The 70,203-nt window shown below is 41.9% G+C and overlaps 6 protein-coding genes across 6 annotated transcripts in view; 4 read left to right on the top strand and 2 right to left on the bottom strand.

Moving 5' to 3' along the window:
* Positions 1-1,101: 1,101 nt before the first annotated feature.
* On the top strand, positions 1,102-7,611 carry LOC115375571 (solute carrier family 22 member 13-like). The gene is made up of 10 exons (XM_030075016.1): positions 1,102-1,476; positions 2,330-2,433; positions 2,535-2,689; positions 3,812-3,980; positions 4,104-4,224; positions 4,856-4,950; positions 5,139-5,353; positions 5,436-5,544; positions 6,609-6,815; positions 7,462-7,611. Exons 1-10 carry the CDS (start codon positions 1,102-1,104, stop codon positions 7,544-7,546), a joined length of 1,635 nt encoding a protein of 544 aa, XP_029930876.1. The 3' UTR covers positions 7,547-7,611.
* A 10,803-nt stretch (positions 7,612-18,414) lies between these two features.
* On the top strand, positions 18,415-24,142 carry LOC115374921 (solute carrier family 22 member 13-like). Its single transcript, XM_030074074.1, has 9 exons — positions 18,415-18,789; positions 18,883-18,986; positions 19,067-19,221; positions 19,805-19,973; positions 20,074-20,194; positions 20,640-20,734; positions 22,523-22,734; positions 22,817-22,925; positions 23,932-24,142. Exons 1-9 carry the CDS (start codon positions 18,415-18,417, stop codon positions 24,140-24,142), a joined length of 1,551 nt encoding a protein of 516 aa, XP_029929934.1.
* A 6,458-nt stretch (positions 24,143-30,600) lies between these two features.
* On the bottom strand, positions 30,601-32,150 carry LOC115375221 (xin actin-binding repeat-containing protein 1-like). Its single transcript, XM_030074610.1, has one exon. It carries the CDS (start codon positions 32,120-32,122, stop codon positions 30,608-30,610), a length of 1,515 nt encoding a protein of 504 aa, XP_029930470.1. The 5' UTR covers positions 32,123-32,150; the 3' UTR covers positions 30,601-30,607.
* Positions 32,151-32,615: 465 nt separating this feature from the next.
* Positions 32,616-45,916, bottom strand: xirp1 (xin actin binding repeat containing 1). Its single transcript, XM_030074073.1, has 8 exons — positions 45,792-45,916; positions 44,928-44,985; positions 44,485-44,808; positions 43,584-43,662; positions 38,909-39,060; positions 38,552-38,596; positions 33,137-37,624; positions 32,616-32,682 (listed from the first exon to the last, which is right to left on the bottom strand). The coding sequence occupies exons 1-8, from the start codon at positions 45,914-45,916 to the stop codon at positions 32,680-32,682; spliced, it is 5,274 nt and encodes a 1,757-aa protein (XP_029929933.1). The 3' UTR covers positions 32,616-32,679.
* Positions 45,917-56,811: 10,895 nt separating this feature from the next.
* On the top strand, positions 56,812-64,754 carry LOC115375892 (cysteine/serine-rich nuclear protein 1-like). The gene is made up of 6 exons (XM_030075483.1): positions 56,812-56,878; positions 56,933-56,960; positions 59,467-59,678; positions 60,735-60,997; positions 61,084-61,386; positions 61,936-64,754. Exons 3-6 carry the CDS (start codon positions 59,468-59,470, stop codon positions 62,929-62,931), a joined length of 1,773 nt encoding a protein of 590 aa, XP_029931343.1. The 5' UTR covers positions 56,812-56,878; positions 56,933-56,960; position 59,467; the 3' UTR covers positions 62,932-64,754.
* A 185-nt stretch (positions 64,755-64,939) lies between these two features.
* LOC115374985 (Golgi reassembly-stacking protein 1) overlaps positions 64,940-70,203 on the top strand; it is a 5,521-nt gene continuing 257 nt past the window's right edge. The window contains exons 1-9 of the mRNA XM_030074189.1: positions 64,940-65,116; positions 65,973-66,053; positions 66,506-66,709; positions 66,851-66,937; positions 67,054-67,184; positions 67,377-67,509; positions 67,611-67,719; positions 67,942-68,085; positions 68,595-70,203. The exon at positions 68,595-70,203 is cut by the window's right edge and continues 257 nt beyond it. Coding sequence (XP_029930049.1) covers positions 65,054-65,116; positions 65,973-66,053; positions 66,506-66,709; positions 66,851-66,937; positions 67,054-67,184; positions 67,377-67,509; positions 67,611-67,719; positions 67,942-68,085; positions 68,595-69,067 — 1,425 coding nt within the window. The 5' untranslated portion in view covers positions 64,940-65,053 and the 3' untranslated portion in view covers positions 69,068-70,203. The remainder of the gene's footprint in view (positions 65,117-65,972; positions 66,054-66,505; positions 66,710-66,850; positions 66,938-67,053; positions 67,185-67,376; positions 67,510-67,610; positions 67,720-67,941; positions 68,086-68,594) is intronic.

Below are 70,203 nucleotides of genomic sequence, written 5' to 3'. Positions count from 1 at the left end.
GTTGCTGCTTTTTCTCTGTTGTCATTCAGACGTGAATCAATCACAAGTTAGAGATCACAGAGGTAACAAAACTATAACACACCACAAGGAAAAAAAAACCTTCTTATAGCCACCATGTCAGAACCACATAACACAGAACTCAAAAATAATTAAATCAATAAATATTTTCATTACAGCATGTTGCCTTTGTCCTGTGAAACAATCGTCTGAAGTCCAGGTCATGATAACTCATATTATGTGGTGCCTTTCAGTGAACGTCTGCTCTCTGATATTATGAAACGTTTTTACTGTCTGCTGTTCCCTGGAAACACACAGACACACACACACTGAGCTGAGTCTGGAGTCTGAGTCAGCGTCTTCTTATCTTCCAGCCAGAGATAAGCACAGGGGATAATGTCTGTAAAAAAAAAGTTAAACAGCCCATAAACACTTAACGTCCATGCACACAAACAGAGTGATCATAGGACTGGATTTGTTATTACACTGGTCCAAGCAGATTGGGTGAATTCAAGTAAGTACAGTCAAAGAACTTTTATTTTTATTTTTTAAATTTTATTTATTTATTTATTTATTTTGCGAGTTGTTTTCCTTAAATGAACATTCTTTTAAAAAACGTCCCAGGCGACTCATACTGTTCTGGTGGAATGACTCTCTGCTTCCTTTGTGTTGTCACTGGATCAAAGAGGTGATGCAATGTCTTAATCTAGAGAAGATAAGATACGCTCTCCAAGGGTCTGCTCTGGGATTTTATGCATTTTGGCAGCCTCTCCTGTCATTTGTAGTGAAAATGACAGCAGAGAGTGACAAACTGTCTTTTGTTTCTGTGCCTCTGCTTCTCAGAAAGTGGGTAAAACTGGCTGTAATTTAGTGGTGCAGGTCTGGAAGGTGGGTTGGGCTGGGTTCATACTTGGGATTATGTTGGATACAGTGTACCATGTGGGTTGTAAAACGTGTGGGCTTCAGCCCCTCGCAGGAAAACGTGTTTTAGTACCAGTATCTGCTGGCTCATCCTTACTCTATTATGTAATGCAGGAGTTGACAATTAACATTGTCCAAAGGTTATCAGCTGTCCAGTATGTGCAGGCAATCGACACCTTCAACATGTCTGATTTTGGAGAGATCCTTAAAGCCATCGGGGGATTCGGATTATTTCAGAAGATCATTATTTTTGCTCTTTGCTTCCCGAATCTTATTCTGCCTTTTCACTTTGCTAGTGTGTTTTTTGTCCAGTCAGACCCGGAGCGACACTGTAACACGGACTGGATCCTCAAAGCCGGTCCTAACCTGACCACAGAGGAGCAGCTGAACTTGACGCTGCCCCGGGAGAAGGATGGGAGCTTCAGTAAGTGCCAGATGTTTGTCCCAGTGGACTGGGACATTGACACCATCAGGGAATACGGACTCAATGAGACCACAGGCTGTCAGAGTGGATGGAAGTATGACAGGATGCTGTATGAAGCCACCATAGTCACTGATGTGAGTCTTGACCGCATTAAAGTACTCAATCAAAATGATTCACAAAATGATTTTCATGCACCACATATAATACTACTGCTACTACTACTACTACTAAAGATAATAAGTTTGGTTTATATGGCACCTTTCATCACATAAAATGCATCTCAAAGTGCTTTACAAGACAAGGGATATTAAAAATAGGACATTTATAATAGTGAAAATGTTGGTCCCTCATCAACGATTTCCACATTGAAGGCCACACCGATGTTTACCCGAATTTTGTCGTCGTCTGTCTCCAGTCCATTTTGCATCTTCTTGTTTTTGCCTCTTTCATGATAAACGTTTGTCCTCACTTGCTCTTTGTTGTGCTTAATAACTTATCAAACTTCTCACAGCTTTAACTCTCCCAAATAACTCTCTCAATGTTCCCACAACACAAAATGACAAGCCAGCAGCTGCAGACAACTGATAATCCTCTGTGTTATCTGCATAGCCTGTATAAAATGTGTGGTTACTCATCTTCTGGTTTGCCGGTGCATTTGCACAAACACGAAAGGACCTCTTTAGAGCTCTCCTGTCTGGTTTGTCCCTTCTGGGCTACTGTAGAAACATGGGGGCGCGACATGGCGGCCCTCATGGTGGTGGACCCGCTCCCTATGTAGATATAAAAGTCTTATTCTAAGCAAAACAAAATGTGATCACACACTGATAAAAAAAAAAAAAAAACATTCCTGCCAAAATATCACTCTAAATCCAACACACCGCTCCTTTAAGAGAAATAATTAAAGGCCATAAGACGATAAATCAACAAATACAACTCTAGAAAGTTATTATTATCTTTGGTTTGATGCCTGCTTTCTGTTTTCTACAGTTTGATCTGGTCTGTGGCCACGTAAACTTGGTTCAAGTGGCACAAACACTCCTGATGGCCGGGATCCTCCTCGGTTCTCTCTTATTTGGGCCTTTCGCTGAATCGTAAGTGTATGTTGAGCTTCATGCTGCGACATCCAGCTCAGTGAAAATACATCACAAGACCAGCCGCTTCGTTCGGACTCAAACTGTCACATCTCTTTCAGGTTTGGCCGCAAACGCGCCACTCAGATCCCAGCGGTTGTCATGCTCATATTCACTGTAACAACGGGCTTCTGTCCCAACTTCTACCTGTATTTGGTGTCCCAGTTCATGGTGGGGATTGGCTATGGAGGTTATCGACTCAACAGCATCATACTGGGTATCGTACGCTCCATTACAGCTGAAAGGACAGGTTTTCATTACTGTTGAACAGATGTGGGATGATTAATTAATTATGCAAAGTGACTTAGACATTTATGCCGTGTTCAGCCTCATGAGTCCATACTGGGGAAGAAAAAATAAATTATGGCATTTTTATTATTGAGAGCAGTGGGATTTTTACCCATGAGGTGAGGTCAAATGACTGTTGGATTCTGAATAAAGGATAAGTTTTGGACGCCAGGTCATATTAAAATGTTGGTACCCATCATTTATGACAAAGCAGCAATCTCACCGCAAGTTTTAGTGACAAGCAGCTTATCACTTTGCTGCAGCATCTTGCTTTGCTTAAAAAAGAAATCTAACAGTGAAATAGTTTTCAGCCTATAAATAAACATATAAATGTCCTCCTTGAAAATGGAAAACTGGCTGTACGGTGCATGTGTTTCTTTGTGATTTTGGGATTTATTCAGAAAAAGTTTTTGAGTAACTCATGCTCATTACTATGTTTGGAACTACTTTTTTTTTTTTTTTTTTTTTTTTTTTTTACAATGACCACAATACAGCGCAAACATTCACAACCTTCCACAGTTTTTTTTTTTCTTTTAAATTACTGTGGGCACCTTTAAGATGCATTTGCACTATACCATCAGTTTCCCATTCAAAAAGTACATTGATAATATATTTTTTTTTTCAATGTGGACTGTATTCCAAAACTTATGCTTTATTCAAAATCCCACTGTTTTAATGTAGTTTGCTCTTTTATTTGCATGTTTTCATGTGTGAGTGAAGATGTGTTAACTTTATTCCATGTACAGAACTTCATACATGTCAGAGTTCAGAGGTTACACCAGAGAAACTTCTTGTATTTGAATTCCTAGCAGTAGTTGCAGTTGAGTCAGTGTGAACATATTTAGATTTTTTTGCGTAAATCCTTAACTGTGAGCACATTTGTTGGATTATATGATGAGATATATGCACTTGAAGTATAAGAGGTGTTAGTTTTCTTTTTCTTCAGTGGATACAGTCACTTGTCAAAAAAAAATGTCAAGCGAATAAAAAAGAGGAAGCCTTTGATCAGCGCTACCACCTGTAGGTGTTTGATGAGTTGTCCTCTGTGCAGCGACTGAGTGGACGGGGGTGAGCAAGCGATCCCTGGGCTCCTGCGTGAGCCAGCTGTTCAGCGCCCTCGGCCAGGGTCTGCTCGCTGGCTTGATCTACTGCATCCGTGACTGGAGGCTGGCCCAGCTGGTCATAGCATCACCACTTGTTGTGGTCGCTCTGTACATATGGTGTGCACTCATCGCATATCTTTTCAGAGGACTCTTTAGTGTTTTACTTAAAAAAAAAAATTCATTATTGTATGATTTTACCTAATACAGTTGAGAGTTGTTTTTTTTTTTTTTTTCTGTCAGGTTTATTCCAGAATCAGCCAGATGGTTGATAGACAGAGGAAGGACAAAGGAGGCAAAAAAGTGGATTTTCAAGGTAGCAGCGATCAACAAACGCACTGTTCCAGACTCTCTCCTGGAGGAGGTATGGTCCCTTCACAAGAAATAACTTTTTATACTTGATTTTTGGATTTATTCAGAGTAAGTTTTGGGCAAATCGTGCTAATATTTATTGTAATATAGTGCCATATTTGTACTTTTTACATTCTCAACTTCTACAGTGCACCAGAGAGTCACAAAGTAATTAGTAATTTAAATGAAATAAAAACAGTTTTCAAACTTTTTTTTTTTTTTGTGGTGGACACTAAGATGTATTTGGACTGTACCATTAGTTTCCCATCCAAAAAAAAAAAAAAAAAAAAATTATGGTTTTTGAGAGGTCAAAAACCCAAAGGATGGTTGTTTTGGAGCCAAGCAAAAGTTTTGAGCAAATAGTGCTAAGTACTGTATTTGGAGCTACTTTTTTTTTTTTTTTTTTTTTACAATGACCATAGTACATCCCAAACACTCACAACCGTCCACAGTGCACCAGAGAGTTTAGCCCACAGTTTGCAAAGCAGGTTGCAGAGGACACTTTTAAGATGTATTTGGACTGTACTATTAGTTTCCCATTAAAAAAGTACATTCATAATAGCCCTTGCCCTATTGGACCGTTGTATTATGTATTTTATGTCACTGAGGCGAAGAGTTGTTCAAAAACCATGCCAACATTACAGATTACTGAGAAGGAAACGGTGGAAAAAGGAGGCATACGATTTCTTATCAGATCTGCTGTTCTCATGAAGTATTTCTTTGCTATAGCATTTGCATGGTAAGTTAAACTCCTTAACTCCTCTAAGCCAATAAAAAAGGAGGAAAAACATTTTACTGTACAAGTTTTACAAAAATGTACCAACTATTTACATGTCAGATTGCCTTGAAAACATAAATTCTGAACAGCTGCATTTGAAATGTTAACCTTCATTTCTGAATGACCAGTATTTTTTGTGCTCGCTAAAGGTTTTCATTGAATGTTACCTACTACTGCCTTTCCTTCAACGTTGGAAACTTTGGCCTGGACGTCTTCGTGACCCAGCTTGTGTTTGGTCTCAGTGAACTGCCAGCTCATGTGCTTTGCATCTGGCTCTTAGAGGTTTTGGGGAGAAAAATATTACTGATATCAACACTTCTGATTGGTGGACTCTTCTGCATCTTTATCCTAGCTGTTCCTGATGGTAACACACTTACATGAAACGTTGTAGTTCAAGGAAAACTGGTGGTTTTGTTCTCACCCATCGCTCCGTTCTTCTGTTTCAGGTAATGCGGTTGCTGTTACCGCGCTTGCCACCATGGGACGTTTTTTCATGAACTGGGCAGGATCCATATGCAACGTCTACGTCCAAGAGCTGTTCCCAACATGTGTTCGGTAGGCTCAGCCTTTAAAGTTCATCGTCACCTCTGATTAAATTTGGAATTTATGGAATACTCTGGATTAGCCTCCTTGTGTTGCACAGGAATCCTCAGACACCACTGATCAGATTTTAATGAAACCTTAACACTTATCTAGATTTGGGCAAATTTTCTGAAGAAACTAGGGTGGTTGTTATGGGGTTGCTAGGGTGTTCTGGGTTCTTGCCAGGGTATTGCTGGGTGGTTGCTATGGTGTTGCTGATGGTTAGTAAGGCATTGCTAGGCGGTTGCTATGGTGTTCTGGGTGGTTGCTAGGGCATTACTAGGCGGTTGCTGTGGTGTTCCTGATGGTTACTAAGGCATTGCTAGGCGGTTGCTATGGTGCTCTGGGTGGTTGCTAGGGCATGGCTATGGTGTTTCTAATGGATGCTGGGGTGTTAGTGGTGTTAGTAGGCAGTTGCTATGGTGTTATGATGGTTGCTAAGGTGTTGCTATGGTATTTGGGGTCGTTGCTAGGGGGTTTCTATGGTATTTGGGGTCGTTGCTGGGGGCTGCTAGGGTAGTTGGGGTGGTTGCTAGGCTCTTCCCAAGTTGTTTGGGGTGATGGCTGGGATGTAGTGGCAGCAGTGCTCATGGCCTCTGACACAGTGAAGGACAGATACAGGGACAGGTAAATGTCTGTTGACAGGTATGTATATGGGCTGTTGTATCGACATAACTTGTTTTGTGCTCTTTGATGCAGCACAGTCTGTTCTGAGTGACATTGATTTGGGTGACGTGTACAATGTCGTGTACTTGTTGTAGTATTTTCCATTAATCCAACCCTCTCCAAAGAGCACCTGATTCCTGTCTGGCTGATTGGGGACACACACAGCGCTCCTAATCCCCCCTATTCTCTTGGACATAATTTATATAGTTTGTTTCTGACTGGCTGTGAAGGAGACTGCATTATCCATGGTGCTTTACTTTTTATTGTTGAGTTTTGTTGCCTTTTCTGTTGCAAATCCGAGTTTTGCGTTGAGAGCAACAACTTAATCTCAATTTTTAGGAGCGTCTGAAACTCTGCACTTCCTCTTCCAGACAAACTACCTCAGGGTTGGGGAACATTGCAAGCAGAATAGGTGGCCTGCTGGCTCCGCTGCTCAACATGCTGGCCGTGTACCACGGGGCCATACCCACCATCGTCTTCAGCAGCCTGTCACTGGTCAGCGGCGCTCTCATCTTCCTGCTACCTGAGACGATGAGAAAAGAGCTACCTGATTCAGCTCAAGAGGCCGAGGGCAACAGGTAAGCATGCTGCAAGCTGACAGTCCCCTGATGCCCCCATGTATTTAATAAACAGTGCAAAGTGTCAGATTTGAAAGATGAATTATCGATTATTACATACAAACTGAATCTGTGAGTTAGACAAGTCTGTTTCCAAGTCTATGTGTTAAACTCTTTTTCACTGAGCAACAACTGACTATTATGTGAGCGCAAATATTTAATAAGATGAACTTCTATAGTGTAGACCATATTATATATATCAAAATAAAGGTGCTGTTTTGCTGCTAATGTTGTGGGAAAAGTATACACTGCTAATTATAGGTTCCCCTAACTTCGTCAGTATATAGTATATAGTATATAGTATAGTATATATTAATGTATCATCACAGGAAAAAATGGATTTTTTAGAGCCTTTAACCATAATCTGTCCTCCTTTTTGGGGTTAAAAGGACATGAATATCTTCTATTTGAATACTATTACCAGTGCATTGAATTACATACTCTTTTTAAGCAGTTTTTGTCCTCTCGTCAATTGTTCAGACTATAAACTATCCAAACTGTATTGTAACGCACTGTATTTTGTATCCAGCAGTGCATCCTCCGTTCTTACCCATTCACTTATCTCACTGAAGTAACATCTCCTGATCTGTGTTCCTTTCTCCTACAGAAATACAGCCAAGATGAAGAAGCAAAGTGACTCAGTTGCAGTTTCCATGCCTGAAAACAGGAGTGTAAAATCAACTAAACTTTAGTCGGAATAGTTCCATCAGTGATTTTCATGCTTTTTTTCCCCCTTAAAATTTAAGTATCATCTCTGTCCTTTGAGGGTGATGACACGTAGGCTAGGCTTCCTGTGTACTGCAATCATGTTCTACAAATGCTAACAATAAAGACAACCATGTATCTCCTTTTCTCTGTTTCTATCCAAGTCAATGTCAGGTGTAGGAATGCCAAGTCTGACTAATATTTTAACTCTGCACCTATTTACATGGCACCGATCCTTGGTATGCTCAGTACTTAGACACTAATTAGTACCAAGTGGAAGCTGTATGGTTGCATTTTGAAGAGCATGGCATCCAAAATGCTCCCCCCATACAGCTTGCATACATGCAGTTGCTTTTTAGTATCACCACAATTACTCAAAGGCTATTTCTATATAGATTTATTGTTGTCTGTTGGAATTATACATTGCTGCATGTCTAGAATGTCATGCAAAACTTTTTTTTTCAAGTTACATTTTACACTGGAGATTCCTGTTTACCTTGTGCAATTATTTATAACTATCTCCACACTCAGAAAAGTTTGTTCTTTCTTTCTTTCTTTCTTTCTTTCTTTCTTTCTTTCTTTCTTTCTTTTTAACTTAAGGATCTCTGGCAGCTGCAAACACTGTTATGACACCACTAGATGCTGATCATTGATTAATGACCACACATTTTGTCATTTTAACTTTTTATTGGTTTTTAAATCATCTGCAATGCAGCCCATCATAGACTATGTACAATATAACACAACACCAATAAAACATAATGTCAAAAAATAACAATAATCAAGCCATTTGACACACAACATTGTGCTACAATAACAGTATAAACCTTCAAAGACCTTGTGTAAATATCTCATAAAAACCAAGACATCCCTACAATATGGTCATTATTTTTGTGATTGAGGTATTCCATCAAAGATATCATGAGCCCAGGCCTGGTGTGTAACTTTGTTGTGTATGTATAATGACAATAAAGGCTTTCTATTCTATTCTATTTTATGTTTGTGTGTGTGTGTGTGTGTGTGTGTGTATTAAAAAGAGAGAGGGAGAGAGAGAAGGGCAGTGTTTCAAAATGTTTATTTTCTTTTTGAATCTCATTCATTCCCAACTTGTCATTGAAATGCATCTCCCTGCAGACACAAAACTGTTCTCACTGCTAAAAGTACTCTCTCTTCAAGCTTCAACAGTTTGGTCTGGAGTACTCTCTCTATTTGTCAGGTAAGGTAATTTACTTTTCCAAATGTCATGCACTACAAAACCTAACAGACAAGAGTAAGAACATACTGACAACTGAACATGATGAAAGCTGTTGTGAGGAGAAATGTAATGACAAACACTGTTAGTGAAGTAGATGCTCGCAGGACGTTGAGCCCTTTGCCCGTCCACATGATGGCACATCTGTTCTCCAAGCCTCCATCACCACAGTGACTGTCCTCTGACAAACCCAACTCCTTCCCTGGTAATCTGTGCTCCCTTCATACTCTGTAACACGATGCCAGGCAGGACAGTGGGGACCTCCTTCCCATGGGAACACCATCTTGTCTGGTTAACTGGAAAAAGGCCAGTCCCAGTAATCGTGTTGGATCATGGTTTGGGAGGAGATTGGTGACGCCAAGTCCCCAGACAGACAATGGGCTGAGCGATGAACACAATGACTATGCTGCAGAAGACTGCTGCTGCTGCTGGTGTGTGTGTAAGTGGTGGAGGGTATTGCCTTGCTGTTGAGGGCCGAGTGATGTCAGGGTGCATGGATAATGGTGTTTCTGTGACCCTGTAGATAATGTCATTCATGCTTTCATACTCTGAGCTGGGCTTTTAGATCAGCCACAATGGAAAGCTCAAATTTATCTGTATGATGTGCCTGATTAAAAAAAAAAAAAACAGTGAATGAGTACTTCAAAATGTCCATTGTAGTTTTGAAAAGCTCCATAACAAATCATCACGTACAAATATTCAAAACACATAGAGCATTTAGTTGGATATACATCACTGTTCAGCGGGCAGCAGCTGGCTTCTGCTCTTTGTAAACCGTCATCATTGAACCATTATTTAAAAGTAGAATTTACTGAATTTTGAATTTTCTGTGGAGACAATGCTCAGGAGACCAGAGCACCAGTCAGAGTTGAAAAATGTCTTTCGGACTATCAGCCTTCTCAGTCAGAAGCAGCACTTCTTTCTTTTTTTTCTTTATTTTGAGCATCTTGGGTAACATCTGAAAAAGTAAGAAACTATCACCTGTGTTTTGAGAAACTGCAATTTCAAAACTAACATCCGTGGGACTTTTGCCTCCCACAGAGGCTGTAAGCATACTCTTCACTCAGTGGGTGAGTTCAAAGAAGACCTGCTAAAGAGGTATGTAAACCCTTCAGTCTTGGAGCGGAAGATAGTGATGTGAGAGAAATGCCAGTGTTTACTGTAAAAAGCTTGACTCACTTGTTGAAACTAGAGAGCATCTTTAATGTACCCAACAGATGCACTGGTGAGGTTGTGGAGGAGTTGCATTTTATCTGTCAATCAGCCTCAGCTCCCATCATGAAAGACACTTTGCAATCAGAAGTAGCTGAGAAAATGTTGAAGACATTTTCTCTTCACAGACAGGAAATAGTTAATGCCCTGCCATCAGTGAGCTCATAAAGCAATGGCCTGCTGTTTTCAATGAAACATGTGAGACTATACTCTTACATTTGAAAAGTTTTATTAAGCTAGTATTTTTGTTCTATGGATTGAGACTGTATGTAAGCACAGGTTGGTTTTCCTGCTGGGCATTGCTGCCTGTCGCACCTCCGACGGTGCCAGTGGGCCTGCTGCAGGGTCGTCAGCCGGGAGCCACCCCTCACTGATGTTTCGCCCCTTTAATCCCGGAACATCTCGGGGTGGTGGGGCAGTGCCAGGGACGTCTCCCTGCCACTCCCTGCAGCTGGCTTATGGATCCTTCTCCCACTCTATGTCCATGTCTATTGTACTTGTGGATGTGGAATGGGCCCCAAGGGACTATGCATGGCAGGGGCGTCCATTCCCTGAGTCAAGAGTGACCGCATACCAAGCTGCCTTGGGAGTTCTAAGCTCCTTGCTTCCCCCATGCTCTGTCTTTTCTGCGGAGCCAGAGCCAGAAGCTGCCCTGTTCTGCCTCCTCCGCCAGGTCCTTGAGCGCCTTCCTCAATTTGGATCCCGTCACTCCAAGGGACACCATGAGCCGCTGGGTGGAGGTTCCGGCAAAGCCTCGGCACCCGATTTCTACTGGGAAAACGGCTGCCTTCCACCCTGCTTGAGAACAAGCGTCTGCCAGGTCGGTGTATCTCTCCTTCTTTCTCTCGAAGGCGGTATCCATCCCGTCTTCCCAAGGGACCGTCAACTCTGCCATGATGACTGTCCTCGTGGGGACAGACCAGAGGACAATGTCAGGCCGGAGGGTGGTAGATGTTATGTCCTGGGGGAACTTCAGCTGCTGATCAAGGTCAGCTCTCATGCTCCATCCGCCTCCGGGGGAAAGAAGGGACCGCTGCTTTGTGCTGGTGCTACGGCTTCCGCTCCCTTGCCGGATGAACTGGATCCGCCGCTGTGATGTTTGTGGGCTGGCATTAGCTTCCAGCCTGCGTGTCTCCAGGATTTCGGCTAACTTGCGTAGCACTCTGTCGTGGCGCCATCTGTATCGGCCTTGCGTCAGCGCCACCTTGCACCCAGAGAGGATATGCTGCAGACTTGGGTTGCTGGAGCTGCAGAGTTGGCATATCTCCTCTGTGTTGAACCACAGGTGCAGGTTCCGAGGACTGGGAAGAGTGTCGTACGTGGCCCTAATCATGAAGCTTAGCCTTGCCTGGGGCATCCTCCACATATCGGCCCATGTGATGGTTCTGTCAACGACAGCCTCCCACGTCATCCACTTCCCTTGTTGCTGCTGGCTGACGGCTTTGATTTTGTAGCTCTCCTCCTCAATCTTGACGACTTCAGAGATCACAAGGTCTTTCCTTTCCTTCCTTGATGCTTTGGACCACATCTTGGGTGTTGGTCCCCAACCGAAGCCAGCCTTGCCTTGCTGCTGCAACCCAACGACTTCCAGGTGTTTCAGGCGGGTGATGGCCTGATCGACAGCCTTTGCAGCATCCCACTTGCGTCCGGTGCGAACTTGGGCCTTGGCGTTTCGGACAGATGGGTCAGGTGATTCTCTGAGCTCGAAAAGAAGCCTCACTTTCTCCTGTCTGTAGCCCAAGCTAATAGATTTCAGGGGGAGCTTCAATGTAGTTCTCCCAAATAGCGCTGTGGTGGAAAGGCATCGGGGAAGACCCAGCCACTTCCGGATGTAACTGTTGGCTTTGGAGTCCAGCTTCTGGGCAGTGGAAAGGCTGATGTCACAGAGCTTGAGAGGCCACATCAGGCGCTGGTACAGGGTGAATTGATAGCACCAGACCTTGAATTTTCCTGGCAGAAGGCTCTGGTCGATCTTGCCTAAGCCGTCCAGGAGCTGGGAACCAACAGAGGCAGCCATGTGTTTGTCAGATAGGTCGGATGTGTAAAGCCTTCCGAGGCTCCGTACCGGTTGGTCCACTAGCAGCGGGATATTTTCACCATCAACTGAGAAGGAGATGTTGTCGTTCCGGACGCCTTTTCTGATGGAGAGACTGCGGGACTTGGCTGGCTTTATCCTCATCCGGGCCCATGTTAGCAGCTCTTCGAGCCTTTTCAGGAGTCTGGCTGTGCACGCAGCTGTCTGGAGGAGTGTGGTAACGTCATCCATGTAGCTCCGAAGGGCTGGGAGACGTTGGCCTGACTTGGATCTGATGCCTCTGACCATTTGTCTTCCACCGATCAAGATGATCTCAAATGCTGCGGTGAAAAGGATAGGGGAGATGGAACAACCCATTGCTATCCCTTTCTCCAGACGATACCAGCCAGTTGAGATCTCCTGGGTTGTGTAGCAGATGTGGAAGTTGTCAAAGTACCTTGCTACTAGGCTCTGAATGTGTGATGGAATATGGAAGAAGTCGAGCGCAAAGTGGATAAGTTGGTGGGGAACAGACCCATAGGCATTAGCAAGGTCTAGCCAGACCACATGCAGGTCTGATTTGTTCTGCCTTGCCGACTGTATCTGTTCCCAGATCATAGCTGAGTGCTCCACGCAGCCAGGAAAGCCAGGGACACCTGCCTTCTGGCAACTGGTGTCTATGTAGTTGTTTGCCAGAAGGTAGCTGGTCATGCGCTTTGCCATCACCGAAAAGAAGATCTTCCCTTCCACATTCAATAGGGCTATGCCTCTGAATTGGGTGATGTTGCAGGAGTCTTTCTCTTTCGGGATGAAGGTAGTGACTGCTCTGCTCCACACTGGAGGGATGGACAGGGTTCTCCAGGCGGTGCACATTAGTCTCCACAAAAGCTTCAGGGTCCTGGGGCAGTTTTTATAGACGCTATATGGTACGCCATTTGGTCCCGGTGCGGAAGCAGCTCTCGCTCGCTCTACCACTTGCTTGACTTCAAACCATTTGGGAGGAGAGACGTCAAATGGAGAGGTGGGTTCTGGTGGGCGAGGTATGTGCCCTGGTGGTCCGAGAGGGCTCTCCTTTAGACTGTCACTTACCTGGTCTTTGATATGTTCTTCCAGCTCCTGCTCAGAAGTCTGCAGCGTTCCCGATTTCTTTTCCTCCAGCAGGCCTCGGGCGTACTTGAAAGGATCTCGGAAGAAGCTCGCCCTCGCTTTCTCCTTGCGGCTTCTGCGTTTCCTGATCCGTTCGGCTCGCCTCAGGTGGACTAATCTGCATCTGATTTGGCTCCATAGGTTCTGGAGGCCATCCTTCTCCTCCTCCTCCGCTCTCCTCCACGCCTTTCGCAGAAGACGTCGCTCCCTTACCAGCTGCAGGATCTCTCTCTCGCGTCTCCCCATCCCCCTTGGGGAGATATTTTTCTGAGGCATCTCTCCAAATCTTTCCCTGCCTTCCTCATAGATGATATGGCCGAAGATGTTCAGCTTGGATGTTGCGCTGCCCTTTAGGGTGCCCTGGAGGATTGTGTGCAGGGTCTCGTCAAAGCTGCTCCATCCGTCTTTGTCTCTGGCTTTTGGCCATTTGATCCTTGGTTTCCGGGCTGGCTTCTCCGTACTTCCAATGGAGGGCTCCCTGGTTGGTGTTCGGATCTGATGCACCTCTTGTGGGATAGGTTGCGGCTGCTGCGAATCCTGCTGGGAAGGGTGAACTTGATCACTCTCGCCGGATGCAATGACGGCATCAGTAGCACTGTGGTGCTCAACCTGGCTCTGACTCCTCCTTGTCTGACCTGCTTGTGCAGTGCAAGTTTGCATCTGGCTGCCACCGCCGCACTTCATCCTCCCCTGATGGATCCGCAGGCCCTGGTAGGTAGTTGTCTTGTCTTGTATAGATAAATGTCCACTAGCGTTCTCTCAAATCATTTCTCCTCTGTGTTCCCTACAGATAAATGAAGATTTCAAGAGGGTGACAACAGTTAGCCTTGAATTGACACTAATGGCCGAGCTTGACCAGTGCAACCCAAAGCTGATGACCTTAGTCCAGTCAAAGGGAGAAGCTGCTGGACTGAAGATCAAACAGATTAAGGACGTGCTTCTGGAGATATAATTATGGAGAAAAATTACTTTTTTAATTGCAGGTTATTAACAGCCATTTCTTAAGACAAATTGCTATCATTCAAAAAATTACTTGCACAACTTAATTTTACGAATCTAGTCAGCCTAAAAACTTGTGTTCATTTTGACAGCTATTAATTTCATGTTATTTAGAAATGCTCATGATTGCGGTAGCAAAGCTAATTCATTATATGCAAAGTATCATGTTGGATCAACATAATTCTACCTGCCATTGGCATAACTCAAAAAGCTGGATGCAAAATGTTGCCTTGATTTTGTTGTTGGCCCAATGTTTTATTTTGTGTTGTTGTTTCTCAACTTATTTAAAGAACAGTTTCTTTAGACGCTCAGTGGCCTAATGATCTTTTGTAGATCTGTAAAATTTCTACATGGAAACAGGATGGGTTCATTGTTCAGTGATTCTTTGACACTGCGTATTGACCAAGAGAAATTACATGGAATGAAATGAAGACACTCAGATGTATATCCCCATGCCTGCACCTTGTCATGCTGCCTAAATAGCTGAAGTGATGCCAACATGCACCATATGTACAAAAGTATTGGGCCACACCTCTTAATCATTGAATTCAGGTGTGTCATTCAGTCCCATTGCCACAGGTGTATAAAATCAAGCAGCTAGCCATGCAGTCTGCCTTTACAAACATTTTTGAAAGAATGGCTCGTTCTAAAGAGCTCACTTAATTCCAGTGTGGTGCTGTAATAGTAATGTAATAGGATGCCACTGTGGCAACAAGGCAGTTCATGAAATTTCTTCCCTCCTAGATATTTCACCATCAGCTGTACGGGGTATTATTGCAAAGTGGAAGCGTTTAGGAACCACAGCAACTCAGCTACCAGGTGGCAGACCATGTGAAGTTACAGAGCGGGGTCACCAAGTGTTGAGGCACATAGTGCGTAAAATCTAATCTAATCTAATCTAATCTAATCTAATTCCCTTTATTTCAGACCCAGGGGATCCATATCACAGTAAAAAGAAAACAGCACAATAACAAAGAAAAGAAACAAGAAAAATAAAACAAAACTTTCCACTACTGTCTAACATACAGACTTGTTCTCCAGTGACTCCACAGTTTGGAGGAAAATCTGACAGAACTGCGTACAGGGTTAGCCAGAACGGCAATCAAGTCATTTTTTGACTCAGATACCCTACACATAAATCTATACATCAGGTTACGTAGAACAGCAGGGCAGGCAGGTACTCCAACACTGACAAACATATGACTTGCACTGGAGCTTCTTGGGGCTCTCAGCAGCAGCCTCATGCTGTCATTATAGGCCACTTTGAGCTTTCTAATGCTGCCTTGTTTGTACCGACACCAGAGCTGGTAATCTCACTGCACACACTGAGTGCAGTGCCACACAGGTAGAAGTCAGGGAAGGTTGCCTGTCTGTCCTCTCTGGTTCTGACCATCATGATCTTACTCTTTTTAGCATTGTACTTTATATCAAAGTCAGCACCATACTGTGAACATACTTTCAACAGCTGCTGGAGGCCAGCACTATATGGACTAAAGATGACCAAGTCATTGGCATACATAAGGTGATTGATTAATCTGTCACCAACCCAACAGCCTGTACCACATGCATTTAAGAACAGAGACAAATCATTCATATACATGTTAAAAAGAAAAGGAGACAAAATTCCACCCTGGCGGACACCATTGGACACATGAAAGGGGGCAGATGTTACATTCCCCCATCTCACTCTCATGGTCTGATATGAGTACCAGTAAACCAAGATTCTAATTAAAAAACCAGGCACCCCACTTTTAGATAGTTTTAAAAACAATTTCTCATGATTGACACGGTCGAATGCTTTAGAAGCATCAATGAAACACATGAACATTGTGGAATTTTGCCTATTATACTTATCTAAAATTTCCTTTAGCGCAAAAATACATAAGTCAGTGCCATGCTTCCGCTTAAAGCCAAATTGGTTGTCAGAAGTCAGGACATACATCTCAAGCCTACCCAGTAGAACTATCTCCAGCACTTTGGACAGTGCTATTGGTCTATAGTTATCTGAACTATTCACCTTCCCCACTTTATCTTTTATTACTGGTACCAGCACAACAGAGAGCATAGAATCAGGTAACACTCCATGGACAAGAAAATCTGTATAACATAAAGCCACCAGTGGGCACAGTTTCTTACTGGCAAATTTAATATGTTCAGCTGTAATATTATCTCGACCACAGGCCTTATTATCTCTCAACTACAATATTGCTTCGTAGACTTCAGCACATTATACTCAACTTTATGAACTACTACCAGATTACTTTTTACACAGTTTAACAGTTCATAATAATGTTTCCGCCATAACTGTGAAATTTCATCAGGACCACTCACACCATCTATATTAGATGGAAGAGATGTTTTGCAATTATCAATAGTTTTTATTTCTTTCCAGAAGTCATTAACATCATTATTTTGCAACTTCCTTGCCAGTGAATCTGCCCTCATAGTGTTTTCATTTCTTTTGATATAGCGAAGTGCATACTTAAATTTAGCATTAGTGCATTTTTTATTTTCAAACAGAGGGCCATGCCTACTTTTGCCTGACTCAGCCCATTTTTTAAAAGCAGTTCGAGCCTCTGCATGAAGCTCTTCTACATAATCCTTCCAACCTGGCTTAATATTACACGCTTTTGTCCTATGTTTATATAGATGCCCACTTGAGATACCAAGAGACTCCACGATAGCTTCGTAAAGGGAGCATAATTCCTTACAGTGTTGTACATTCTTACACTTCATATCCCGACACAATAAGGCACCTTTTGGAACCATAATATTACCCAGCAAGACATCAGAATGATTGACATACTTATTAAGATCTTTCATTTACAATTTTGACCCTACATCACTGCCATTTTCCACAGGCACCAACACTGGTAAATTGCCTGTGTTCAGCACCATGAAAAAGGGTATGTGGTCCGTAGTAGCCAACTCATAATCAATTTTCATCATATCGATAGAGTCATGGGCATCCACTGTGCGTAGACAATGGTCCAGCCAGGAAGTAGAGTGCCAGGCCTCACTAAGATAAGTATAACTATCATTTGGCAATAATACCTTACTAGACAAAATCAGTCCGCTGTCTGCACAAAACTGAACTAAATGATTACCAAATACAGAACTGGCATCAGTGACATTGGCATTCAAATCACCAACAACATAGATGCAAGTAGAAGGATTGTCCTGGATAAAAGACATGATAAATGCCAATCTACTGAGGTACTCATCCTCATTTTGTATGCACTCATATGGCATATAAACATTCAGAATTATTATTTTCGTATCTTCACAGCACAGCTCAATCCCAATTGCCCAGTCAACTCCCAATCATATAACATTCACCAGCTGGTCATATTTTTTACTCCACATCGTGGCCACGCCCCCTGGAATCCTCCCCCGTAAAACTTTATCACTCAGGTCAGTTGTTGATTCGCCCGCCCCATGAAAGTCACTATGCATAGAATTAAGTCCTTCCAGGTCTTGTTTAGCAAGGAATAAAAGTGGCCAATGAAGGGAAATCTTCATGCTTCAGCTCACCAAGACATTTTGGACAATTCTCTGCTTCCAACTTTGTGGGAACAGTTTGGGGGAGACCCTTTTCTGTTCCAGCATGACTGAGCCCCAGTGCACAAAGCAAGGTCCATAAAGGCATGGCTGGGTAGGTGTAGGTGGCCCAATACTTTTGTCCATATAGTGTATTTGGATTTACAAAACGCTTTTCAAAACCCCACTGGACAAACTCAAAAATGCTCCCGGTGAATCCTTTTTTTTTTTTTTTTTTTTTTTTTTTTTTTTTGTAGTTTCTGAGGTTTCACCTGCAACGCTGGAATCACACATTGCTTGTTTTCATTTGAACCTTTGAAACATCTCCACCCCAAATGAACAGGCCTTTAATATTTGATGTACTTTAAATGTTCTCGCAAGAACATCAAGACAATATTATCGGCTCCAACAACAATTGAGAAAGTAAAGACGGGTGATACGCCACCTGATAAAGACAAAATGAAGAACATACAAAAGTTTTTATTTTATTTTCACCACTCAGGGATTTTATACAGCCTCAAGTATAATACACTTCAGCTAACCTCCAGTGCTTCCAGTGCAATGAGTTAATCATTTGCCAGTTGAAATATAAAATCTTGAGTTTAAACACTTCTGGTCACTGATTACAGCTCGTACTTTCATGCTGTGTTTTTCCAAATAGCTGCACAAAGGACAAAATCAACACCCTCAACATGGCTGATTTTGGAGATATCCTGATAACTATAGGAGATTTTGGATTATTCCAATGGATCCTTCTTCTTGCTCTGGGTTTACCAAATTTTGTTGTCCCACTTCTTTTTGGAAGCTTGGTTTTTATCCAGTTTGACCCAGACCGACACTGTAACACGGACTGGATCCTCAAAGCTGGTCCTAACCTGACCACAGAGGAGCAGCTGAACTTGACGCTGCCCCGGGAGAAGGATGGGAGCTTCAGTAAGTGCCAGATGTTTGTCCCAGTGGACTGGGACATTGACACCATCAGGGAGTACGGACTCAATGAGACCACAGGCTGCCAGAGTGGATGGAAGTATGACAGGACGCTGTTTGAAGCCACCATAGTCACTGATGTGAGTTGGACTGACTGTGGATGTTCTAGGACTGAATTATCCTCAAAAAATGCAGCACACATTGTCTTTGGTTTAATGATCTATTTTTTACAGTTTGATCTTGTTTGTGACAAAGCAAACTTGGTGGAAGTGGCACAAACAATGTTAATGGCCGGTTTTCTGGTTGGTTCTCTCTTGTTTGGACCTTTTGCAGAATCGTAAGTGTGTTCCAGGTGGTAAGAAATTGTGTTTTCTGTCTGTGCTGCATCCACGTGTTCATTATCTCTGTCTCCTCCAGGATTGGTCGCAAACGAGCCACTCAGATTCCAGTGGTAATAATGTTCATATTTACTATAACGACAGGGATATACCCCAACTATTACTTATATACAGCCTCCCAGTTCATGGTGGGGGCTGGAATGGGAGGTTATAAGGTCAACTCTATTGTTCTAGGTACAGTACAATACAATTTTCATGAAATTATTGAGTTTTTGTTTTGTTCATGATCATTGTTTTTTGATTCTGTATCGGACGACTTAATCGGGACAAGATATGCAGCATAATTAATCAAAATCAAAAAGATATATTATTTCTTTGCAGGAACAGTAACACAAGTCATGAAATCATCTGACAGTATAATCACTAGCAAGTCTCGGATAAAATATAAACGTCTACGGTCAGTCATTTGCAAAGGTGGCTCTTCATGCCGCATTAAAAGAATTTTCATGGCTGAAAGCAAAATAAGAGAAAACAAGCCTATCAATGCAACATGTAAATGTAAATTCTTGTGTCTTGAAATATGTAGAGATTACTCTGGTTATGTTGATGTAATTTAAAATTACATGGTTGTCATTTTTTTAACAGATTATTTCAACTCTGTTAGGTTTTAATCTCTTATCCCCCAGTCATTTGGTACAAGCAGCTGTTTAAATGGTTGAGTGTAATTTACACAGAATCAGTTTGGTAGCTAAAATATATTGAGTTTGGTTTCGTTAGAGGGTTAAAAATCACTTACTGTACATTTTCCTTCTTGCAGCCACCGAATGGATTGGGCCGTCCAAGCGATCACTGGGAGCATGTGTGTCTTTGTTATGTGGTGCAGTTGGAGGGTGCACAGGCATTGGCTTGGTCTACTTAATCCGGGACTGGCGATTGGCCCAGCTGATCATAGTAGCACCAATGACTATGGTTTTTATTTATATATGGTGAGGATTTATCCTGTATCTTTTCTGATGACCATGTTTTGGTAAATGGACGTTTGTGTCATTTTCCTGACATGCTGTATGTTCTTGTTGTCTCTGTCAGGTTTATTCCAGAATCAGCCAGATGGTTGATGGACAGAGGAAGGAGACAGGAGGCGGAAAGGCTGATTTTCAAGGCAGCAGCGATTAACAAACGCACTGTTCCAGACTCTCTTCTGGAAGAGGTATTGTAACTTCAGGAGAAATTAACTTTTCTTTCCATTTGTGTTAGAAGTTTATACTTCTTTGTGCAATCTCCTAGTGTATGTTGATATTGCTCCATTCATAGAGATAGTTTGCCCACTTTGAAAATTTTTATATTATTCGACTTACTCAAGTTTGAGTTTGATGATGTGTAGCGGCTTTTACAGCACACTAAAGGAGTAAAGCGTCTGGAGCCTCCAGCCATCCAGCACTCAGTAACAATGAGGAGAAGATGGCACCACTTCTGTCCTTCAGCTGGGGAAAAGTCAAATAATATCGAATTTTTCAAAATGGGTGAACTATCCATTTAAAATAGATACATGTGGCATTTAAAACCTCAGTATATCATCACCATATTAATTATGATACCGTAATAATTGCCATATGCAAATGATTTTATGGCTGAGATGAATATTTCAATTACAGACTGAAGTGAAAAAAAATGTGGAGAAAGGAGGCGTAAGTGTTCTGATCAGATCACCTGTTCTTAGGAAGTTTTTCTTCATACTGGCGTTGGCATGGTAAGTCAAAACTTAATAAATATTAGGTGAAATTAAACCATTTGTGGTATCAAAACTGAAGATTTACACTGTAACTACTGAAAATATCACTTGTTTTTTTGTCATGTTGCAGCACCAAACATAAACTCTTCCAGACATTTTACACATGAACCTTCTCTTTGCTCCGCTCTCTTCCTCTTCTTTGCACTGCATTTTGGTCCGAGTTCAACAACTGGAACCAGCTGTTAATTTTTCTCTCATGGTGCTGCTGTTCACTCAGTCACTGGGAGGATATTTGGTTAATGTTAGCCTTAATGTTCGCAAATGCAATTCACATGAAAACTAAAGAGTGAAACTCCAAGGAAACTCTAACTGAAATAGCCAGCTAACAACCCACTATGACATCAAACATAACTACACATCCAAGAATGTGCCTGCCTGTGTACAGTTTAACCAGGTACTGGGTCTTTATTGTGATTATAAAAGCATATTGATTAGAGGAGCTTTCATGAAACATAAACAGGATGGCACTGCCTGCTCTTGAGAAAAAAGTATAGTTATTTCAGTGCTTTTACTACTGACATTAGTCTATAAGTTGTATAATAAGTGTGAGGATCATCATCTATTAAAAAATAATAGCCTCTGCATCAGAATGTTTTACACCTTTTTACGCTTTTGTACACCACCACAGTGGATTTGAAATGCAGTAATCAAGATGTAATTTAGGTGCAGATTTTCAGCTTTAATTTAAGGGGCTGAACCAAAATATGGCATTAACCTTTTAGGAATTAGAGCCAGTTTTATACATCGTCACCCCTTTTTCAGAGGCTCAACTTAGACAAACTATACATAACTAACTATAATTATAAGGATTATATTGAATATTTGAAGGGAAATCCTTTGCAGTCTGGAACCTGAAGTCTGGAACCCTTGAACCCGTGGACAGTATCACCAAATACTGAGTTTCCTTCCTTGTGATGCTCTGCTAAGCCTTTACTGCAGCTGGCCTCAGCTGCTGCTTGTTTGTGGGTCTTTCGACCTTCAGTTTGGTCTTCAGCAGAATCTGAGCAGACAGTACAGCCCTATGAACATCAGAATTTATCCTGCTACTTCCATCAGCAGTCACATCATCAATAAACACTAATAGATGTTTTTTTTTTGCAAAGTCTAATCTGCCCTTCCTGTTCTTGAGTGACACCAGTGGTTTGCACCTTGCTGTAGACCCATTTTCTCGCAAACGTCTCGACTGTAGATTTGGACAATGACACACCTACATCCTCCAGAGTGTTTTTGACTTCCCCAGATGTTGTGAACGGGTTTTTCTTCACCAATTCTTTGGTCATCCACTTTAGATGTCTGCTGTGATCTTCCAGGCCTTTTGGTGTTGCTGAGCTTATCGGTGCATTCCTTCTTTTTCAGGATAGACCAAACTGTTGATTTGGCAACTCCTAAAGTTGTTGCTATCTGTCTGAAAGATTTTTTTTTTTTTTTTTTGGAGCCTAATGATGGCCTCCCTCACCTGCATAGACACCTCTTTGGATTGCATATTGAGGGTTCTGATAAACAGCTACCAAATACAAACGCAAACACTTGGAATGAACTCCAGACCTTTTATTTTCTTAATTTGTCATGGAATAACAAAGGAAAAGGCCACACCTGGACATGAAACTGCTTTGTGTACAAGGGCAAAAGTATGAATATTATGTCACTGTCCAAATACTTATGGACCTAACGGTATTATAGAAGACCACCACATCATGTCATACTCATCTCTGGTTGACTACTTTTTTCTGTTGTTGTCAATCTAAGGTTTTCATTGACTCTTACCTACTACTGCCTGTCATTCAATGCGGGAAGATTCGGCTTAGACATCTTCTTGACACAGGCTTTGTTTTGTGGTATTGAAATACCAGCCAATCTGCTCTGCATCTGGGTGTTAGACGTTTTGGGGAGGAAAGTATCCCTCATCTCAACACTTGTAATTGGAGGGCTCTGCTGCATGCTTACCCTAGCAGTTGAAGGTAAGGCATTTAGCATAATTTAGTCAGCAAAGTGGCTATTTTATATTTTTACTGTATTTATCACCATATCTTCTGATTTCAGGAAATTCCACTGCTGTCACATGTTTAGTTACTGCAGCACGTTTTTTCGTCCTTGCCGGTATATCCATGTGCAACGTCTACGTGCAGGAGTTGTTCCCAACATCTGTCAGGTTTGTGCTGAAACCTCATGTTTGGCTTTTCATCCTCATTTGAACGACGCAGATCTAGGTGAAACAGCATTTGAAAATACTTTTCATGATTTGTCTGATCCTAGTGGGTAAGAAGGATGGAACTCCAAAAATTAAACAATCACTTGATACATTGTGAAAAATAGTGACAAAACTGTAACTGATTTTGGAGGTGCCCCGGTGGCTCACTGGATAAACCTGTGTTATTGCAGTGTCCTGGGTCATTTGTTGCATGCTGTCCCCACTCTCTCCCCTACTTTTCCTCTCCCTCTTTACTGTGACTGTCAAATAAAGCAGAAATACCCAAAAAATAGTCTTTAAACAAAAAAAAAAAAGTGTAACTGATTTTATAATTTCACAGGGCTACTTGTAATGCAGGTGCCCTGCTGGCCCTGTTGGTGGTGCTAGAGGGAAGGTCATGGGGTCACCAAAATTGCCAGGTTTCATCCTCTGGGCAACATGAATGTTTTCATTAAAATTCATGGAAAAGCAAAAGCTTTTTTGATATATTAGTGTGCAACATTAACAATTTCACCTGTTTATGGCGCTAGACAGAAGGTCATAGTTTCACCAAAAGGAGCAGATTTCATCCTCAAGCCAACATGACTGTTGTCACCAAAGTTCATGGTGAGCCACAGAAAAGACTGATTATCAGACCAGACCTGTTTTTATTAAAATGATTTATGATTTAGGGACGAATTTATTAAATCATTTATACTTTTATCACTTCTTTAATAGTTTATCAGCTTTATTTAGTTTTTGTGAATTCCACCCAGTCGGCTCCCAGTGGGTGACTTGCCACAGTGGCTAATGAGTGCCTGAAGTTGAGATAATCACAAGAAAACATTGAAAGCATGATTACCATGTTATAAAACTTACAAGACACTTTGAGTTGTCCTATGTGGCAGCCTCCATCCATCTGGTTTTCAGTGGTCCGGAAGCACCGTTGCACTAAACTGAATAAATTATATACCTCATCCTCTTTCAGACAAACAGCCACAGGATTAGGGGCTGTTTCAGCAAAAATAGGCGGGCTGCTGGCTCCAGTGCTCAACATGCTGGTCATGTACCACTGGGCCATACCTGCTGCTGTCTATGGCAGCCTCTTACTGGTCAGCGGGGCTCTGGTCCTCCTGCCTCCTGAGACTCAACACGCAGAGCTACCCGATTCAATTCATGAGGCTGAAGGCAACAGGTAACAACAGCAAATAAGTTGTTTAAATCCATCAGACACACGTCTATCTATCACATCTTTTTGTTGACATTGCGGTGTAAATTTAATTCTGTGTTTATTACTGAGGTTGTAGTTTGCAGAGGTCTTGTACTGGACTACATTATATTGAGAGGTGTTTCTAATTTTTTGTCCTCCCAATTTATATACATGAGAGGGGACAGAATAGTGGAAATACCTCTCAATAAAATGCAGTCAAGTCCAACAGCAGCACTAACTAAGAGTTCATTCAATTCAATAGAATTGAATGAACTCTTTTCAATAGAATTGAATGAACACCTCTATTGCTGTTGTGTGTGTGTGTGTGTGTGTGTGTGTGTGTGTGTGTGTGTGTGTGTGTGTGTGTGTGTATTATTTCAAGAACTGTACCTCTCATCTATCCTTTTTATTTTCCAGAAATATAACCTCCATGAGCAAACCAAGAGTCCCAGAGGTGGACAGCTCTCTATATCAACAATCAACCAAATTGTAAAAATACATCTGGGGGTTTATTCTTATTTTTATTCTTGTGTTTGCCACAGCCAGTACATTTTATCATTTGTGTAAAATATCACTGATTGTAGACTATGTCAGTCAAAATGAATAATGTTTTTGACCTCAGTATCAATGTGCATGTTCGCTAAAACTACACATCAGATTAATTTTTTTCTTTCTTTCTTTTTTTTTTTTATGTCGAACAATGCCTTGTAGAGCCATTACTCTTACTTTATATGGATGTTGATCCCTTCATGAATACAAACCAGTAAACTACAGTTGGGGCTGTTTCTTGTTTGTCAGTGCTGGTAGTTTATCAGGACAAGGGGAAATCTTGAAGTTGTGTTTTTGATAAATGTCAGATTTTATTATAGTGATTTATCAACACATGTTGAACAAATGTTCTGTTTTGTTTTTTACATTAGCATATTTAAAAGTGAATTGTCTATATATTTTTTTTTAATTTTTTTTTTTTTTTACAAATATTTCCAAGTACAGGGTGACCCAAAAAAAATGGGAATTTTTGAAGTGCGTATTGGCAGATATGAGCAAGTGGCAGCACAATTTTTAAAAAATGAAAATTCCATCATTGTTTCTTAAATGGCATGTTTTCAGGTTTCAATTACTATGAATAAAATATTTTTCTTCCATCACTCTTGGTTTTATTGGATTGTTAAAAAGTTCCCGTTTTTTTGGGTCACCCTGTATTTCATTGCACCTATTTATTACCCATACACCAATTTATCACTTATCCATTCAGTCATCAACTCTCAATATATATGATTACTTTTGGTGAAATAGTAACAACATATAAACAAGGCATTTCTTGATAATCAGTTTCATTAAAAAAATTACCCTTATTCCCAATACATAAAAAGCTATCTGTGAGTGTGTTTCTTTCATTTTCTCATGAATTGTTCAATTGATTAAAATCAAACTTTTTCTACACATATTAGAAACAACACTATTTAGTGCATGAATAATTTTGGTTTTGTAGGTAAAATGTAAAGATAAATTAATAAAAATCAATTAAACTCATAGTGGTTCTTCATACTCATGCATACAGTTGAGTAAACAAACATTATGGCTACTCTGTTCCTGCATAATATCACATAACACACACACAGTAACACCATTACCCAAGCAAGTCATCCATCCAGCTGTTGTTTGTGGCTGTATTTTCTGTTGCCTGGTCAAGATTAGTGTTTACAGATCCTATAAGACTCTGCATCAATGGATTTGCATGGCTTGGGTCAGAAACTGGTGCTGCTGCTAGTTCTGATGTAAATATATCATCAACAAACAGATTGCTCTGAACTAAAGGGGAAGCAACAGGCGATGTGTCCAAACCAAGGAAATCACCCTGTGCGCTGGAACTGGCTTGACTGCACGGCTGAACTGTAAAAACATCTGCACCCCCTGAGAGGTCACCAAACCCAAAGATATCGTCGGGGAAAGCAGCAGGCAACTTATGGTCTGAGGAAGAGTCAGCTACACCTTCATCAAAAACATTAATACTGGGTGTCTGAGCGAGAAAACTGCCCTCTGAGGTGAAAATGTCAAAGTCAGCTCCTTGTTCTTTGATAGGGGCATTTGTGCTGAAATTCAGTGGATTTGGGGTTTGGTTCTCCTCTTGTGCCGCCTCAGGGAAAACGAGCTGATCTGTGATGCCAGTTATCTCTTGATTTTCAGATGATATCAACTGGGAGTCAAGTATGGTAAGGGTTTCATCGGGGGCATCTGCAGAAATCATGTCACTGCTTGATGAAGCTGCAGGTGTTGGATCAGCAGCAGTGTTTGCAGAAATCCTCTCCTGGGAATCGGGTGGACCAAAGAGATTTGAGGAATCTTGGGGAGTCTTGTGGTTTAGATCGAAAACTATTCCGTCACAAAGGTTTCCTCCTCCTAATTCTGGCTCTTGACACATTTCACTTGCCTTTTGGACAGAGTTATCTGTATCGACCTGAGTAATCAATGGCTCAACGGGAGCAGGACTGATGCTATTTCCAACAGTATTATCCTTCAATCCATCATCCCAAATTTCTTCACCTTCATCTTTCTCACTTTTTAGCTGATTCTCAGGTATTTGGTTCACTGTTTGCACGGCAGCAGGAAGATCCTTCGAGTTGGCCATGCCAGTATCAATGAGAGACAGGCTCTTAGTAACTTCACTTTTTTGTAAAAACGATTCTTGATTACCAGATGGATTCATATCAATTTGTGGAGGAGCTGTTGAATTTGGTTCCACAACAGTTAGGTTATCATTGAATGAAGAGTTAAGCAGGTCGCATGGCTCTGTTGGTTTACTTTTGTGATTATTCAGTGTGTTGGGGTCCGTAGAATGTAAGTTGTCCTTTACATTGCCCACAGCTTCTTCTTGTGGAGGTTGGACTTTAGATGTTTCCTTATCCTTTGGTTCTCTGGTGTTGTCCTCAGCTTGAACATGTCCTGCATCTTTTCTTTCCTCTTGCACGTCTGATCTCTTGGCGTCGTCAGTCTTCTCTGACGATGACTGAAACAGTTTCCCCAGGAGTCCACCGCCGGGTTTGACCTCTGGTTTCTTGTCATCCTTCAGTTCGGCCTTGTTTGCCTTTTCATTTCCACTTGACGTAAAGAGCTTCGAGAATGGACTCTTTCCCTTGGACCACGATCCCAGTTTGACTTTTGCCCTGTCGGTTTGTTTACCAGAAGTCTTCAGAGAATTCGATTTTTCAGCATCCTTCTTTTGGCTGGCATTATTTCCTTCCTCTTTTGCAGTATCATTCTTTTCAAACTGATTTTTATTTTCTTCAGGACTGTCCTCGTCTTTAGCGACACATTCTGCTTGGCATTGCATTGTAATAGGATTTTCTGAGACGTATTGATTTGCTGAGTTTGTTGGAATAACATCTGGTTTCTTGGATGGTTCTTGGTGAATCAGTACTTCTTCAATTAAATCACCTTCCTTTGTAGTTTGCAACTCATCACATGTGGAGTTCTCTGACAGCCCATTTGGAGTTGTGTGACTGTTTTTGTCATCAATCTGTGGTGTCTCTTGACTGGTTTCCTCTTTCACATGCTCTGGGTTTGATGTATTGTTTGTTTTTCCATCGCATCTATATTCATTGGGATTTGGCACCACCTCACTTTTGATCTCTTCTTCTTTCCTGAACTCAGATGACAAATGTTCATAGTCATTGTTTTGGCTGATGTCTTTGACTTCATTAGGTGTATTTACTGGTTGCTGCTCACTGTGTTCTTCATTCCCTGCTTCTTGAACATCAACATTTGATGCAAACCGCACCGACTTCTTAGCTTTACTTATAGAAGCTCTGTCCACATTAGACACTGACTTTTTTGGTGTAGTAACACCTTTTTCTCTGCAGTGTGAAGAAAAATCACCTGCTGCCAGAGTGATGCTGTCTTGGAAGACTGTTGTTTTGGGTGAAGCGCTCCCAGGATTTGTTTCCTTTAGAGACAATTTCTCAGCTGAGTTGATGCCTTTTGTTTTTGCTTGTTCTTTGAGACTTGAAAGGAAGGGGCTTGACACCCTCTTCACTCTCTCCACTTTCTCCACTTTCTTTTCTTCTCCTTCACTGATCTTTAATTGGCTCTTCTCAGTGTGATGATGCTCTGATATGCTCATATTAAATTTAGCAGCTTTGTCTATGACATGTATCTTATTTTTCTGGGCTGGTGTGTATGTCTGCAATGCTGAACTAGTCCCTGTAAGCTTTTTCTGTGGTGGCCACGTCATTTTCAGTTTGCCCCTAATGTCAGAGCCGGTGTTACACACAGAATCTTTAACAGGTCTCTTTGCATCAAACATCCCAGCAGAGGACTCTCCTGAACCATCAAACCTATTTAAATTGCCCTTTGTTGTTTTTGGGGTCAATATGGCATTTGGTACATCCATTTTTTCATTTTTCTGAGTCCAGCGGTCTTTATGTTGTTTGTGCCCAAATCCCTCATCGTAATTTCCTTTTCTTTTAAAGAGTTGCTGGTAGTGAGAGATGCAGTAGAACTCTCCATAAAGAGATGAATAGTTGTGAATGCTGCAATAAAATAAAACAAAGCCTTGTGATATTAGACAGAATTCTAAATTGAGTGTTTCATTTCATTTGTCATTGGATTCGTCATTTAGAATAGATCAGCAGCTGTGAATGATTTGAATGCACTGATTGGAAAAAAAAAAATGTATGAGATTTCAAATATCCTCCCTTAAACCTTTTTATTCACAAATTCCAGCATTATCATTCATCATGATGCTGAGTCCTTAGCTTTGTTGTAAATACTCGTTTTGAATTTTTGAGTTTTATTATAGGCACTGTAAACGTTGATCTCACCTGAGCTTCTTCGTACAATGTTTACAGCAGAAACAGTTGTTGTGCAGGACCACGTTATTGGCCACCATTTTTTCCATGGGGTAGATAGGTGACAAACAGGCAGAACACATTTCCTTGGCAGGTGACTGGAACTGAGATGATGACAATACATTTTGTTCAGTTTTGGGTTTTAGAAATAACCTGAGTAGGAATTTTTCTGTTACTGACCAATGAAATATAATAATAACACTTTCACAGGTATTCACTGGCACCTGTGAGCTGCTTTCTGTGAGCATGTTTATTTATCTCCAGTGGTCATTTAAAGCAATTATATTTCTCAGGAAAAAATAGAATATGACAGAAGAGACATTGCTGCATTTCCATGCTTGTGCATTAATCAAGAAGGTGGAGGAATCGAGTCAGCTGTGCCATCATGCTGTTGTCGTACAATATCAGCCATCTAGTAGATTTGCTCCTCAGTACCTTCAGGCATGAGCAGTGCCAATGTCTCATCTATTCTGTGCTGCTCTATTATCATTTGAATAGTGATACATTTCTCCAAATGGCTGGTGATTCCCTTAGAGCTTAAAGCAAGAATGACATCACAATAATACACGTAATATTACACGTAGACAATAAATAAGCAACGTAAACAATATATGTAAACTAAATATATATATATATATATACACACACACACACACACACACACACACACACACACATATATATATATATATATATATATATATATATACACCTCATGAGGCAACTAAAGGCAGATGCCAGATTTGGATTTACATCTTACACTGCACTGTAATTTTTTTGTCACCTGTTTTATTTGCCTTATTCTGGATTAACTTATTTTACAATTTAAATTCTCATAATTTAAATGTCTTGTATTTTTCTTCAGTTGTATTTAAATGTCTTTTCACTACCTTATATTTGCTTTTATGTTTTATGTAAAGCACACTGACATTGCATTGTTGTGGATATGTGCTATATAAATAAACTTGCCTTGCCTTGCCTTACTAATAGTGCAGTAATGCAATAATGCAATAACACCAGAATTTCAGCCAGGGCCTTAAAGCAGTTGTGTTAAGTATTAATTTGCTAAGATGTCATGTCATCTTTGTTGCATAGTAAAATTTTACCTATTTCTCATTATGCGCCCAACTGGAATCCCATTAGTGCCCCTTAGAGGTTCTCAAACCTCAGTTTGAAAACCACTGCTTTAGACTTTTAGTAAATAACAACAATCATTGTAAGGTGCTGTCTGAAGATTTCTGTCTTTGTCAATAATACTGTACTTACAGTTTAAAATTTGTGAAATAGCAACAGGGAACCAATGTAAAAACAAACAATTTCTTTCAGCCACGTCTTTTAATCTGTCATTTATTTGACCATTTACACAACAGAACATAATTAACTATTGCTTAACTTTAATAAAAGCATTTAACATTTCACTATGTGGTTACAGTATAAAATTTGTAAGACAAATCTTTTTTTTTTTTTAATTAAAAGTCAACATTGTTATGCTTCCATTAGATCAGTTATTCTTATGACAAAACTAACAAAACTTTTTCATTGAAAACATGATGTGAAATACATAAAAGGAATAATTTGTGATCTAAAATATAAGGAAAAGTGTCATTTTAGTGCTTTTCTGGTGGTTGGCTAAATGTTACAAACACTGTCCCATCCTCCTTGGTTTTATTCAACACATTTTCTACAAAAGGGCGACCAGATCTTCGCATCAAGGGGGATGTCATTACTTCATATCTGGCTGGACTGCCAACGACTTCAAACAACGCAGACGTTTTGCTCTCAGACTGCTTGGTGACGAATGTTGAAGTCTTAGATGAAACAAATACGTTGCCAAAGCCATCCGTCTCCTCATATGTTTCACTGACAGTCTTTGTGCCAATTATTCCAACAGGAGCCTCTGGAACAGTTTTCACCTCAAGAACACTAACTTTGCGTTGTGCTGGATTGTGAAAATTGTTTGTGGGCTCAGCAGCAGCAGACGCCTGGCTTTGATGACTGTTTGCACCACGGCAACTCTGAGAATTTGCCTCTGTCTCTGGTTTGAATGTTGTGACGGATGATGTTGGTGGTTCTGTAGGCTTTCTGGCAGCAGAGTGAATGGAGATGAATGACGGGGAGGATTGGGAACTGCTCTGTCTGATTAGAGGCTTGTTGTGTCCTTGTCTGGCAGTACCCTCTGGTTGTTTTGAAGGACTTGAAGCTGAAACTTCTTTCACATTCCCTTCAGTTGTCTCTTTAATTTGATCTGGTTTGGCCTTGCTCGACACAATACTGATTTTCCTGATGTTGTTGGCAGGGTGACAGCTTTGCTCAGATTTCAAAGACTCGTCAAAAAGTCCCGACAAGCCTGCGATGTCAGCCTCAGATTTCAGATTGGAGACAGAGTATAAAGCCTTTTTAATGGCCTCCTCAATGTCAAGGAGTTTAGCTAATGTCTGTTCCTTCAGATTTATAATTTCCTTGCTTGCCTTTTCCAGATCTTCAAATGCCGTGTCAACTGAGGAGATGCTTTCTAGATCATCGTCCCGTGTCTGTACTTCAACCTTCTTTTCCCCTTTTTTATTACTTTGCTTAGCATTTCTACTTGGTGCAACTATCCAAGCAGGGACATTTTCAAATAATGTCTTCAAGGAGCTAACGTCTACATTGCTGGTCTCTCCCTCTATCTCTTGTACTTGAGACAGGATTACCTTGAGTTCCTCTCGTTTCCGTAAATTTTCAAAGATCTCCATGGCTGCCTTCACATTTCCTTTCATGATCTCCTCCTTGTGTACAGAGAGCCTCTGTCGTCGCTCCTCATCTGTCTCCTTTTCCTTCTTCTTTCTGAAAACAACTTTATCCTCTGTTTTTTGTTCTTTGTTGTGGTCATTTTGGCGCATAGGACACGCATCAACTGGAATGTCGATTGCAGACTTTTGGAATTCATTGTTGTTCTGCTGTTTTTGGGGAGTGTTGGGATTTGGTTTCTGTTGATGTGCAAGGATGTTCTTGGTTTGTTTTTGCTGGCTAACCTCTTCATTTACTACTTTTACCTTACTGGACAAAGCGGGAACAACTTTGTTCACAGCATCTCTTTCCTTTCTGTCAAAGTTTTGTATAGCAGCCCTCAAGCTCATGTTCATTTCATGTTTATTATCTTCTGCATAACTCTGAAGGCACATCTGTATCTCCTCAGCTGCATTGATTTTCTTTATCACATTTCTGTCCATTTCCATTTCAGTGCAGTTTGAGGTCATTAAAGTCCTATCGACTTGGGTTTCATTGGTATCCTGGGTGTTATGTGAGCCTCGCATTGCCTCTTCAGTTGCTTTTTGATGGGAAGTTTTGTGTAAGGTCTCTTTGTGGTCTCTACTTATTTTGCTGTATTTTTGGTTTTCTTGTGGTTTCTGTGAAGACAAACTAGGAGGCTGTTTGCTTTGTTTCAGCTTTGGAGAAATCACAGGGCTTTTCATGCTGTCTTTAATGGGGCAAGGGACTTCAGAAGCAGGAGGTAGCAGAATATTCTTTTCATCAGCAACTGCTGGTTTTGTCCAATGTGGCTTGGGTGGTAAAGCTGGCTTCTGGTCCTGTGGGATCTCACTTGTCTTTTGAGAACTGGATGATTTAGAGTTTCCATTTGCAATTGCTACAGGGCTGGTTGTTGAATTCTGTGTTGTAATGGATGGGGGCTCTTCACAAGTTACTGAAATCGAAGGAGATAATTCAGTGTCAGATGGAGGCACAGATACCACAACACACTGCTTGTGAACAGTCTTGCTCCTCCCTGAACAAGCTCTGCCTGAATTCCTGTATATCATTGCAGCCTTAAAGTCTCCTCTGGATACATTTACACTAGACTTCTCAAGAGATTGTAGAGCTAACTGCATGTTACCTCTTATAATGTCCTCTTTATCGAGGGTCTTTTGCTCTGATGCTGCACTCTGCAGAGACTTTATTGCTGCCTTCACATCTCCTCTGATCACTTCTCCTTCTGTCTGTTCCTCTGATGTCTTAACATTACACTCAGAGTTTACAAAAGGTGGCAGTGAGTCTGGTGTACAATTATTCCCTATAACTGCACTACAGGGTGATATTTCACCCTGTTGGCAAGCCTCATATGTAATATGGCTTTCCTGATCTTTCACTGCATCACTGACCTTTGGATAAGTCGTGATTTGCTGGCATCTGGAGGAGGATGAAGACGTACACTGCTGCACCGTTGAGCAGCTTTCCTCTTGTGCTGAGACATTCAGGTTGTATATTTTTCCTGGAACAATGGCTTCACGCTCCACGCGCATGCTTTGCATCTTTGCCATTTCAAGGGACTTTTTAGCTGCTTTCACATCTCCAGATATAATTTCCTCTTTCTGAGCTTGGTTTCCCTCTGTTTCAGGACCTTGTGCCGACAAGTCCATGTCATAGATAGTTCCAGGTTTGATGACCTCCCGCTCCACATACATACTATGTTGCTTTGCCCGTTCTAATGACTGCATTGTTGCCTTGATGTCACCAGCCACAACCTCCTCTTTTTCTACTGTTATTGGTTGCCTTGCTGCAAGCTGTTGCTTCGCTGATGAGATGTCCCCACGGATTATTTCTTCCTTTGGGACACAGCTTTCAACGTTGAAAGAGCACTCTGATGCAAAAACTTTTTTGGTGTTCTTTACATCCCCTGGTAAAACATCAGAAATGGTTCGCTCCACATGCTCTTTTTGCTGATAGAGACTTTTCTTTGCCTCTTTCACATCTCCCTGGACTATTTCAGTGTGCTCCTTAGCCAAAAGACTGTCAACATCATCTTCATCTCCTGATTCCTCAGTATGAAGACTCTTCAGGTATTGTAGATCTCCTTTCTCAATGCAACTTTTATACAAGTTTACATTCCCCTTTTCCTTTTCATCTATTCTGCAGGAGGATGCAGTGCATTGGTTATTGGCAGTAGCTAAAAGATTTCCAATAGTAGACTTAACATCTCCCCTTTCAATGTCTTGACTCTCAATTTTGGTTTCGCAGTGGCAGATGAGTGAGTAAACTGACATCTCTGCTTGTCCCCCTGCAGACTCTTGCATTATGATTCCTCTTTTCAAATGTTTATACTGAACAAGCAGGCTATCAATCGTCTGAGCAATGTTTTGTATTCTTGGATCCCTATCTTGACTAATGGGTGAGGTTGACTGATGGATTGGGAGTTCTACTACTGTGGTGTTTATTTTACCCTTCTCCACCTCTCTGAGAAGAGAAATCTGGGGCTTTAGAGTTGGTTTGCATAATAGTTGTAACATGATGTTACGGATGTTACCCTCCGTAACCTCCTCCTTCTGGATTTGCAGGCCCTCTTGGCTGTCAAGCTGATATTTTGCCATGTTAACATTCCTATTCTCATTTGCTTCTATTATAATGCCACTCGAATGGATAAAGGTGTGTTGATACAGATAGGATAGAGTGTCAGCAATACTGTTGACAGTGATTTTGTCCAGAGGTGTGGTTTCAAACAACCATGTGGTGCTCTTCACATCAGCTTTAGGTATGTCCTCCTCAACACCTTGCACTGAGGCATCATCTGGCTCCTTGATCTTGTCCAGTGGCTGTGATTCAAACAGCCAAGTGCAGCGTTTCACATCTCCTTTCTGGGTGTCTTCCCGATGGACAGTATTTACTGTTCCTTGCTCCTGAGATTCCCCTTTCAGACTGTCAATGGGCTGATTCTCAAAGAGCCAGGTGGAGGTCCGGACATCACCTTGCTGAACATCAGTGACACTAACCATTCTCACAAACTGCTTGTGAGATTCCTCAGATTCAAATATCTGTTTGTTCAGCTGTACATTACTGCTTCCAAAGTCCTCTACAACCCTGACAGAGGACTCATCTCGGCTAACGAGTGTGTCCAGAGGTTGTGTCTCAAACTTCCACCTGGCAGATTTGACATCTCCTTTCTTGACATCTTCTTGAGTGACAGCTCGGATCACATAAACCTCATTTTCTGCCTTGATGGCATCAAGCGGCTTGGTTTCAAACATCCACCTAGCTCCTTTCACATTGCCACTCATTATTTCCTCTTTCTTCACAGTAGTTACCTCATGAAACTGTCCCTCCTTGTCTCTGATGGCATACAGTGGCTGAGACTCAAACATCATGGTGCTTGACTTCACGTCAACATTGGTCACAGGCTTTTCCACACAGACGAATTCCTCTTCAAGAGGTTGATCATGGATCTTGTCAAGTGAGAAGGTTTCGAATATGAACTTCTTGTTGTGTACATCACCACCCTCAACATCACTAACTCTGTGAATGTTTGTGTCGTCATTGTCCTTATCATTGATCATGTTGATGGGACGGTTCTCAAACAGCCAAGTGAATTTATGAACTGATCCCTTCTGAATGTGCTCATCTTGGCTCTGTTCATCAGAGGCTGTCACCATTTCGCATCCTATTTCATCAAGGGACTGGGATTCAAAAAGTTCTTTGACTCGTGAGACATCTCCTGACTGGACATCAACCTGGCTGACATATCTCACATCTTGTTCTGCATTTGAATCCTTTCGTATTCTATCCAAAGTTTCTGTCTCAAATAGACGTTTGACTGTTTGGACCCCAACCTCTGATTTAACAGAATCCTGCATGGTGCTGCATAACTTCAAATTATGCTCCTCAGTGTCTTTAATGCTGTCTAGAGGCTGTGATTCAAAAAGCCAGGTGAAGGACTTGACATTCGTGTTTTCAATGGTTTCTTTATCATGCACTTTCTCGGATTTGTCATACAAAATGTCCATGGGTTGTGTCTCAAATAACCACTTGCAGGTCTTGACATCACCTTTATGAGACTCCTCCTGTTGTGCAGAGGAGTTTTGCTCTGTCTGGTTGAACTTGGAATGGATCCCATCTATTGTCTGTGTCTCAAAGAGCCACTTTGCCATCTTAACATCGCCCATTGTATCCTCCTGTCTGGTAATGCCTTTGATTACCTCAACATTTCCTTCTCCCTCTGCAAACTGGTCTAGAGGCTTGGTCTCAAACATCCACTTGTAGTTTTGGACATTCCCTTTGATGAACTCCTCTCGGCTGACTGTTGTGACCTTATGGAGGTTTCCAGAGGAGTCTTTTATGGCATATAAAGGCGTTGTCTCAAACAATGCTGTGTTACCTCTCACATTTCCTCCAGTGATATCAATTTCCTTCCTCTCATCAGTCTCCTCATGAGAATTAGAAATCTTGCTTAGAGGGATTGTTTCAAAAAGATGTTTGAATGAATTTACATCACCTTTTTCAATATCTTGTTCTCTGACTAAGGGGCTCAGTTTTGTACAGTAGTTCTCGAATATTTGCTTTTTGTCTTTTACTTCTCCTTGCTCCTCAGCTGAGAGGGTAATTTTCTTCAAACGTCCAACTTCGTAGCTGTCAGTAAGGGTCTCAATGGGTTGAGTTTCAAACAGCCACAGGGAAGTCTTGACATCACCCCTAAGTATTTCTTCCTTTTCTAAAGCACTTTCTGTGGAGTCTCCTTTCAATGCTGCCAAGGGCTGTGTTTCAAATAGCTTCCTTTTGTTCCCAACGTCAGCCTCTCCTGCGTAGTCAGCGACAGTTGCTTCAAACCCTTGCACTTCCGTGCCCTCTTGTATTGTGCTAAATGGCTGAGTTTCAAACATCCACCTCTTTCTATCCACTCCACCTCTCTGGCCCTCTTCCAGTGATATACCCCGAATAATTTTCACTCCATCAGTTCCCTTATTGATGATGTCCAAAGGCTGGGTTTCAAACAGCCAACGTGCAGTGCTGATGTTACTGCTTTGGATCTCCTCCCTGCAAATGGACTTAATCTCATGGATGTTACCACTGTTGTCTCTGATGGCACAGCAAGGTTCTGCCTGGAAGAGTTTCACAGTCTTCTTGACATCTCCCTTCTGCTCCTGAAGCTCAGACTTTAGTTTCAGGAAGTTACGGTCTTCAATGGAGTCGCAGCGCCCTAAGTCGCCCAGCGGTCTAGTCTCAAAAAGCAGCCGAGCCCCTTGCACGTCACCTGTCTGGATGGGTTCTTTCAGCACTGCTTCAACCAGTTCACCTTCTTCTCTTTTTAGTTTGTTTAGGGAATCTAAGGGCTGTGTCTCAAACAGCCACGTTGATGTTCGGACGTCACCTCTGACAGAAATCTGCCTCTCAGCAATTGCCCCAGAACTTTGTTGAGGACTCTCAATGTGCTCGAACATGGAAGACGTTCCTCTGACATCTCCACCTTTTAAGTCTTCCTCATCCAGCAGCTTCTTGGTTGCATGAGGATCCCCAATATTGTCCAGGGTCCAGTTCTCAAAGATCCACCTCATGGACTGCACTTCACCCTGATAGGCTGCATCTGCCGCCTGAGTGGTTTCTGACTGCACCACCTCCATCAGCTCATCATCCACAACATGATCGAGACTGGCCCGCAGATCTGGGTGAATGTGTTTAAAAAGCCTCTTCAGCTCACTTTTTTGCCTTTGCTGGTAGAACGCTGAGAAGGTTTCTTTAGGTGGAGGCATAGGGAGGCTGCTTAATGACGAGGGCCCTTCATAGTCAAGGGGTCTGGGTGGGACTTGGGGAGGTGGGGGGAGAGGCAGGTCGTCCTCATCATGAGCTGGTCCTGAAACTGTGATTTGTCTGGTTACATCAGCCATCTTGAAATGAAAAACAGAGATGGGAATGATACTGTCAGTATTTAGCAAACAAAAACAGAATTAGTTATAGGGTATATAAAAATGTTAGATTGACATGCACTTAGTGAGTGAAACCATACTTTACCTTTTTTTGTCCTCGCCTTGTGTTTTCCACAGCAAACCATCGTCTCTCACACCAGGGTTAGCAAAACACTTCAGAACAGTTAGTTGGCAAACACTGTACAAATCTATACCTATTCATTACGTTTTGAGTGTGGCAAGGAAAGGGAATTTATGTTAGTTTCTAATTTACTATTCAAAATTCTCTCCACAAAGCCATATAAAGAGGTATAAATTATACAGTAGACAGAGACTGACTGATTTTCCAAATTATTTGTTGGATAGTAATGATGATCTGCCTTAGATGTGTTTTGATTATGTGATCCTCTGAAACTGTGATATCTAAAGTAATGCAAGAAACATAAAAACTTAGTAGTAACTGCGTGCTTTTACACCCTCCATGATCCTGCCCTGTCAATAGCATTGTGCTATATCATTTTAATTTATAATGTTCCTTACTTCACATATAAATTTGCTTCAGTATGCATAAATCGGGGACTTTAATATCAGCCATGACATAAATGAATAAAATGTATTTGTCCATTGTAATTACACTTTTTTTTTTTTTTTTTTAGAAAAGAACATGTGTTGAGTCTTTACCTTGATTTGGAAAAATAAATAATTTATCGGAAACTGTCAGTTGTTTGTTTGTTTGTTGAATTTTTAACCCAAATGTTAATTTTACCTTGTGTTGTTTCTAGTGTCCTAGGTCAAGGATTAATAATATCTTGGGTCATACAAGCAAGGTAAAAGAGTTAGCTCCACAGCACACAGCGCACAGCACCCACACATTTGTTTTAGGGATGATAAGTAAATGACATACAGTACCTTAATGTTTTTAGCCCTTTGTCCTGGGGTACCAATGAATTCCTGCTGAACAAAAGGAATAAAGTGTGATTTAAATCAGAGCATTTATAAAAAAAACCAAAAAACAAAACTGTACCAATTATCTCAATGTGTAACATAAAACATGAGGCCCCATTCCTGTGCTGTATGTAGGTGGTTATTACTGTTGTACTACATTATGTGCTACACATTTATAGTATGCAACAGCTTAATTGAGTATTTTTAACATTTTAAAATTGGTGAGTAGCCTCTGTTCTGCTTGACACCGGCGGCCACTCGTCAGCCTGAGCCCTTGACCCCGGTGTGTGAGGAGGAATGGGAGGCGTTTCAGGGACTCACCGGTTGTGTCGAGCCTCCTGTGGATTCTGTAGCTGCCACTTTTGACAGGTAGAGAGCAGATCTGTCTCTCACTGAGGCGGATGTGGAAATCCTGTCCTGGCCTTGTCTTACTGGGGTCTCTCCTTTAGTCAGTGGCGGAGTCTTTTTGTCATCTGAAATAAAGCAGACAAAACACATTTAATATATCTTCACTTTTCTCAAATGCCCCTTAACTGTTTATAGAATCTGTTGAAAAAGATAAAGACAACATGTGAAAAATAATTATCTGTTTTATGGTATTGGGATATGCTTATGCAGCATAATCATTTGATTGATTTGATTTTGATTGATTGATTTGATTTTGATTTATTGGTCCCCGAAGGGAAATTCGTCTTCACTGACTGTACATGACAAGAGAATATCACGTCACAAACATACAACAACGAAAACAATACCACATAACAATACCAACATAACAGTATATTCCTGACATTGCATAAATAGCAACAGCAATGGTAGACAGACATATCAGCGCGGCTTGCTGTTCAGGGCAGCTATGGCTGCAGGGATTAAGCTTCTCCCGAGGCGAGCCCTCCTGAACTTAATTGTCCTGTACATCAGGGCATATGCAAACTTGTACAATGTTATGCTAGTTTGCATAGCAGTGGCTGGAAAGTCAGCCCTATGTACTTTGACACACTTTTGTAACTGTGGTACTCAGATGTGCTTGGCATCAACAGCAGCAGGTTTAATGATAACAGTCTGTGTATTTTTAGTGATGTTGGAATGTGTCTTATCAGTTCATTATTGTTGCTCCCTCTTAACTTGTGGAAACTATGCCATCTGAGGCATGACCTGCAGTTTATGGCACCCAAACTGAGTGGGCAAAATGAGCAAAAATTAAATATGTATGACTCCTTGTGTTTAAGATCAGCAATGTAACAAACAAGACATCCAACAGAGGCTTTGATCCCAGCGGCTGACAAGACAAATAAGCCCACACAGCCTGCCAGTTGCCTGAGATCCTCAGCAAACAGCATGACATCGACTGACCATGACGCCCAAGAAGAGAGAGGGAGAGAGAGAGAGAGAGAGAGAGAAAAAAAACAACAGCAACTGCAAGCTCAGCTGGAGTGACCCGGATTGTTTGCACATTGTTTGTGTGAGCTCTCTGCCATCAAGCCATCAACACCTGACCAGAGGAATGCAACTGCCTGACCCCATGGAGAATGTGAAAATGACCTCAGCTGGCCAAAAGTGGGTGTGTGCATTTGAACCTGCAGCTGAATTCCACTGCAATAATAAATGATAATACTGCAATGGGGGGAAAAAAAGCAAACTTCCTTTGTGCATATCAGCTAAAAACAGTGGAGTAGTGTTCAGTTTCAGTTTGAACATTTGGAAGAAATAATAACAGATTCAATAAATATTTCAAGCTATATCTGAGTGACAGCTAAACACAATTAAATCTAGTATGTGTGGGAATATTTCAAGCTTGTTATGAGATTCAAAACAGCAGAAATGAAGCCCCGGCTCAGCAGGTCAGCACGCTGCACAGGCCAACCAGCTGTAACTAATTGCCAGATTTGAACACACCTCCTCTTTTCACAGAGTAAGCTCTCACAGGACAAAAGGATGGACCAACAAGCTGGCGCCTCTCACGAGTCTGGACTTAAAGCATTTTCATAGCTGGGTGAGCAGACAGAATGAGGCAAGCGAGTGCCGCGCTGGTCCTGTTGAAGTTATAACCCGCAAGACTGAGAGGTCAATCTCATTGCTTACTATCACTGTATATTCACACACGCTACTAATAACAGATGATGAAATACAAGTCTAGTTCACACAAACTGAACAGTGACTCATGCAAAATGAATTTAATGACTTGCCTGACCATTGAGTTAATTTTTCCTGCTTTTTTTAAAGACTCTTATCAGTGTCCGTACCTCCCTAAAACCTTTATTTCAAGGCTTTTGTGAGGAGGAGAGTAATTTCTGCTAAGTTTTCTTCGGTCTGGGTTGATTCCTCCACATGCCCAGCCTCCTTTACTCTTCTCCACACAGGAATGGAGAGGAGCTATTAGCGGCACAGTAATGTGAGGGCTTTTGGGCCACCGACAGCTGTACAAATGAATGTGAAATGCAGCTGGTATTTGTTCCTCAGCACCACCTTCACCACCATCAGCTGTTTGTGACTGAAGCCACATTCACAGACTGTAATGAAAACCAGGATACCAAAAGCGGCCTACGCCTCCCAGACTGGCCACACGGAGGGCCTCAGACCCCCCAATTTGCAGAACAGTGTAAACACAAATAAGTGTTAGAACGACATAAAACTCATTGTGTTAACACTAGACAGTAAAAGGTTCTGTATGTCTGGTTTTCCCCTCTTTGGTGGCTCTGATTTTCCCATCTGATGGTGGGAAGAGAGAAAAAAGCCCGTGGTTGCTGATCCTCTCCTCTGATCTCCCATTCCAGGCATATCTAAGGATTATGGGCTGAGAAATGATCGCCACTTAGGACGTCATGAAGATGCAAGCAATGTAGAGGAGAGATTTGGATTTGTGACCTTGGGTAGCTCTGATATTACTCATAAGGACATTACTCAATATTACTGGCAAAGTGGGAAGCAGCTGGATCCTCTCTCTGTGTCTCTTCATCAGAGTCTGTAGTTTCATGTGAGGGTCTCTCATTGTTTTATCCGAGGCTTTTGGAAACATCCTTTTTGTCTCAGTGATTAAACACTGATATGCTGACGCAATATGAAATCCCAGCCTAATGACATTAAAATCATTACATCATAGACTATACAGAAGAATAACCTTCAGCAGAAACTGAACTGAAAGCTTCCGTAGTTATCAGTTAAAGTATTTGTATTCATTTTTTAACAACAGCTCTACATCAACGTTCCCTACTTCATTTTTAGTTCTTGTTACTCACAGAAGTCCTTTCCAGCGTCGCCCTCGGTCACCTGGCTGTACGTCTCGGTCGTATTGCTGTAAAGCTCCTCTACTGGCTCTGAAGGCCTCAGTGATGTGAGCTGCTCCGCTGACTCTCTCAGAGCCTCTCTCTGCTTTTCAGTCCTCTGTGTCTCTGTCTAGTCCTCTGGCCCTAGTGGCAGCTGATTTTTATCAGACCCGCTGCCCCAGTAGGACAGTTTGGCTATTTTTGGGAGGGTAGCTGGCGGCAGCTCCTCGACTGAGTCAATCACCTTTGTTAGTCACTGGGGGACTGGGGCTCCCCTCCGCCTCCCATTCCCATTGCTACTTTGTCACCCACTATAACGGGCACTGGGAGGGACCTGCAGTATCTGTGTCACTAGGTGCTCAGTGGGCAGCGTAACAACAAACACATGCAGGGTCTCAGTGGTGGTTCTACTTTGGTAAAGTGGTGCACTGATAAGGCTGCAAAGGAAACTATTTCAAAGTATTGTCCTAATTGTAATAAGTTAAGTCAGTTAATATGACCATAAGTAGTTTTTCTGAGACCAATTCGGCTTTTAAATCATGATATTATATTGTACTAGCTCAAATATAATTTGTAGCTGAGTGACATTAGTGTTTAGAGGGCATAATATGATGTAAATGATTTTGATTTGATTTGATTTGATTTGACTTTCTTTTAGAGTATAAAACCTTTCTGTTGCACTTAAGATATAATTTGTAGGTAAATTGTGTCTTTAGTGTTTAGAGGGGTATGCTATGATGTACATGAGTTTGATTTGACTTGACTTGCTTTGAGAGTATAAAATCTTTTTGTAGTACTTAAGATAGTATTTTACTTACTGAATTGTGGTTTTAGTTTTCAGAAAACTGCAATATGATGTAACAGAGTTTGATTTCTGTTGTCCTCAAACAATATCGACCCAGTCAATAAACCTGGGAAACTGTTGGATAGATGTTACCGTGTCCAGATGACATGTTTCGATGCCAGTCATGCTCCTGTCTGTGACTCAGTTGTAAAGTTTCAGCCACATCACAGGGTCAAAGAGTCAGCCACGACATCCTGGAGCGATTTCACCTCCAGGAGGCCAAGGCACGGCTTCGGAGCTCCAAGGTCTGCGTCACGGTCATAACTGTCAGCAACCACCTCAGTCCTATCTTGAGCAAGTGGGCTGAATGCATAGTTATGCATCCACACAGCCACATCCTGCTCTTTATTTAGCTGCCTCTTATTTAGCTGCGACTCTCAGGGCCAAAGAACAGAAGTTACTGCTTACCAAACTCTTTCCTCTGTCAGGGGTACGTGGTGTTATTTGAAATGTTAGAGGTCATGTCCCTGACCATTCTTGCTCTTTGGTAACTCAAGATAGATTAATTCAATGAATGTGTGCAGATGATGTTTATGTTGTACTGCTGGACTTTGGTGTCAAGTTCAAACAATTCTCTTTGTCAGAGAGATTTATGGATGTGTCTTCATCCAAGACACCTAAAACATCTCAATATTCAGTTGTGAAAAAATAACCAACAAGAGCCAAGACCTTATATGGATAAAACTGACAATTATTGTCTGGGAACTGCTTTGATAGCAGTTTCTAATTGTCATCAAGTGTGAGAACAACTGATTCTTAACTGTGGCACTAAAATACAGCAGTGACTTCATTCCTCTGAAGGAAACCTGGCAAGAAGCCCTCACCCATTCCATCTCCCATATCAGATCCCACAGTGACTGTAAACATGTAATTTAGCACCACTACTCACCATGTGAGTATCTGGACGCTCTGGCGTAAGACTCCGGGAGTCCACTTACGGTCGTCCTTCTCTTCGGCCGGGGAGCGCTCTGTTAATCAATAACATGCTGTACAATGAGGAACCACTCATCGTTACAATAATATAGTGTAGTCATCTCTCTTAGGATGTCTCTTAGGAGATACTTTACACAGAGCAGTGTAATATAGGTAAGTCTGGGCATGTATGAGCAAGGGTTTAGGCCAGTAGATATATTGATTGCGCTCCTGGTATGTAATTTGTATTCAAATTTGTATTATATGACAGAGAGATGCACTGTGAATGTGACAGCTTTTGTTTTGTGTGCAGTAGAGTCCCTGATCCAAGTCCATTTTTGCCCATGGGAGACAATAAAACAACCTTAACCTTAAATGTGATGTCCAGTCGCGTGAAAACCTCCAATCCTGATTATTTTCATGCTGTAACTTTCGCTGAAGGATCCTGTTCCTCCATGGGATCAGAAAGTGAACTCATCCCAGCTCTCCAGATGATATCTATATGTTTCAGCATGTGCTTGTGGACATTTGCATGAAGCTTACTTATCTGTGTCATGTGTCGTAACATTATTTCCGGCTGTGCCTTGTATTTTAACATTTTCATACCTTTGCATGACACATTCTAATCTGTTTTGTAGTTTAACATAAACCCACTCAAGGGACTATAAATGAAGTTTTAGCATGTAGAATCTGAGACTGGCATGCTTACATTTATTTTAATTGCTCATAAAAATGCACAGTCCCTGTTGAATAAATAAACCTCAAATCCCAATCTCAAAGTTGCATCTCTTGGTCTTAAGAAAGCCTCATCAAAACCCACTGGAAAAAGAAAAAAAAAAATTTTTTTATGGTCAAGCTGAAAACCCCTAAGCACACACCTGAGTGGACATGTCCTCTCCATGAGTGGTGTTGCATTTCCAGCCCTGCAGGGGGCGCTCTCTCCCTGTCTTACTTCCAGTAGCAGATGTTGTGTTCAGGCGGGGGCTGCTGGAGAAGTCCTGCTGCAGGCCGGCCTTGGACTCAAACAGGTCACGCAGAGCGCTGATGCCTGAAGCCTCCTGGCGGGGCAGGGCATCCATGGAGCGGCTCCTGGTCAGGCCCGGGCGTCCTCCAGACCCCAGGTGGTCCGCACTGTGCAGCGTCCTCCACCGGCCCTCCGCCTGACTCTCAAAGACTTCAACCCTGCTGCTCACCTTAGACCCCTGGAACAAAGTGACTGACTTATTTGTGGGTTCTTCCTCGGTACTGGTATCGTAATAGATTATATATTTAGCATTTATGGTGATCAATACAGTGATCAATAAGTTGGATGCTTTGCTACCTGGAGTTTATGCTCTGCTTTTTGCTCTGAAATCCTGAGCTCTCCACAGCTTTGGTACCTGGTTGCACAAAAGCACTGTGAGTCTATAGAGCAACATTGTGAACAAATTTCTAATAACATCTCAGTCAAAGTGATTTCCTCTTCATGTCTATGTACTATATAATATGTATATGGGACAGCAGATGTGTAGAGCTGTGTTTGTCAACATAGGCTCTGAGGACCCACATGGGTCTTCGAGGGGCTTCCACTAGGTCCTTAAAATTAAGAATAATTTAATGTGGCCATATTTTAGTTCACTAGATATTGTTTGCAATATGTTTTAATCTCAAAACATTTAATCTGTTTGTCAGCACAGTACAATGCAGGGAATACAGTGTGACAATTTTGATACTTTACACAAGCTAAAATATATTTTCAGATCAGAGTCCTGAAGGGGTGGTTATACTCGGTGCTCTCTAAACAGCCACTGATTTCTTTTTTTTTTTCTTTTTTATTATATTTTTTGCTGTTCTTGCCTTTATTAGATAGGTGACAAAACACAGAGACAGGAGCCACCGGGGTAAAAGGGGGTTGGGTGGGAGGTGGAGTTAGGGTTGAGATGGGGCAAATGTCCTGGAACAGACTCAACACAAACCCAGGATGTCATGGATGCATGGTATGACACCCATAAATAACCACCGCTGATGTGCTCATGCATGAGTGAGGCACCAAACACCATGCAGCTCCCAGTGTGAAGGTGCTGAACTGCATAACAGTGAAGCAGGACACTGCTGGATAAAAGCAAGTATGCCTGCTTACCTTTGCTTCGTTAAATAAAGTTTAAAAAACAAATTTGTGTGTCCATGTGTATCATGCAGCACTTACTGTTGCACAAGCTGAGAGACAGACTTCCTGTCCCAGCGGGTGAAAGCTGGCGGCACCCATGACCCCTCATGAACCCCAGACAGGCTCTTCAAGGACTGGGTCCTCCTCAGGCTGTGCACCTCCATAGAAATCCCTTCAACAGCAGCTAAACTGAGGAGAGATCACTGATGTGTAACAATAATTTAAAAAGGTCTTTGTCGGAAGCAGGACTATTTTGTGTCAGTACTTGAAACTGAGTCATAGCAGTTTATAATAATATTGTGAATGCAGAAAATTAGATGATTACTAACAACCTATGAGCATTTCTCTTCATTGCTCTTCTCAAAGCTCACAGCAGCAACTTCAAGAATAGTCACATTTAGGATACATATATCATTTTGTCTGGATTCATCATTCTGTCAAAAACTGGAGCGCACAGCTGGGCGACAAAGTTTAACCTTCATCTGTGTTATTATGTAACAGTTTATCCCACCGTCTGTCATATGACTCTGTTAATGTTTGCAAACTCCCGTGCTTCAGGCAGTGAACTCAACGCTACGCTTCAGTATCAACGTCAGTATGCTAGCCATGCAAACAACATAAAATTAAACTGATGCAAAAAAATGTGCAGTTTGCTGTCCTATCCTTAAAAAAAAATTAATAGATATATATAATCTAAACATTGTTTTAAAACAACTGTGCTTCTCAAAGTCAGCATTCATCTGGTTGCAAATGACTCTCAGACACTTTAAAATTCTGAAGTTACAAATCACACCGTTGCATGGACACAACATGATCATTCCTGTCTAGGTTCATCTGCTCTTCTCTTTGCAGACTTTAGAGAATTATGTTCAGCTCCATACCTGAGAGAAGATGAAGTCACCTGCACATCCCTGCCTTTGTCGCTCACTTGTGGTTTGGGAGCATCTCTCACAAGACACAGCAGTTCCTCGAGGCCAAAGTCCTTCCTTTTACACCCTGTGATTCTTGGCTTCCGGACATCAGGTACGCTTCCTCAATCACTATCTATAAAACCTCAGTAAAACACAAGCTTGCAACTTTTTGATTGAATGGATGCCTTGCACAAATTAAAAGTCTGGGTTTTCAATTGTTTCTTAGATTTGCTCCCCTTGTCCTTGTCCATTGTCCTCCCCTTTCTTTTTGTTTTCAACATGCAAAACAACAAACCATATTACATTTTTTGATTTCCATCATGTAAATTTTGCTGTTGTTTCCTGTGTGATATTTAACTTCTTCAACTCTGCCGTGCCCACAGGTCGAGTTTGTCAGTGCAGCACAGCTGAGCTTTGTTCAAACCCACAGAAATTTATTGTGCACTCAAGTGGAGATCCCAAAGTTTCCAAAGACATCAAAGCATCTAGATATTTGCTATTTGATGTAATACTGCAGCCATTATTGGTGCAATGTGGAAAAAATGTTTTTGTAACTTTGTAGCTATTTAAAAGAGTTAAAGGGATTAAATACAAATGGCATTATGACACATTATGCCATAAAAACTCAGGAGTGAGAGAGAGAGAGAGAGAGAGAGAGAGAGAGAGAGAGAGAGAGAGAGAGAGAGAGAGAGACCTGTGTGCACCATGACAGCTGGTGCAGTCAGATGTCGGGGCTGAAATGCCAGGCGTTGCCTCTCTGTCACTGCATCTCATGCCAAAACTCAAAGCGGCCACATTTTTATCTGCACTTCACATGCCTATCATAGCCACTTCATTACTGCAATCTGAGTCACATCCGTGCACCTTACACACAGCATTCTTCCACAAAGTGCTTAAACAGATGATAATGTGCGAAGTTGCCTCTGCTACTAGATAAGCTACTGCATGCCAGTGTGGGACACAGTCAAAGGACAGGAGATCAAAACTGTCACTGTATATAAATCGATTTAGTGCTCACTCTTGTGGATCATTACAGCCTGCTTGTACTTAAAGCGAGGAATTACACCCACCAAACTGCTGGCACACCGGTTTAATCTCGTCTAAACTAAGTCTGAAGGGTAATTTAAACAGATTTTGCTTGGACAACAACTACAGTAAACATTTCATGTTGTAAAAAATCACATCTCTAAAACTTTTCCCAGAGCATCAGATTGTTTTATTACTTTATTATTTATTAGTTTATTAGTTCTAAGAGTGTTTTATTGAGCTATTGGAAAGGAGCGGACAGCTTTTGTATTGCTTTTCTGTTTGTTCGTGCCAGAAAAAACAAGTTGATCATGAATCTTTCACCTGACTTCATTACACTCAGAAAACACCGACCATGCCAGCCTTCGATGGAGAAAGTGATAAGCTCATGAAAATCCCTCATGATCCCTCATGAAAAAAACAAAAAAACAAAACACCATTACAGTGCTGGAGAATATTATTTTTCTTGCCCCTTACTATCATGTTGTGGCCAACAGATGGCGCTAGAGCAACATCCCTACCCATTTCTGACAAACATGTTAAAAAAAAAGGGGGAGAGAAAAAAAAAAAGTTTGCCTGTTGAACATTTATCGTGTTAGTTGAGAAACTAGCATGTCTACTACTGTGCATATGCATGCATCCTAAATGCTGATCACACAATGGATTACATTGATTCATGCACATAAACCTTTAAAAGAAGTTCATTATTTTTTACATATAGATTCACTGTGCACAGTTTGTCCACTAGATATCTTTGAAAATCAGATTTAATGCTTGCTTGCTCATGATGCAAGTTAGTGCGTAGATAGTCTTTGACGCCTTGCATAAGCAGCTGAAACCGTTGCAAGCAGCAGTGGAGCGTGAAATCAGTGAGAAAAGTGGGGAATCAGTCTCATGTCCGACAGTTGTGTTTCAGTCTCTGTTGCATGTGTTTTGCCAGCTGCAGAGAGGCAAGGAGTGGGGGGGGGGAGTGAGACAGGCTCGCCCACACAGCTCGACAGAACAGTCAGTCCTGGGTTGAACAGCTGAGGACAGAGCAGCCCTCCTTCCTGCTGCATGCCCCTGCAAAGGCTCACATGGAGCCACATGTGACAGCCAGCACTGACAGCAGAATCCACTGTGCTGGAACTCAGCGAGCACAGGCAGCGCTGCCAAGAGAGCCAGACCCAATCAATGGAGAGACGAACAGAGGAGGAACACAAACTGTACAACTGCACAGCCCTGCTCACAGTTACAACGCTGAATGCAAAATGACACGGCCACACATGCACAGTCAGCAGAAGGATGAAGGGAACACAACTATTTCCCTGCTCATTGTTTTGCACAAGCTCCAGCAGAAAAACTCATTCGGGTCCACACAAGCCAGCATTTGCGGGGAAAGGTCACACAGCAACTCTCTGGCTGATGTTAACAAGAGATTCATTGTTAAAGAGAAAATGCCAAACCCAATCTCACAGCTGCTTGCTGTTATTACTTGTGCTGCTCACATGCAGCAACAGATAAGATCACTTCTGTTGAGAATCGCAGTTGTGTAACCTAGTTTGCACTCAGGGCTGCAGCTTGACTTGCTTTTGCACAAAAAAAAAAAAAAAAAAAAAAAATCAACTTAATGTTTCCAAAAGATAGAACGAGCAATCCTATCCTTAAGTGGTTTACATAATGAAAAAGTATAATTATGTTTGTATAACTGCTCAAAAGTATTGCCTCAAAATATTGCATTAATGTTGAGGTTTTGGACTGCAGTGACAGCACAGAGGCTGTTGCATGTGGCCATTTGAATTACATTCATCTCTGTACACTTTATGTCAGTTACACCAAACATGCATCTCTTTCATATGCAAATGTTTTAAAGATAGTTATAACACAGAGAGCGCTCCTGTGCTCAGTGGTTTGGCAGCTACAAGTTGTTGTTTTTTCATAAGCAGGTGTCACCATGAGAGTGAAACTGTATCTTGGTGCTGTAGCCCTGCTGGCTCTGCTACAGAGATATGGTATCACCACTGGAGTGGGCCAGGGATCAGGCAGCAGTGCACCTGGCACGAGGCCAGCTCCCTCTGTTAGGGTGTCACAGGAAGTGTTTTGGTTTCACCCCTGAATTGATACCAGTGCACTGACAAAGGGACGGCAGTTGACATGTCACTTAAAGTGTCACTGTTGTGAAATTGAACCCAAAGTCTTTGTCTGATGACCTTTCCAGAGTGGATCTATGAAAGTGAGCTCAGTGTCGATCTCAGGGGTCTCTGCCTCTTTCTGAGTAGCTCCTCGAAAGGTTTTAAAATTATGTACCAAAGAAGTTAAAAAAAAAAAATCACTGAATGCATCGTGGGCCCTGTCCCATTTCAGTATAATCAAATATACAATATGCCCACCCCATACACACACACTTTTACAACAAAACTATAAGAACATCCACTGGGCAGCCCTGAAATGATCTGCCTTGTTTGGCTCCACACACCTTTGTGAAGCAGTTTTTTCTGAAATGAGTGTCATAAAATCTAAATTCAGGACAAGAATGATGGCTGAAGATGGCTGAAAACTGTAATAGGAAAAAGCTTCTCCAATAGACACTTTTCTCGTGGGCCCCATGCAGTCATCTACCTGTGAAAAAGAGTGAATGCACTTATTACACACACAAGGACTGTAAACTAATGATGAGCTGCTGATATGTGAAGAGATTTGTCACACTTGTTGGCTAAGTTGGCTAAGCCTTTGTTTTTAAAATTGTGTTTGAAAACAGTGTTTTGAAACTTGATTTGAACTTGGATTCTGAAAATACATATCAAGCACCTTTTGATTTTTTTATGCAAAATGTGGGCTTTAGATAACATTTGACACATGCAAAAATGTGCTGCGTTTAGCTGGCATGATTTTAAAGTTCATTTATGAGCAGCTTGACACAATCTGTCAATAAATGGAAGTAATGTAAGACATTTTCTCAAAGTGGCTCTTGGATGAAAAAAGTTTGGAGAAACCCCAGCTGATGGAAATTTGGCACACAGTTGGAAAAGAGTTTAATATCAAACCCGCAACAACTGTCACTATTTCATGGCCTGTATAAAAAAAAAAAAAATCAACCTGTTTATATTTATGGCATATTCACAAAGGTTCTTGGTGAGCACGTTGGTGGGTACTTGGTGGGTAAATTTCATCTTCAGCGGTTGCACTCCATCAGTTTTTGCATCAGAAACAATATAGAGTGAAACCTACATCGCCAAGTAAGTGAGGGTAGCAGCAGATCACAGTGTTTTAACAAGGGGCCATGTAAATATAGATTGAACCTTTATTTAGCAAGAGCATCACACGAAGATGGTTCAGGTGGCCCGTCCTGCTCTTAAAAAGCAGCTGAAGTAAAAGGACTGTAAATTAAACTAAATTGCATCATTACTATCATCATTCATCATCACTAAGATAGCAGGGAAGTTATGTTAAACTGAATGCATTTAAAAAAAAAAATCTGGCAATCACCACTTTAGTCTGTTTGCGAAGCAGCTTGAGGCATTTTGTGGGGTTGCAAGGAAGCCAGAAAATTGGTGTCTGAATTGCAGGTGCATCAGTCACCAAAAAAAAAAACAAAACCCCAAAAACATGTGGTAAGGTAAACAGTTGAAAACCATGACAACATATGGTAAACAGAGGCAGGGCAAAGAGGTCATCACAGGTCAAAGTCATTTCATTAAGATTAGACAGACAGAGCTGCAAGATACCACAAAACCACGGCCTCAAGAAATAAACCCAGAATTGAACTGACACTTTTAGGACACACTCACAACTGAATAAACCCTGATATTAATGTCAAAGAAGCTGTTTGAAACTAATTCTAGCAGGATCTCAGGTGCTCATATGCCTTTCCCTCTTGGGAAAAAAAACCCAACAAATTCTGACACGATTCAAAACTTGTATATGAGCGATCAAAGAAGCTGCTGTGGAGCCAAAAGTGACACTACTCCTTTGCAGGCACTTTATATGTATGTATTGTTCTGTATTTCCATTACCGGTATTTTGTCTCCCCCTGTATTTGACAAATCATGAATACTCAGCAACAAAGCTTTAGTAAACCTCATTTATGCATAAAAAAGAAGAAGGCAATGAAAAGGAATCATGTAGAGAGGCAGCGTCACTGGTGATGAAGTGATAGTGATGATGGTTATAATGATGATCATCATGAGGGTAAACACAGTGGCTCACTGCCTTCCCTTCCTCTACAACAGGCAGCCACTGGGCTATATTTGCCCCGGTGACCATGGTGACCACTGTCAAAATATGACATCAGAGGATATGTAAAACAGGGCCAAGTCATGCACATGTGACATTTTCCCAAGTGGAGTCGGAGTGGAGTAGGAACATGAATGACGGAGAGAGGGAGAGAGAGAGAGAGAGTGCGCAAACGTAGGAGTGTGTGTGCTCCTCTTCTCTGGCGTCATGACAGAGTGAATCATGCTCAGCTCTTATTATTGTTGCCTCTGCGTTGATTTACTTATTGACTTACTTTTCCTGAGTCATCCTGCTGCAAATTAAAGGTTGGATTACAAGCCCATTCAAACATACATTCAGATACAATAATATATATATATACACTATACACTCAGTGGCCGCTTTATTAGCTCAATCTAATACAATACAATCCAACTGTTCTTCCATAAAGTTTCCTTTTGTGCTGCCTATAATGCTCAGGTTTCCTTTTTGTCACAGTAATAGAGGTGTTCATTCACTTCTATGTTTGGCATTGAGCTCATAGTTAGTGCTGCTGGACTACATTTTATTGAGAGGTGTTTCCTTTATTTTGTCCCCCCTCATGTATATAAATGGGGAGGACAAAAAATTAGAAACACCTCAATATAATGTAGTCCAGTACAAGACCTCTGATCTAATCAAGTGGCCAGTGACTGTATGTGTTATATGTGCATGTTAGTAAATGTGTGTCTGATTGATTTCTACTTGTTTCCACAATAAAAGCACACAGGGAAATAAAAGTAACATGACCAGACAGGACAAATCGTGCATGAGAGGCAAGGAATCCCTGATGGGCTTATGGTGATCCTCACCCGGGATAAATCATGAACACACTCCAAAGTGCATAAAATAAACAAAAACAATAAGAAAAAACAAACACAACAATCTGAAACTTAAGGCAGCATAACCTGATTGTTACTGAAAAAAAAAAAAAAAAAAAAAAAGAAAGAAGATATGTGTTTCCCCAGGGCAGATTTTAACCCTGTGAAACCCAGGAGCCTGTGGGCAGGACTTTATTTTGAAAGGTATATTTCACCTCTATTTTTTTTTTCTTTTTGTAATTTTCTTGTATTTTTTTAAACATATTTGGGGCAATTTTGTGTTATTTTTATGGTAGTTTGTTTTGCAAATTTTCTTTCTTTTTTCAATATATATATTTTTCACAATTTTTTAAAATTATTTTTTGGTCATTTTCTTGTAAGTTGCTTCTCACTAATATTTATTATTTTTCTTATTTAATCCTAATTTTCTCATCGCCTTTTTAATGTTTTTTTTTTTTTTTTTTTTAGAGAAATCCTTCCCCAAGCATTTGAACACAAGCATCTGAAGTTGATGCAGCTTAATAATAATAATAATAATAATAATAATAATAATTGTATTATATTATTATATTGTGATAGTTATTGTAGTTTTTATTTTTGTAGTATTTTGTAGTATTTATTTTTTATTGTTTTTTTTGTTTGTTTTTTTTTGTGCTAATTACCTTTTCCCCCCATATTATAATGAAAGATATCAAGTGCAATAGCTCAGGTTCCAGTGAGTCCCACAAGGGGAAGATACCTGCAGTACGTCATCCAGCTCAAGCCTCACCTGTGGAGCAGGTAGGTGAAACACCAGCTATAACAGACACACAGGGCATCACAAACTTCTGCCACCAAAAGTATTTTCAGCCCCTTTCCTTCCTGTAAATTGAACGTCTCAAAAGGCCCCTTACATCACCACCTGACTGGAAGGCAGTGACAGGCGACACCATCTGATACTTCCTGTTAATTCCAGGAAAATGGACAGCGCTTTGAAAGAGGGTAAAAACCCCGAGACAGAAAATCCAAAGGAACAGGAAGTGGGGCAAATTTTCACACCCCTCCAGCTTTGTCAAACTTTGTCAGTGTGTGTCTGTATGTAGGCCATAGCCGGCACAGCTTGACTGAGAAAGTGGGCCAAAAGAGCCGGTGGCAGCAACCTGAGAGGCGGCCAGAATGTGGGTTAACTATAAGTTACGTAACATGGACGCTAAAAGCACAGTAATGGTTTGCTTTCACTGTTTCTGACAGTAAGAGCCGGTGGGCGGTAAAGCACATCTGTTGAAGACATGAAATATCAATGGATGACAACGCTGAGGAAAAAAAAAGAAAAGCTTCAAACTGATGAATGATGAAGGGCTGTGGAGATCTGCTGCAACACACATCAGCTCACCGTCACTGTTTACACAGGATTTGAATTGTGTCAAAAGTAAAAATATGGCAAGAATGCAGGTTAGCAATCTGGGCCACTTTTTTTCTCTGATTCTTTCCATTCTTCCATCTCATCAATAAAACAGCCAAATACAATAAACAGTGCTATTTTTTTTTTTTTTTTAATCTGTGGCCACAAATTTAGGTCTTTCCTGGATGTGCTAAGATAAAAATGACCATTGTGGAGGGAAATATGGATGTTGCTTGTGGGATTTGCTCCATGACTCATCTCCTTCTCCTCTGCTCCTCCCCTGTTGGTTTTTAGTAGTGTTGCATGGAAAAAAAAACAGTCAGTGTCAGCCTCCTGACACATTAAAAGATGCTGCGTGCTGTGAAATCACACTCGGCGTGGCAACCGCCAGCAGAGTGAACAGGAAACTCCCTTTATTTCGGACAGATTTATTTTTGACGAGGCAGTTTCAGTGTGCTAAAAATAGCCGTGCAGCCTCACACAGCCCTTTGATCGCATGTTGGGAGTAAGAGGCCACACTGATGATGTGCCGTGCATGTCACACACACACACACTCCCTCCAACAGATCACACATCATGTTTATCAACACCGTTATTGATCACCAGCTTCCTCGTGGATCTAAACTGTGAGCTTCAGAGGAAACAGGGCTGTGTGTCTTGCTTGTTTCTGTGTTATCTCACTGTATTGATTGGCCTGTCATGTCCCCTTGCTACACACACACCAACACACACACACACACACACACACGAGTGATCATGGCCAATGTGGGTCACACTTTCATAACACACTTCCACAGAGGTCAGAGGTCAGGATGAGCACTCAACCCCCCTGACAGGTATGGAGCTCTTGTGATTTTTTTGTTGTTGTTGTTTTTTGTTTTCTTATGTACTCTTACGTACTCTTATGTAAGCTCAGCTACACTGTCTTGCATCAACACCGAGTTTCCTGCATCTGTCTGTCTGTCTGTCTGTCCATCTGTCCGTCTGTCTGTCTTGCTCTGTATGTCTGTCTGTGTCTCCTTGTTTTATCCCAGTTGGAGGCACACAGCAGCCTGTGATTATCTTTAAGAGCAGCGCCGGAGACACTGGAACGCCGGGCTGGTCACTTTAGTCTTTTTTCCTTCCACTTGTAAACTCAAAAACAAAACAAAACAAAACAAGGGGGAAAAAAAACACCTCTGGTCATTGCACATCACAGTGAGCAGAATCAAACTGGTGTAAGATTATAAAATGATAAAAAAAAAAAAAAAAAAATGGGGTGTTTTAACAGGAAGTAAACCTAAAATTAAATACTTTTCTGTAACTATAAATATTATTTTTTATTAATAATAAGAAGAATAAGAATAGTTTTTTTTTTTTTAAATCATTATTATTATTATTTAAAACAAGCACAAAAATCCAGTTTGGCAAGCAATTGAGTACAAGGGCAAAGAAAACACAAAATAAATAAATAAATAGATTAAAAAATAAATAAAATAAGAATAATGAGAATAAATAAATAAATAAATTAATTAATTAATTAAAAGAATAAGATAAATAAATAAATATATAAGTGATAGATAGAACTTATTTATTTGAATATCTTGTCTGTTTATCTCAAAAATACAGCTTACATTGTCTGGGATGGAATATTTACAAGGAGCCATGAAAGCTTTTTTCCACTCTACAAAATAAAATAAAGTAACATAAAATAAAATAAAATAAAATATCCACAGGCTCACACCCTAAAAGGACAGCTGTAGTTTCTTGCGCACTCCTCTCCCCTGACAACGAGCTCATGTGGCGTTTCCATTATTTTGTTTGTGTTTGTGTGAGATCAGTGACATCAGAAACCCGGTGGAAACCTCTCAGCCTGCCCTCCTCTTGGTGGGCAGAGGAGGCTGTGGTGGGACTGTGACCTCCGGGCGGAGCAGACAGGAAGCTGCGCGGCTCTCCGCTCCGTCTGCGTCAAACCCAGGGCGAGTTTCATCGAGAGGAAGAAACACCGGAGGACTCACCGCCACCCACTTCCGCTTTCGGTCACTCCCCAAAAAAAGGATCTGTCACTTTTTATTACTGATATTTACATTTTATATAACATAGTTTTCTTCCTTCTTCCTTTACTACAACTACTTCTTCTTTCTTTATTTATTTTTTACGTATCTTGTGCTGAAATGTGGCGCAACTTAAGGTTATGTCGTTCCAAAGGTTAACACACAAATGTGATGAAACGATGCACCCTTTTTTAGTGTTTAAATCCCATTAGGCACAATTAAATGCTTCTTTTATCATTATTGTTTTCGCTATTTATTTTATTTTACTTTTATTTGTTTATTTTTTACTGGGATGGTGTTGCACATTCGCTGTATAATTATAGGCTATTTCAGTGATTGTTGTGCAGATCTCTCATTAGATTTATCCAAACAGCATTAAAGTTTGAAGCGGTTATATCGTCACATTTTTAAAAAATTAGTAGACCAAAGTGGCCATTTGTGATGTTTATAGTTATCTCACCTAAATTAGCTATTTTAACACTGCATGCTAATTGACCTGTACTTTGCTGACAGTTGTGCGCATGTGCCGAGGAGGATGAGTTCCGGTGTGGTTTCCAGCCCGGACTCGGGAGTGAACTATCTTGTTCTTTAAAAAAATCTATTATCTTTGTCAGGTCGCTGAGCTCCTCTCATATTCACACCAGTACTACTGTGTAGCCTCACATTAACACAGAGGGACTCGCAATGTTGAGCTGGCGATAAGACTCCGTGTGGACTCCAGCTTTTATCACCACCATCATCATCATCACCATCATCATCATCATCATCATCATTATTGTTATTATTATGCTGTCCATTCCTTCATGGTGAGTAAACACAAACTAAACATCACTGTAACACTCCTAACAGGAACTTATAGTGTGTGTGTTGTGGGACTTAATGCTGTTTATGTTGACTTTGTCGGACTTGATGTTTTCGGACAGCTCCTGTAGTGTCACTGTCACCGTCCAATCATATTTTTAAAACGCTGTTATAGACTTGCCTGTCATTATAAAAGTCACTGTGGCTCTTTTTCCGTAATGGGACGATGATACAAATCTGAGAGTCACCCACTGTGGAGACAACTCATAATTATGGCATGAGTAATGTTTCATAAAAAAAAAAAAAAAAAAAAAAAAAAAAAAAAAAAAACTTCATATGAGAGGCTGATGAGGACAGGCGCTCTGCCCGGATCCACTCTCCTCTTGTCGGACAACAGGGACGGCTCGCTCCGGTTACAGGATGAGAAACTGTGCTCGCCTCTGTTTTGCTTTGCTTTGCTGTAAGAAAAGCGGCGGCGGAGGGGGAACAATGTTGTCATTGTGGCTGACATGATCGCCGTGTGTCTCCTGGAAGGGTGAAGAGGTCAGCTGCCTAATGACGAGGGTTGCCAAATAGGAAAAGACTTCACTGCCTTTACGACCGATCACCGTGACAGGCTCTAATATTATTATAGAGGCTCAACACTGACTTGTTAGTGACCTTACCGTGCCACTTTTATCTCCTATGGTATGAAATCAAATTAATATTATGCTAGATTTACCTCCTCCTCTCTGCACACTACACACACACACACACACACACACACACACACACACACAAACATACACTCCAATACCTAGAGTGTGTGCAGTAGCTGCTGCTGCTGCTGCTGCTGCTGTCTTTGAATTATTTATATCTCCTCAGTGGAAACCCACATCTTGTAACTCTCTCTTGTATTAATTGTAACGAATGTGATCTAAATGGGGGCATGACCAGGCACAGACACAGTGTTAGTGTATTATTGCTTGCTTGCTATTAAAATAAGTTTACTTTTAAGCTTTAGGGATAATGGGTGTAATGATGACAGCAGCTGTCAGTCGCTCATACTGCACATTTTCAGGTGAGACAAATGTACCACATCGTGGTGCCTACACAGCAGAGAGAACTTCACTTTATTGACACAAGAAGCCGTCTTTTGTTTCCCCCTCTTATTTGCTGATGGATCCTGGCACACACACTCACACACACACACACACACACACACACACACACACACACACACACAGTGGCTTCACTGGTTTTAGTATTTGCTTACAACTGACGATCAGAAGCCCCTTGTCTCGTCCATCCTGAATGACTCAGTGTGCCCTCCCTGGCTCGGAGTCCCCTGCAGGACGGCCTGTTCCTGGCGCTGTGGCAGCCTGGCCTGTCAGTGCAGGAGCAGCCCGGGACCAGGTGGCCATGAGTGCGCACACTGCTGCCTGTATAGGTACAAGCAACGTCACAGCTTCACCCCGTTGTGCCTTTTTGTGGCGTGTGTGTTGCCTGTGACCAGCCAACATTCCTCAACCCCCACCTCCTCCCCCTCTTCTTTCCCCTCCTCCCTCTGGGACTTGAGACTTTAGTTTGCAGAGTTTAAACCTGCAAAGATAGTTGAAGTCCTCCCACTGATCTCCTTTTGCTAGTTGGCAAAAGTTCACAATTGCAGTAGATGTTATATGCATATTTTCTGTTGGATTGTCTCCTCAGCGGTCTGTTTTTTTGTTTTGTTTTGTTTTGCTTTGTTTTGTGTTTACTCTGTAGCATTACGTTCCAAACCCTGCTGAGGTTTGTGATATCTAAATTTTGTAAGGTGTTTATGCATGTTTTGATTTATTTTCCATGTGTACATCCAAAAACAGCAGCTTCACGGGTCATTACACCCCCCCACCCCCCCACCCCCAGTCCCTAGAATACTCTGTTTGTACTGTCTGTTTCCACGTATTCTTCACAAAAAAAAACTAAGGAATCATTGGAATGTTAATTACTCTGTGGGGAAAAGAAAAAGAGCTATTGATGTTTTTTTTCTTTTCCCTGTCCTAACTTTCCAGCCAGTGTTAAGCAATACTGGATTTCAGTACACATTTGTTAACTTATGGAACATCAGTTTGGAAAGCTAATCAGTATCAAGATATAATTAGCCTAAACAAGCTGATGTCCTGAAACCGGGTCAACCAGCAGAGCTGCAGCGCTCTGCTCTCTATAGGAGAGACCTCTCCCTCCAAGTGTCACAAAAGAAGTATCCAGTTTCTTGGCTGCATGCAGCAGAGGGAACATTGCTGTTGCAGTAGCACTACAATGTTATTATCATGCCATATCTGCTCATTGATTTGCATAACTTTGTGTTCCTGAAATGGAAATTCTGAAAGGAATATTGCCAATGCACGTTGCATCCGTGTGGATATAAATACAGAAGGTTCTATTAATAGTGTTATCGCAATATTGATCTGTGCATTTATTTCCTTGGTATAATAAATAGTCATAAAAATGTCTTCTTCTTTTTTTTTTTTTTTTTGCTCTGTCCTATTACAGAATGTTTATCAACCACCACAGCCAAGCAATGAAAGGGCTTCTGAAAAGAAAGTTTGCTGAGGTGGATGAAGATCCCTGCTACTCCTCCTCCTCTCCTCCGTCCTCCCTCTCCTCACCTGCCTCCTCGGAGTGGGAGTCTGACGGGGAGAGCGGCTCCTCCGTCAGCCACGATTTCACCCCCAGCAGCCCCGCTTCACCTGCCAGTTTACCCAGTAAGTTTGTGCACGAGCATTAATTTTTCGCCCTCTTTCAAATAATGCAAACCTCTTCCTTATCTGGCCGATTTCAAATGAGTGTGTTATAGGAGTGTCTCTTATCACTCTGCAGCAGCACTGTTAAAAGATACTGATAGGAGACCGCTAGCCTTAAAGCCATTCGTGATAATGCACAGAGAATGACTTGCCGCTGGGCTGTCTGTCCGGTTGTGTAGAACATCATTTGCCTGAGCAATAGGATGTTGTGGAATAAATTTGAATACCAAGGTCTCTTTAAACAAGCTGTATCAAATGGCCTCATTCAAATATCACACAGACAACATAAAGCATCGATTTAGTAGCCACCTGCAGTCATACAATACTGTGCAAGTTGTTGTTGTTGTTGTTGTACAGCACTTGAGCCTTTTGTACAGCAATTACAGGCTTGATACTCTGAGCCTTCCTCCAGCTTCAAAGTCCTCTACTAAGTCTCACAACTGAGTCATCGTGCAAACAGTGCCCCGATGTGGAGTGTCGTTTTTAGACAGAGGAGCAGCTGAAACAAGCTTAGTCAGCTGGTCTCAGTTGTTTACTGACTTTTGGAACAAGAGTTCATCCGAGAGTTCACCCTCAGTTATGTGTGAAGGTCAGATGATTTGTTTTAGCCAAACTGTTAAACCAAACAGTCGACCTGATGGATATTAAAACCTACACTGGCAGAAATATTCTAAATATGCACAGACAAACCGCTGCAAAACAGCACTTAAAACCCACTTCACTCCTTTCTCAGCCTTTGATCTGTCCACCATTGCAGTGAACCTTCTCCTTGGTGTTTTCCTTTGCATATTTATGTTCAATCATTCACCCAAATTACTGCAGTCAAGCACCTATAGTGTGTCACCTAGTGGCTGCTCAGAGAACTACAGCAGAAATGGCCACATCAGACTTTGCAAATCAGTGTTCAAGTTGATTGATTTCATTTTCAAACAGTATATTGCAAAGTTCCCAATCCCTAAAGCACTATATGGTCACTCTAATACTGATATATAACTTCTCTTTCTCTCGTGCACCCAGTCCGTTCCATCCTGAAGAGGCGCAAGCTGACAAGTGGACAGAGTAGCGTGCGCTTCGACTTGGTGACGGTGTTCCTGTTCCCGCGCTGCCAAGGCTTCACCAGTGTGCCCAGCCACGGAGGAGCCACCCTGGGCATGATGCACAAGCACAGCGCCCTCCACAGGTACACTCTGGCCGAGCATGCACTGGAGCAACGGCGCAGGCGCAGGGAGAGGCTCCAGGAAAGACTGAGAGAGGAGAAGCTTGAGGCCTTGAAACACAAAGTGAGTGGAATCGATTTCTAAAGTTGTCAGCATGCCTCGCACACACAGTTCCTGCTACTTACCATTTTATTTCCCCTTGACGCCAGTTGATTGCCAGCGGTGCCATCGACCAGGGAGAAGCCGACAGACTCACAGTGGATCAGCTCCCAGACGGAGACGCTGACATCCACGTCAGCGATGCCGAGCTGGAGGATGGGGGTTTCCTGCAGCCCTACTCCTCCAAACACAGGCAGGTGCTCCTCCAGGCCGCGGGGGTGAAGCGCATCGACAAAGAGGAGAAGAGGCAGCTTCACGCCCTGCGTCTCTCCAGGGAAGACTGTGGCTGTGACTGCAAGGGCTTCTGTGAGCCAGAGACCTGCGCCTGCAGCCTAGCAGGCATCAAGTGCCAGGTAGTGGTCATCACTGTTACATTGAGCATGTAAACAAATAATGAGACTATTTTTCTAATGTAATCTTAAACATGAATAGTGCCAGTCAATATGCAAATTAAAGGACTGCCAAGAACTCAAAAACTTCCAGAAAAATTATCTTCCCAACAGTAATTTTTACCAGCTATAATAATCAAAATTCCTATTTTTATATAACTGTAAAAATTTGGAGTTACAGGAGTTTGAACACTAGAGCTTTGTGTACCAATCCAGAGCGTGTTTGATAAAGAACAGTTGTTTTGCTTTGATTTGATCGGCTCACAGTCAGAGAGAGTGTACGGTGGCCAGCAGGGACATATAAGCAAAGGCCAAAAGCTGTATTTGCCTCAGGAATCCAAAATGTTATCATCTCAAAAAGTTCTCTATCAAAGACAAACTTTTCAACATTTCACTCTTGATGGGTGTTAATTTGGGACCCTGGTGCCAACTCCCTCACCTGTATGAGGAGTAAATTAAATCCATAGAACTGTTTTTTCATAGAAGTTGTCTCCTGCTGTTTTGGTTCCACAGATGGACCGCTTCAACTTCCCATGTGGTTGCACTAAAGATGGCTGTGGGAACACTCAGGGACGCATCGAGTTCAACTCCAGACGTGTGCAGACCCATTACATCCACACTGTCATGAGACTGGAACTGGAGAGGCGACTGCAGGACGACGCACTGAGCCAGTCGGACCAGACGGGACTCCCGGAGGACCTTCAAGACTACGAGGACCAGGGTGAATCACCGCCAGCGCAAGATGCCCAGGACAAGAGCTGCCCCTTTGGGTTCAGCGTGGAGGAAGACGGCCTTCCTCTCACCATGCCCTCGACCCCGTCCTTCCATTTTATCCCCGAGCGGCCTGTGGTGGAGGAGAACAGCTGCAGCAGCGACATGACCGACTCCTCCTCCTGCTCCTCTGCACACAGCGAGGACTCGGACGCCGCGGGATGCCCTGTGGGGAGCCAGGATTCACCCGAGGTGGATGACGGAGGGCTGGCCCGCGTCCTCAGCATCTGCGACTCTGAAAACGACGACTACTCTTTGTGTGGCCCGCTGAGACACACCAGGCAGCCCGGGACTCAGCACGGCAGCAGCTCTGGCACTGACACCACTGGATCCGGCACCGCAGACACATTCACAGACAGCATGGGCAGGACCTCGGTGGCAGATTATCTTGATGAAAACGCCAACCAAGCCACTGACTTCTTTGGTGAGAACTCCCTCGAGGGCTTCCCCAACACTCCCTCTCCCACTGTGGACTACTCCTCAGGCAGATACATGGACCTCAGCCTCTCCTCCGACTCCGACCTGGAGTTCTTCGACAGCGACTACACCTCCGGCCCGCTGCACAACTCCTTCAAAGCGCACCGCCACCTGGACAACTTCCGCCACCTGCAGCTGTTCAGCTCCGCGAGTCTCCCGCAGTACAACGAGTCAAGCACCTACCTCCTGGAGTCTCTGATTGGCTTGTCTGAACCAAGCCCAGAGCAGGCTCATCCAATCACAGATAACCAGCTCTTATAGGTGAATCGATGAGGTCTTGTGAGAGGATGAGAAACTCTCGAGAGCGCACTGTTTTTTGTATATTTGTAAGGATATTTCAATGTACAGAGAATGTTTGATAAAATATTTTTTCCCCAGCTGGATATTTTATATTGCATATAAAAATCTGCCTTTGTTGCAGAGAAAACACACTTGAGTCATCTTAACTTATGTCTTGTCATTTTAACTTTGATCCATCTATATGTGATGATCTCTGGCGTGTTATTTAATTTCTTCATGTTTAACAGTATCATATTTCTGTAACAGAGTAATAAAATAAAAACCTTTTTATTTATTTATTCACTGGTTTAAAACTTGTCCAGTGTGTGGTCATTTCCTGTTGACCACCATTGGTTCTCAGGATGTATTTGAAGAAACAAAGACTTGGGGCGAGCATAAAGGTATAATGTCACCGTTTTTTAAATTAATTTTTCACAATGTTGTCCCCTCGTAGCGAGGGAGGCAAACATATTGTTCTATGGTGGTAATGCAACTTGCAGAATTTACTTTCTCATGTTTTCCTGTGACATGTTTCTGGTATTTTCTGGTAGGTAAAATTTCTGTAATACTAAAAAATCATCCTCATCAGTGATGACTGCAGTCCATTTTCTGATTCCACTGTTTGCTGAGATGTTGCCCCGTGTCTGTCCAACTTCCAAACACAAAGTAGCCTCAACAATCTGCAACCACACAAGCTGAATAATTGTAATTATAAAAAAAATATATTATTTTTTAAAAAGAGATTGTATTAATATAAATGAAAACTTCTTGCAATACCTTGAAGCTTCCCTCTGGACTGTGTACAGGGTTCGGTTTAATTTGTTGTGCCTGTGTTAGACACCTTAAACATCATCTCAGGATAATGGGCATGGTGAATATTTTATGATTTTGCAAACTGCTGCATCACAAGAATGGTTTATCGTCTGCATTATTAAGCATAAGCGGTGAAAAAAAAAGGGTAATGATTTGATTATGAGGATTCTGGTTGTTTTTGTGCCCTGTTACTGTATGTGGTAAGCATGGCATCTGTCTGTGTGTGCAGGCAGGTGGGAGTTAAAGCAACACCTGTCAGATGCTTCATACTTACACAGCTAGCCCCTGTTGGTTTTGCAGAACTTTGTTGTATACATTCCCATATTAGTGAGGAAAATTGGATTTTCTTGAAACTGCACCTCCTTAACGAGTGCATTAATTGGGTTCATTATCGACCTCATTCGCATAATTGGTTATGTTTGTTGATTGTGACAGGACTTTAGGTAGCTCAAGTGCCTCTTGTTAAATAATCTGAGGGTGTTTTTTTTTTGTTTTTTTTTTTTGCATTATTACAGGTTTTTCTTTTTTAAATCCTATTTTTTATGTGCAAATAAATGAAATTATTTCTAGTAAAATGCCAAAAGACCCATTGATGTGACCGGTTGAATCCATCAGAGCTTCATTTTTTGCCCTTTAATCTTTCAGCCTAGTTTCTGTGGCCTGTTTCTTTTCTTTTGTGTGGTGATGCCTTCAATGACTGTGGGATGTTTAGCTCTTACAAGTGGAGCGCACCTGAAGAAAATGCCGAATGCGACCGAGAAACGCTCTTGATGGTTAATGATAAGAGGCTGATAGGAGGTGCGGATTTTATATGACATCTGAGTGTGTGTGTGTTGCAGACACCTGAAGGTAATGTGATGTCTTTGACTGTCTGCTCGGAGCTTTTTTTTTTTCCTTTTGGCTTTCTGTAATCACTCGTAATACCGTTGGATGGTTCCAATTTTCGTTGATTTTAATAAAGTAATAGTTTTAATAAAGTCATTTAAACATCAGTTGGTGTGTGTTTCTTCCCGCTGCTCTCTTGTGGATTTGTGTCCCTATTTTACAACTTCCGACTGTACGAGGAGCACCTGAAGGCGGCTCAAGCGTACACTGTGTGCCTTCCGTGTGTGTGTGTGTGTGTGTGTGTGTGTGTGTGTGTGTGTGTGTGTGTGTGTGTGTGTGTGTGTGTGGAGGATCTCTGCAGCGATGCTCGACTGCTCTGGACTGCGGACAAGATGGCCACTGACTGTCAGTTATAAATCTCAAACAAATTCTCTGATAATATTCATGTTTTAGGGGTTTGGTGAAAATGGGATTATCTCAGAGCTCAGCTGTGTCCGAAGGAGGGACGTATGGATATCACGTGCACGGCGTAAGGCTCCAAAAAAATAACAAACAAACAGCAACAAAGCGATACGTCGTGCAGCGGCGTGTTGCAGCAGCAGCTTTATCTTGTCATGTTGTTTCTCGCTGCTCCTGCCTGGTTAAAGCTGCTGAGGTGGCACTGCGCGTCCAGATGGGAAATATTCTGCAACCACAATTTATGTTTATGTCATTTTTTTATGTAAAAGAAACGAGCACGCACACAGGCCATGGTGTAAGGAGGAGGGGGCTTCCTGCAGCCTTTTGTCATTATCATTACTCATATTATTACCTTACCTGGTGGAGATGAGGGTCTAATGTGGCCAAATTATTTTCTGTAATGCACTGCAGGTAATTCTGTTGTTAAGGCACATAAGAGGGAAGCTGTGTTTACACCTTGACGCTGCCTCACACTGTAATCTGACCACTGGACCGCTGCGGTTACATCATGGAGTTGTGTTGTTGTGTCAGTGTGATATTTTGAGGTATCATCATGCAATTTATATTTTAAGAGGTTCACTATTCATGCAGGATTTATACAAGTTGCGCAATAGCTAGTATGAAATGTGTATGTTATCCAGGTGTTGTAAAAAGTGGCACAGCCTATCATTATCATCTCATCATTTGTATTGTTATGCAGATATTCCACAGTTACAAACATCATAGACGCATTAACAAAAAGCCTGCTGTTCATATCGCACTCTGTGGCTGTGCAGATTTTGAAACTTTTATTTTTTGCAGCATAGTCAGAGGTGTGTTACAGCTCCTTCTGATGTGAATCATGTAATAGCCGGTGTCACTCAGCCGCCCTGTGCTGCTCTGCGTGCTGCTGTTTGTGAGCTGCTCTTTGCCTCGGTTGTTGACAGGTGCAGGAGAACTCACCTGCGGAGAAGGCCGGCCTGCAGCCCTTCTTCGACTTCATTCTGTCTCTTGACAGCAACAGACTGGTAAGTTTACTGATTACAAGGAAATAATCATCTGTAGATGTCATTTATCCATAAATACACAAAGATGGGTTATGCAATATAGATAGTGGACGTCATGGAATTTAAAACATTTTTGGGACAAGTCATGGACCATCAGAATTTTGTCTATTTTTTTTTTTTTTTTTAAACAAATCACTAGTTATTCACCAAATGGAGTATTTATCCCTGCAGAATGAAACAGAATACACTTAACCAAGACTCCTGCATCTTAAGTGTGTTTAAAATTATGATGAAGGGGATGGAAACTCATGTTACATTCATAGAGGTCATCAAAATTCAACATTTTAATCACGAGCATGGAAAAGTTGAGATTTTATATTTGACAGAGTGGAAACCCGGCATTAATCATGGTGCTGTAGGTATCGTGAATATTTTTTTTTTTCTTGTCGTTTCCTCTTATTTCTGCACACCAGAACCAGGAGAATGACCTGCTGAAGGAGCTGCTGAAGGCCAACATGGAGAAGGCCGTGAGGATGGAGGTGTACAGCACCAAAACCATGAGGGTGCGGGAGCTGGAGGTGGTGCCCAGCAACATGTGGGGAGGACAGGGCCTGCTGGGCGCCAGCGTCCGCTTCTGCAGCTACCAGGGAGCCAACGAGAACGTGTGGCACGTTCTGGTGAGCACATCTGTCAAAACCCTTCACCTGACTCTGATTTAAGACTCTGTAATGATGAGCCCACCTTTGAGCCACCTTTTTTTTGGTCCTATATACCAAAAAATACAAAAATATAATTGAAGTTATATGTCTTTGCCCTAGGATGTGGATGTCAGCTCTCCTGCTGCTCTGGCCGGCCTTCAGCCCCACAGTGACTTCATTGTGGGAGCGGATCAGGTGCTGCAAGATGTAAGACTCATTTTCACATCACTTTCTTTGATTTGGGGCTCTGACACGTTGTCATCACTTGCTCAATGTGTAAGAGTTTAACAGTCCTTGAGTTAAAATGTTTTGTTGATCTCCAGTCGGAGGACTTCTTCTCCCTGATTGAGGCCCATGAAGGGAAGCCCCTGAAGCTGCTGGTGTACAACACACAGACGGATACGTGCCGAGAGGTGGTGGTCACGCCAAACGGAGCTTGGGGAGGAGAGGGCAGGTAAACAGCAGCACAGAAACACAAGAATGTAAAGTCAGTCTGCCATTTATCTGTAGTGTAGCAGTTTCAGGCTTTATATTGATGTGAAATCACAGATCACAACCTCGTGTCCATAGTGGAAAAATGCCTGAACTGATAACCAGTGGTATTTCAGTGAGTTTTAAAGAATAAAAACACCTGTTCGTTTTTTAGTTTGGGTTGTGGCATTGGCTATGGCTACTTGCATCGGATCCCAGCTCATCCTGAGGTGTCGACGGAGATGTCCCCCTCTCCTGAACTTGAAGAGAGCCCCTCTCCACCGCCGCCTACCCACGGATTCACAGAGGTACGTGTTTCTGTTTCAGTGTGAATCTGACCAGCGGGTGAACCTGCTGTGCATCCTGGTGTCTGATGTTGTTACATGAGAGCAACCTTTTGTTTGTCCAGGCGTCCCTGATGGCCCCCTCAGGGCAGAGTGAGGATCCGGTAGATCTGGAGCACGTCATCCTCCAGGATACTCCACTACCTCCACCCATTCAGAGAGTCATGGACCCCGGTGAGTTCAGACAAATACCTTTTAATACAAGTACAGTACAGCTGAGGTAATGCAGCGGTCAGGTTGTTGATGTCTCCTTAATGTCTCCCAAACCAAAGACCAAAAACTCCCTCTTCCACCATCTGACCTGTGTCGGTGCTTGACAGAGGTCAGATGGTGGAAGAGGGAGTTTTTGTCTTTGGTTGATGTTGATGATGGACCTCACCTTGTGTTTGTCTGTAGGTTTCTCTGAGTCTGAAGTGGCGATGATGAGCACTGACCCTGCAGACCTGGTGGACAGGCTGGACCTGTCCATGTCCTCCATCGACATGACCAACACCTCTCTGGCCATGCATGAGGAGAAAGATAGTGAAATCTCCGGTGTTGGTATGTGACAACAGCAGAAATTCACACCATGCTGCAGGGGCTTTCATGGGTTAAATTCAGAATTGACTTAATAGGTTGAAAGAGAGCATTTACACCAACACATATATAGGCTGCAATGACCGGTGCTGCAGAACTTAATGAGTGGGTGGTACTCACTTGACTTAATTTTATTCTCATGCCTTCTAAAATCTGCTAAGTTAAATGTTTTATGTACATGACATGTAAATTAATTACACAATAACCTATTTTTACCAGACATTTAAGAACATCACCTGCTGATGCAAATGTTAAATTAAAACTTTTACCAGAGTAATCAAACTAATGCCACCAAAATAATCAGACACAATACCAAAGAATTGTCTTTGATGGTCTTGCAACTTAGAGTGGTGTTCAGAGTCATTTGATATAGGAAATACCACATATGGCCACAAATATTGTGATATAAGTATTTCCAGGTACCAGCCCAAGCCTTATTCTGTATGTGTTTTCTGTATTTTTCTGTTGAGCAGAGGAGCTGGACGACAGTGAGCTGCCTTCACCCTCAGCAGAGGACCAGACTGAACCACACGAGCTGAGCTCCCAGGCCGCCATGGACCTCGCCTCTGCCCTCGCCTCCAGCGACACCCAGTCTGACTCGCCCATCCCACCCAGCGAGCCACCTCAACCCGTCACAGAGTCCTCAGCCCCGCCGCCCGGCTCCCTCTGTGACCCCGGTGATCCTGCGGATGCATCGGAGCCTCCCGCCGAGTCTCCTGTCCCTGCTGCGGCCACGCCTCCCGTCGACCTCCTCCCGACCCAGGCCGTCACCGTCTCCTCAGCGGACGATCCTCCCGGCGAGCCCGTCATGGACGCCGTGGAGCCCGACGTCATCAGCTCAGCAGAGCCGCCGGCGGAGCCTCAGCCAGCTGCGCCCGATCAACAACACGACTACACCCAAGACGAGGAGGAAGACGATCCGAGTGCAGAGCTCAGCCCTGAGTAAGCTTGTGTCAGGTCAAACACGAAGTACAAAAATGCAAAGTGATGCAGACAATCAGTGGGGCATTTTTTTTTCTTTTTTAGGGAAACACTATGGAGGAAACAGGACATGAGCAAGGGAATAGGTGCCCTGCCAAATTTGTTACTGATAGTCTTACATGATAGAATGGCTTCATCATCAGACTAGAGACACCACAGGAAGCGACTAAAGCATTAGGCAAACACTTCAGAGGCACTGTAGTGTTATCTCTGCTCTCTTGTATCGTATAAAAAACTTACAGGTACTGCTAATTTGTAAGCCAAAAACCTGTTAACTTTACTTCTTTGTCCAGGCTTAAAATCCAATAATGACACTAGATGTAGATATCACTTTAGTCCTTTCATACGCCAATGGAATCAATACTTGAATACTTCCAAAGACATACTTGTTAGTACACTAAACATGAGGACACACACATTACACAGTTAACTGCTGAAAAGCACAGCTGCACCTTAATCTTAATACCCATGACATTTGTCAGTTTTTTGTTTTAATCATCAGATCGATCAGATTATTGGCATTTTGAAAGAGTAAACGTTACACATCCATTGACGACAGAAAGACGGTGCTAAATTCGGTGCTGATGTTGTTGACGTGTTTGAGAGATTATCCAAATAATAACGGTGATGACACACCAGATGGAGGTTTTAAAAACGGCATACGTGGTTTTATTTTATGGATTGGCGTTCAGGCACATTTTTAGTTTGCGGCCCGTGTGCGGAGGTTCAGGGTGCTGATGCTGTGTTTACAGGGGAATTATGAACCAACTTGTAGTCAGGTCTTTCTTAAATCTGTTTTTATGAGTTCATTTTATGTTTTGAGTAGCGTCATTTATTCTGATTTGTTCAGCCACGCAGGTCAACTGTGAAGGCGATTTGTACTACGTGTGTAGGAGGAATGGTCCCGCTCTCTCCTTGTGCATTATTCCCACTTTGTCATTTTTGTGATCTATGCAACAGTAACAATACAGTATTGCCTGTCATTTGACTCTGTGTTGAAGGGCAATTAACAGGGCATAATGTAAACCTGATAGATGACAGACCTTTTGTAGTCTTTGATAACATAGTGATGCTGCTGTTAGCTGAATAATGTTATAGATG

The sequence above is a fragment of the Myripristis murdjan genome, chromosome 17 (genome assembly GCF_902150065.1).
Source record: "Myripristis murdjan chromosome 17, fMyrMur1.1, whole genome shotgun sequence".
NCBI lineage: Eukaryota > Metazoa > Chordata > Actinopteri > Holocentriformes > Holocentridae > Myripristis > Myripristis murdjan.
The sequence above is the reverse complement of the archived record's forward strand: the minus strand, read 5'-3'. Positions and strand labels throughout refer to the sequence as shown.

Excerpts from the sequence above, each read along its gene's own strand:
- LOC115375221 (XM_030074610.1), bottom strand. The coding sequence starts at position 32,122 with ATGAACATGAGCTTGAGGGCTGCTATACAAAACTTTGACAGAAAGGAA.
- LOC115375892 (XM_030075483.1), top strand. The coding sequence starts at position 59,468 with ATGTTTATCAACCACCACAGCCAAGCAATGAAAGGGCTTCTGAAAAGA. Across the intron at positions 60,998-61,083 it reads TTGAGGCCTTGAAACACAAA|TTGATTGCCAGCGGTGCCAT; the intron begins GTGAGTGGAATC and ends CCTTGACGCCAG. Across the intron at positions 61,387-61,935 it reads TAGCAGGCATCAAGTGCCAG|ATGGACCGCTTCAACTTCCC; the intron begins GTAGTGGTCATC and ends TTGGTTCCACAG.
- LOC115375571 (XM_030075016.1), top strand. The coding sequence starts at position 1,102 with ATGTCTGATTTTGGAGAGATCCTTAAAGCCATCGGGGGATTCGGATTA. Across the intron at positions 1,477-2,329 it reads AAGCCACCATAGTCACTGAT|TTTGATCTGGTCTGTGGCCA; the intron begins GTGAGTCTTGAC and ends TGTTTTCTACAG. Across the intron at positions 4,225-4,855 it reads CAGACTCTCTCCTGGAGGAG|ATTACTGAGAAGGAAACGGT; the intron begins GTATGGTCCCTT and ends CCAACATTACAG.
- LOC115374921 (XM_030074074.1), top strand. The coding sequence starts at position 18,415 with ATGGCTGATTTTGGAGATATCCTGATAACTATAGGAGATTTTGGATTA. Across the intron at positions 19,222-19,804 it reads GGTCAACTCTATTGTTCTAG|CCACCGAATGGATTGGGCCG; the intron begins GTACAGTACAAT and ends TCCTTCTTGCAG. Across the intron at positions 22,735-22,816 it reads GCTTACCCTAGCAGTTGAAG|GAAATTCCACTGCTGTCACA; the intron begins GTAAGGCATTTA and ends TTCTGATTTCAG.
- xirp1 (XM_030074073.1), bottom strand. The coding sequence starts at position 45,916 with ATGGAGGTGCACAGCCTGAGGAGGACCCAGTCCTTGAAGAGCCTGTCT. Across the intron at positions 43,663-44,484 it reads GAGAGGACATGTCCACTCAG|AGCGCTCCCCGGCCGAAGAG; the intron begins GTGTGTGCTTAG and ends ATTGATTAACAG. Across the intron at positions 37,625-38,551 it reads AAAGGGCTAAAAACATTAAG|ATGGCTGATGTAACCAGACA; the intron begins GTACTGTATGTC and ends TTTCATTTCAAG.